Source organism: Uranotaenia lowii, chromosome 2 (assembly GCF_029784155.1).
Source record: "Uranotaenia lowii strain MFRU-FL chromosome 2, ASM2978415v1, whole genome shotgun sequence".
Taxonomy (NCBI): domain Eukaryota; kingdom Metazoa; phylum Arthropoda; class Insecta; order Diptera; family Culicidae; genus Uranotaenia; species Uranotaenia lowii.
Window position 1 is genome coordinate 313,239,208 of NC_073692.1, and position 72,089 is coordinate 313,311,296.

At 36.8% G+C, this 72,089-nt stretch overlaps 3 protein-coding genes across 3 annotated transcripts; all 3 read right to left on the minus strand.

Moving 5' to 3' along the window:
* Window positions 1–38,511: 38,511 nt before the first annotated feature.
* LOC129742882 (uncharacterized protein K02A2.6-like) lies at window positions 38,512–39,573 on the minus strand. Its single transcript, XM_055734827.1, has one exon. The coding sequence runs from the start codon at window positions 39,571–39,573 to the stop codon at window positions 38,512–38,514; it is 1,062 nt and encodes a 353-aa protein (XP_055590802.1).
* An 82-nt stretch (window positions 39,574–39,655) lies between these two features.
* On the minus strand, window positions 39,656–42,253 carry LOC129742883 (uncharacterized protein K02A2.6-like). Its single transcript, XM_055734828.1, has one exon. The coding sequence runs from the start codon at window positions 42,251–42,253 to the stop codon at window positions 39,656–39,658; it is 2,598 nt and encodes an 865-aa protein (XP_055590803.1).
* Window positions 42,254–43,037: 784 nt separating this feature from the next.
* LOC129742884 (uncharacterized) lies at window positions 43,038–48,344 on the minus strand. The gene has a single exon (XM_055734829.1). The coding sequence runs from the start codon at window positions 48,342–48,344 to the stop codon at window positions 43,038–43,040; it is 5,307 nt and encodes a 1,768-aa protein (XP_055590804.1).
* Window positions 48,345–72,089: the final 23,745 nt, after the last annotated feature.

Sequence of the window (72,089 nt, forward strand, 5' to 3'; positions counted from 1 at the left end):
CATGTTTTTAATTGATTTTGAAAATATATTTCACCGATCATTGGACTCTATGTTAGAATCATTAATACTCTATTCTCGCTGTCTTCACTCCAACGCTTGGTCCCAGAGCAAACGTTGAATTATCTGAAAAATATGGTTGGAGACCTTTTTTTTATATTGTAATCGTGAATATTTATATTCATGTTCTTAATTGATTTTAAAAATATATTTCACCGATCATTGGACTCTATGTTAGAATCAATGATACTCTATTCTCGCTGTCTTCACTCCAACGTTTGGTCCCAGAGCAAACGTTGAATTATCTGAACCATATGGTTGGAGACCTTTTTTTATATTGTAATCCTGAATTTTATATTCATGTTCTTAATTGATTTTGAAAATATATTTTAACGATCATTGGACTCTATGTTTGAATCATTGATACTCTATTCTCGCTGTCTTCACTCCAACGTTTGGTCCCAGAGCAAACGTTGAATTATCTAAAACACATGGTTGGAGACCTTTTTTTAATATTGTAATCGTGAATTTTATATTCATGTTCTTAATTGATTTTGAAAATATATTTCACCGATCATTGGACTCTATGTTAGAATCATTAATACACTATTCTCGCTGTCTTCACTCCAACGTTTGGTCCCAGAGCAAACGTTGAATTATCTGAAACATATGGTTGGAGACCTTTTTTGCCTTTCTTTCAGAAAGGTATAGTTATCGGTCGATTTTGGAGATCATTAATTATGGGTCTTAGATATACTTTTATAGGTACCTATCGAATCAGCTCGTCGAGTTCAGACGATGTCTGTGTATTTGTGTGTATTGGTGTGATTTTTTGTAAACTTTTTTGCACGTTTTTGCGAAACTGGGCAGTACAATAAAAATGATTTTTAGCTTAAAAAATTTGATTTTTTTTCTTCTTCGTCCTATAAAAGAAAGAAAAAAAAACAAAATAGTTTGAAAAATAAATTTTCATAGTAATTATCATCAAATCATCACTCCAAAAAACGTGTCAATTTGGCTTGCTAGCCACAACCAGCAATCACTAAAATCAAGATTATCGTGTCTATGACGTCAAATTATACGTGACGTCATAGATACGCGCATGCTATCTAAAAATATGGATCTGTCGATGTGTGGAAGGGAGAACAGACAGGCTTCACTCCCACTCAGGTTAGATGTCATCGTGACAGAAACCATGTGGGAAGAAGACGAAAGTTCAAATTTTCCCGGCCAATAGTTGCAATTTTTTTATTTTCATGGTTCAGTTTGAAACCGAATCATTTCAAAAATATTCGGAACCGAAGCTCCGAATTATAAACATGAAAATGTTTTTCACCAAGGGGTACGACCCCGAAATCAATGAAGTCGTTGATGAGTACGTCATGCCCACACTGCATGGTACGAAAGTGATTGTTACTTCGAGATTCGCCCAACATTATATTCAGGTTGCTCTGTGAAGGACAAAACGACGAAGGGGCGCGTGTGGGAGAACGAAGCACACCATATCAATTTCTTCACACGCTCATTTTCATTTACCATTTTATATGGTTGCTTAATTAATAATTCAATATTGTTGCTTTTGAATGAATTTTTGGCAAAACTGAAATCATGATGGTAGTTCTCATGTAAAAATTATAAAATGGTTAAAAAAGTTGACATTGAGATATATTTTTTCATTCGTTGCTATTTTCGTTCTCAGTTTAGAAAATAAAATGATATGACAAATTTTATGAAATTGACAATACTGACAAAAATTACACAAATGACAAAAACGACAAAATTGATAAAATTGATGAAAAAGACAAAAATCACAACAACGACAATATTGGCAAAAATGACTTAATCGACAAAATTGGCCCCATTGAACAAACTGAAAAACATGAGAAAACTGATAAAAACTGACAAAAATGACAAAATTTACAAAATGTCAAACTAGCAAAATGAATAGATTGACACAAATGACAACATTTACTAAATTGATCAAATTAACGAAATGCAACAAAGTTATAAAATTAACAAAATTGACCAAAAAGACGAAATTTTTAAAATTGAAAAAATTCAAAAGTTAAACAAAAATGTCATAATTGGCATTTGAAATCAATTTTATGAGTTTTATCAGTTTTATCAAATCTGTCAATTTTGCCAATTTTGATACTAATGTCTATTTGTTTGATTTTATCATTTATGATATTTTTTGTCTATTATGTAAATTTTTTGATTTTTTACTTTTGCAATATCGTAAATTTGGTCAATTTTGTAATTTTTGACAATTTTGTAATTTTTGCCAAGTTTTGTTATGTTTGTTATCTGTTATTGTTAATGTGTTTTTATCAGATTTATGTTTTTATCATTGATGTAATTTTTTTTTAAATTTTGACAATCACGCAATTTTGTCATTTCGGTCAATCGTGTCAATTTGGGCAATTCAGACAATTTTGTCAGTTGTGTAATTTGTGTCAATTCTGTCATTTTTGTGATTTACGTCATTTCTTAGCCTTTGATCTGTTGGTAATTTTTACCGTATTAATCATTTCTGTCAAATCATTTTTGTCATTTTATCAACTCGGTATCGAATTTTGAATTTTGCAAATGTACCAACATTACTGTTTCCATCATAAATATGATTATGTTTTTTTTTAATTCTCGGAAACTTTATATCCTCCAGATAACTTTGTATAATCAAAATGTGAATTTCCGAACGAAATTTTTAAGCCAGCTGATAACTCCATTTGTTTATATTTGGCGCATTCGCCCATTTCAAAATAAATTACCAATTTTTGTTTTGGTTACCACAGCCATTGGGCGATGGAATCGAAAAGTTATTCTTTCTCTCCTTAAGAAAAACCCGTATCTGTCAAAAGTTGGGTGAAATTTTAGCTGCATCCCGCTTGCACTAATGCAAAACCATCACCCAAATTCGGCAGCGCTTCCATCGCCCATTGCACTGCATAGGATCTTCGACACGAACGAAAACTCAAGCATGATAAGGTGTGTAGAGGGGAAGAGAAAAGGAAAGAAAAAACCAGCCCGTAAGCTCAAAGCTCAAGAAGAACGAGCAGCATTTGTTTGGTTCGTTTAAATTTGTTTCCACGAACGAGATTCGTGCTCAGCCAAAAGCTTCCTGAGTCCGAACGGCTTGGGAGAAGATGAGATGGTGTGCATCATCTGCGACGCCGCGACGCTATGTCGTTTGCCCTTTCTCAGATCATTCTGTGCATAAGAATATAGCGTTGATAGCGGATAAGACTTACAATCGCTATCGTAGTATACGATATTAGAGGCTAGTAGCCAAGACAGACCCGTTTATGTCAACTTTTCATTTGGTCTTTCGAAAGGGAACTAAAATTCCCATTTAATGATCCTTATGATTGATTCAGCGGTGCCAACCATGATGATCAATAATGAAATCTTTTACCCAAAATTTTTGATTCGGTTCGGCCAAAAGCTGAGCTGGAACATGAAGCTTATCATGCAATTTAATGTCACGCATCGTGAAGCGGGTCATTAGGCGTGGGCTTGCTGAACAGAATGAAGCTTGCTCTTAACTCTTTAACAAATTTCCATAAGAATGACAGCTAATCGGAGTGAAATTGATGTGAAGGCTACTGCTTTCTCTGTTTAACACATGAGAAATCGTATACCGGGATTGTAAGCGCCCATCGCCCATAGACTTCACCACTTTCTGGAAAATGAGATGAAATTCTGGCGCTGTGAATACGATATACACTGCTTGAATGAGCACGCAAATGGTTTGAGTGAAATCGATCAGGATCGAAATTTTTTGCACAAGCAACCCTCTGTGGCATGGTGTACGGTGCTGCTTGTGCAAAACTCAGGCCATGCACTCAGTTCCAGCCGGGGTGGAGAGCAGTGATGTCAACCTTCCAGATTTTGTCTGAATCTTCCAGATTTTTGGACTTTTGCCAGACATTTTTTCAGGTTTCCAGACTTTTGACATTTCTTCCAGACAATTCCAGACTTCTGGATTTGGACATAAATTGTTCTAAGAAACTCTGAAAATTTAATTTGGTCATGGTGTAATATGACAGGTAATGCTCAATATCGCTGAAAAATAACATAAACGATAAAATTGATAATATTGACAACAATAACAAAATTTACAGAATTGATGAAACCGACAAAACTTATAAAATGATTTTTTTGATAATGTTCAAGCATGACCCAAGCATGACTCTCTCAATTGCAAAATGTTCAATTTTCTAAGTTTAGAAAATTAAATGATATTTTTGTAAAAATTGACAATTTCCAAAAAAATGATAAAAAAGACAAAAATGACTTAATATATGGATTGACAAAATGATAACATTACAAAATTGACAAAACTGAATAGATAAAAACAATATTATTCATACAATTGTAGAAATTATCAAAATAAGCAAAATTGACTGGATTAAAAACAGTGAAAAATATAAAAATTAAACAAATTAACGAAACTGACCCAATTTACAAAAATGCCATAACAGGCCATAATTAGAAAAATGGCAAAATTGGTAAAATTGTCAAAAATTACAATTGATGATATTCTTAAAAATAACAAACTTGATAAATTTGACTAAAAATGACAAACCTGACAAATTTTACAAATATGGCAAAAATTGAAAAAAAAATCACCAAAATTGACCAAAGTTTACAATTACGACAATAATGACAAAATTGTCCATGAGAAATTGTACGGTTATTATATGATATTCGACTCAAGATCTACAGTTTTGTTAAGCATTCTCTTTCACACTTGAATCGAAATTTATCGTAAATTTCAAAAACTGAATATTAACGAAACAGATTGTCTGAAAAAAAAAAACCATTAACATTGATTGCCTTTGGCAAATATTGATGATTTGCCAAAAACCAGAGCATTTGGGCATCATCATTAATCAAAACATTAACACTTTTGATAAGGGCGAATTCAACGATATTAGTCTCAAAAAACTTAATTTTCATTGTACCCTTTTCAAAAATCTTTCGTTGGCATAGTTATACTTGTACACTCAGCCGAGAAAGCAACGTTAAATTTACCTGGATTTTCCCGTAGCCACTAATTACGGGAATTTTTGCTTGATTTACGTAACGAACCTAGGAGCTAAAAAAAAATCACTTGATTCTTACGTGAAATTCACATGGTTGAGTGCTGTCGAAACAAAGATACATTCGATTTACGTGGAAATCAAGCGGTCTGCAAATCGAATCTGATGGATTCTATGTGATGTTCACATAACTCTGAATGGCTAATTCACGTAAAATCTATGTGAAGGAACACAGTTCTCAATATGGCGTGGATTTAAGTATTATCAGCTGACAAATAGAATCTTTTTTGGTGATCTACCAGCTGTTTTGTTTCGTAAGTAGTAAATATGTTTTTGTTGGAATGTTATTTATATCTTTTAACATTTCAACAGGATGTGGAATTTGAGCTGTTGGTCGATCATACTGACTGAGCATGTACAGATGAGACGGGACAATTAACCTCAAAAACTCTCGGTACAAAAATCGGGCAGCCGGTCAACGAACACGGTCGTTTTTGAGGTTAATTGACCCAAAACTGAAAAGTGTTGGTGAAACAACCTGCATAATATCATGAACACTACCAGCGGCAAATAGGGCTGGCTATATACATGACAGCAATGTCAAAAATGTTAAAAAAATATCAGAATAACAAATGACGAAAGTGACAATAATGATAAACATGATGAAACTAGCAAAACTCATAAAAATGACAAAATCCGTTAAATTTTCTTAATTTGACAAAACTGAACGAAATCGCAAGAATGAAAAAATGAAAATATTTGACAAAAATAACAGAACTTACTAAACTGACCAAATTTTCAATAGATAATGACAAATTGATAAATTTGACAAAAATGATAAATTTGAGTAATTATACATACCTGTTAAATTTGAATAAATTAATAAACATGACCAAATTTGTAATATTACAAAATTAATAACACTAAATTCTAAATTTGAAAAAAAAATTTCTTAATTTACAATATTAAATGACAAAATTAACAAATATTACATAAATTGGCAATATTGATAAATCTGACAAATTGGATAACAATAAAAAATATGACAAAAATTATACAAACTCTCAAAGAATGATAACTGCCACAATTTACCAACTTGACAATATGCTTCTACTGAAAAAACTGACACAAAAATGACTAAAAGGTATATCATGATTGAGAGTATATGAGAAGCACATATGATTCCACTCAACTATTTTTCCATATCCCCGTTTCCTGCACTTCAGAGGTTTCTCAGAAATAAACGATGAACACATGGCTGGCCATCTTTTTTTTTAAATGTATTCTTTAATATTATTTCCGGTTTATTTTAGGATTTTTTTTGTGTCAACCAAAAACAAAAAATCGTTTTTATCGATTGTAACAAAAAATCGTGTAATTTTTCAAAAATTCTTTTTATCCCCTATAGTTTATTCCGTTTGATAGCTTCATTTAACGAAAATCATTAACAAAAGTGATTTTTGTAAACATTCTACCGTTATGGATTAAAACACGCAAAACAAATATGTTTTGAATCTGAAAGAAAGGCTCAAATCCACTGTTAAGTGTATTAAATCGGGTTTTTAATTTTGAAAATACAAATATACTAGAAAGAGTAGCAGGCTATAATGCTAGAATAACTGCTGAGACTTTTTACATTAAAATTAAAGGTGATGATAATGTAGTAAATAGACAGAGGGACTCGTGTAACTTTAAAACAGCTTACGACCCTGTAATCTCAAAATTGAAACAGACACTGACAAACAAATGTAAACGCAACACAAAACAAACTGACCGAAAACAAATAAGAATAGACGGAGGCCAGTAAATTGTAAGATTTTTAAAATTTTTAGTTAAGTTAAAATTTATCGTTTAAAATATATTTTTAGTGTCCACTGAAGAAGAGCGAATGCCATAGTAGCTCGAAACGTATGGACAACTGGTAAAAAAGGTTTTAAATTTTTTTTATTATTTTTCCAAAATTTCATATTTGGAGCATAACTCAAAAACGGTTCTACTGAGATTTTTTTGAATTTCATTTTCGGATTCAGCGCCCGATTTTACATTAAAAATGACCTTCAGTTTACTAAGTTCAAAAATTCTGTAAACTAGTGTAATCGAAGTGGCATATTATTCTAGGAAAATAACTTGAATTACCGTCAACTGGGGCAACATGCAACAATTTTCAACTTCAATGGCTTCTAAAATCTTAATGCTTACAGATTATCATACCTCTTGTACATCAAAAGTTTTAAGGTTGAGGGGACACCAAACTGACGTAGCCAGAAAAATTATTGCTTTTACCATTTTCTTCTAAATTTACAAAAACATGCGATTTTCACCCTACTAAGAAAAAGGGGTAAGTTGCAACAAACTTTGTAATTAATGAAAAATCGAATGAAAAGGTTTAAAAATTTATAGTTTTTGATACATTTGTGATACCATAACGCATAATGCACCATTTGCAGTATTGTTTGGTGTTGTTTAAATTAAATTTTCCATTTTTTTCTGTCAAAATTTTTTTAAAGAAAAAAGTGTTATTCTGCTGCATACATTTAGGGGTAAAAAAATCTACAAAATATTCTTTTAGCTTAAATCATGAAAATAATTCTTAGGATGGATGAAATTTTAATGTTAACAAACTCATAATGCAAAACAATCACATCCTAGCATATGGAAACGCGATTTATGAGATTTAGTTCTGATTTGCGTTTACATTAGCTACATTTATGTTCGTTAGACCGGTGCAAGCTTTGTATGGAAGTTTCAAATTCTTAAATTATTACACCTCCCATAACTTTTTTTGCTGCCAGAAATAGCTATACAAATGGTGGAAGCCGCAATGAGTTTAAATTTTGTATTAAAAATTTGTATGGGAAAACAAAATTTTTCAATTAAAAAACCGCCAGAGATGTACTAAAAGTTCCTCAAATTATAACTTTGAGTGAAAAATATTTCTTGATTCTTGCAGTAAAATTCATGTGAACAAAGCACAAACCTTACTTATACCCCAGAACAGATATTCGATGTTTAACAAAAGTTTTGTTGACAATTTTTTTTTTTAATTTTAGCGTTTTTGACTGCTTATTTCAAAGCTATGTAACCGTAGTATAAGTATAAAAAAATATCCATTAACTGCTTTACATTGCCACGGAATTTATACATTCATAAAACCTTTGCAAAAAAATCCATGAAAATAATAAAAGCTCTATCTGATGATTTAATGTGCAAAACTTTCTTCTTCCATAATAATTTTCATACAAAATTTAAACGCGTTGCGCTTATTCAGAAATCAACCTAATCATCTCAAATTGTTCACTGATGCTTGGTAACCCAAAAGGCACAAAAAAAAACATATGAGAGCATAAAAATCATTTTTTCAGTGGTCTAATGTTCATTCATTGTCCGACATGCGACTTTTTTACAAGTTAAATCAGAGATTCAAACATTTTTAAGAGGCAGCTCATTCGTTGTCGAAAAAAGGACCAACAAATTTCGAAAACCTTTCATAGCCGTCTAATTGCTATTCCTCATAAGTTGAAAAATATTATATAGGGGAAATTTTAAGTGCTGATTTTTCAATATCTGATTTTGGCGTCCAGATTTCAAAACATTTGTCAGGATTTGTCTATTATCTCTAGTGTTCCTAATAAAGCGTATGAAAATTTTAAAAGTGGTCAGTTTTTGGGAAAAAATCGATCTTTGATAACCGATAATTTAATAACCTTGAAAACTAAAAGCTGATTTTGAATCAATTTATTATCCTCCATTCAAACAAGGATTCAGATCATGTTTAGATATCCTTTGTTTCAGAGATACAACGCTTAAAAAAATTCTATAGTTTTTAGAATTTCCAAATGATGAGTTTACAGTTAAAAACGAAAAAAAATCATTGAGTAATCGATATGAAAGATTTTAAATTATTCAACTACTTTGTTCAGGACTGCGAAATGATTTGACTTCCATTTTTTAAATTAAAAGATTTAATTTAGTTGAAACTCTTTTTAAAATTACGTCAAAATTTCCATATTTTTTTTTCACAATTAGAAAAATTCTGAAAAATTCTCAAAGAAAGTTTTTTTTATTCTCAGAAGTCAAAATTTATCGCAGCCTCTTCTTTTCTTTCAAAATATAGACAGTTGGTAACCTTAAATCAATTTTGACCAATTTTCAAAAATATCTCCAAACCAAGAGCAGATAGAAAAAAAAGTAAATGATTTTTTTAACTTATTTAGTTCGATTAAATTGCATTGCATTTACTCTTAGTTTAGTGTCCGCTGAGGTGGAGTAGCTCGAAACGTATGGACTCTGTTTACTTTTGATGAAATTCATCTTCATATTTCATGTATTGAGCTCCTGCTATCGATTAATGCAAATCAGGTTGACCAAAAAACCGAAAATGGCGTTTAAAAAACTGTTCAAAAATCCTAGAGATAGAGAGAAATAGTTTCTGAATGATTTCAAAAAGGTAGTTGATGACTTCGTTTTATACAGTATTTGAATCAAATCCAAGTTTCATTCAGTCAAGAGATTCTACAAACCTTCTATGCGAAAATCATTTTTTATTTTCATGTAATAAAGTAACATTTTTTTCATTTTTTTTTTCATTTCATGTTTTTTTATTCATTCTCGACACGTGTAAATTGATCTTAATTGTATTTAATTAACCATGAAAATATCTATTCGAATAATTTTAAAATTTCCTGCGTTTTCTTTTGAAATATCCAGCTTTATTTTTTATGAAAAGATTTACCACCGTAATTTATGTTCGTCACTTAATTTATCGGCCTTATCGGTGAAAAATGGTGTCCTTTTTAATAAGGACATCTAAAGATTATGACATTTTATGAACGGATAGAAAGTTAGAAGAAATTAAAGATGGTGAAAATGAGCGGGTAAAAGTTAATTAGAAGCATCAAACCTTCATTTCATGATTTTAATTTTTCCTTAAAAATCATTTTAAATAGTTGAAAATGATCTGTACATTTAGAAAAAAATGGGTTTTCACTTTATCCATACATTAATTGTTGCAAATTTGTAACTTTATGAAACGAAGGATTGAAGACAATTCTTAAAACTTTTTTTCTCTTATAAAAGCATATTTAGTTTGAAAAAGTTGCTTCAACAGAATTTTTCAAACCGGCTAAGCTAAACAGAAATCAATAAGTTTGACCCGCGTATGTCGCTTTAGGCTTGATGAGTTTTTTTAAATCAACTAAAAGGATTATACATATAAAAACAAACATTTCAAAAACCGTCTTGAAAATTTTTTGAAAAAGAACAGTACAAGCACCTTATGAAAACTATTCGAAGAATTTTTTTTATTAACTAAGAAATTCTATCACAATGTTTTGAAAGCCAATTTTAAATTGTCATGGATTATTTTCTCAGTTATATTATCGCAAAACTTCAATAATTCCGGATTAAGATATATGTTGAAATGTTCATTATCAATCTGACAAATAAGAAAATTCGATTGAGATTTCCACTTCCAGCGGATAAATAGAACTGTACAGCATCCAATCCTTTTTCTGATGGATGACAAGGTCAATTTCATCCGTTGTTGTTCCTGGTAGATGCAAATTACTTATTTTATCTTTTGTCACCGAGATACATCTGATTGTTAACATTTCGGTTGACTACTGCATAATTTTCTTTTATATAGGGGAGAATGAGGATACTTGATCTCTGGAAATACTTGATTTTTTAGGTATAGCTCATAATTGGAAAGTTTAACAAAGATAAAATGTTGTAGAAAATTGTGCCAAATGATGCAAAAAAACTATGCCATAAGCTCCGAAAATTTTACAAAATAACCCCTTGAGTTATTGCACTTTGTTTGGAAAATTTCATTGAATGTCACTTGAAGTTCTCTGTTCATCCATTTAAAATGTTTCTCACATGAAGAAAATGTTACAAAAACGTTTATTTGAATGTGTCAATCGTTAAAGTTTAATATGAACTTTATTACGCCATATTTTCGGACCAACGGTAAACTCTCAAATATTGTCCAGAAAATTTTTTCTGAAATGTTCACTGTGGGTTCAATTGATCCCTTGAGTTCAAAAAGGTATATTTTTCTTCTGACTAGATTGTGTTAATTTCTAAGTAAGGAATTACTAATTTTTGTAAAAAAAAAAACTAATATTTTTCTATAATAGCTTCGTAAAAAGGACTCAACAGATTGAGATTTCCTAAAAATTAGAATATAGCGCCTTTGAATATGTAATGACTATAGGGTGGAAGATACAATTTTAGAATGCTCTTTTTCTGGCACTTATAAATTGTGAAATGAGAATCTATATGGATAAAAACAGTCGGTGGACCTTCGATTTTTTTTAATATTTCTCAAGGGTTAGGGTCCCCTGAATAAAATATCAAGTCCGCTTTAACTTGAAAAAAATATCACTAATTTGAAAAGGCATTTATAAATGGATTTGTGTTTGTATTCCGGTTTTTCTTGAGATTTTCAAATGTTTTATGTTTTCCAATATAAACATGTTCTATAGCTTGCACCAAGTGCCAAATAAAAAGAAATCAGATAAACACTTATAAAACACCTTTTAAAAATTATTAAACCTATTCTTTTTTTGTGTGCAGCTCGAGATGTCAGTGCAGTTGCAGGTATTTCTTTCTTCATTCTTTCAGGAATTGATGACCCACTTTGGTGTCCTCAGACGAAAGTTTCATCATAAATTGGGCTATCCAATGCACAGTAGACTGAGTCAAAATTTTGGAAAAAAAGAAAAAAAAGTTACAATTACAATAAAATCTAATTAAAAATACTGAAATTGTAAAAATCTTAAAAATACTCGTGTTTTTAAGTCGTAAAAATGAACCAAATTTTTAGTTTTGGGGAAAATCTAAGGCCCCCTACGTAAACTTTCAGATAACAATAAAAATTCTCTTATATGAAATTCATCATCAGAAATTTTTATTGAAACGATTACAATTCTTTCCAAAAAATGCTGTTTTTGCGGAAAGGTAAAAAAAATATGCAAGAATGATGCAGCAAATTTCAGTCCTCCTGCCTTGGGTGGGTTACAATAAATAAACTTTTGCTGGTCAGTACTGGTTTTTGAACAACTTCAAAAATTTATCTTATTTATAGTATATGTTATATAATATAGTATATGTTGGCAAATCTGTTGTCTCCTGAGCCGATCTCCGCGAGTTCGAGCCCAAGAGCAAACATCGAACACAGTTGTACCGGATAAGTTTTTCAATAGCGATCCACCAACTGCACCGTTGATAAAGTCGCGAATGCCATAAAGATGGTAAAACGACTATAATCGAAACAAAAAAAATCTTATTTATAAATGATCATTGTAAAGTGTATAAGAACATTTGCAAATCGTGTTGTGCAACTATTTTTACCCTCAACATTAATTTTGAAATCAAAATTCAAATATTGAATTTATTGATTAAATTCGGATCTTAAAATTGTCAAAAACTAATAAGTTTGAAGTAACTTGTATATGCAAATAGAATTTTAACTGACTACACCTCTCTAAATACACTAAAACAAGATTATGGTTTTCCTCTACTTCAAACCCTTCCATCCTCTAGCCGTTCTCAGGAGCAGGAGATGATGCCTCCACATCATGATGATGGAGGCTGCCTGCGTGTGATTGTGTTCTGCTGACAAAATGGGGAGTATGTTTAAATTGGTCCTTTCATGTAAAACAAATCGAGCTCTCGTTCGGTCGGCCGCTCGGAATGGCCGCTTCATTCATCCGGAGTGGGTTTCCGTTTCCATTGGTCCATCACTCTGGCTGCTGGTCGGATCGGAACTAAGTGGGGCAGCTTTTTCAAATGGATTTCTTCCACCACCCATTCGAGTGAGTTCTGTTGAGTTGAGCTGAGTTGTGGGTAAAGTCTGGGGGGAATTGGCTCTTTTGTTCGGCTCTCATGACATCGATTATGATTGATGGAAAGCTGCTGCCGTTGGACTTTCGGGATCCGTAAGCAGCAAGTATAGTGTCCTGTGCGGGCTTGTTCTGTCATGCCAGATAGTTGTGGGTTGAGAAATAGTTGAATGGAGCTCAGCCTGTAGGTAGTTCAACGGCACAACACTCCATTTGAGCTGTAAAGTGTTGAAGGGCACTGTTTTGATGAAAGTGGTTTTGCAGATATTGTTTGTGGCTTCGGGCAAGCTCGAAGGGAGTCAAATATGCCGTAGGTATTCTCTACTCACGAAAGGAAATAGGAATTAGTACTTTGAAAGGACGATAAGTGGTTGAATGACATTTTCAATTTAATGTTCTTTTACGCCTTCGTGTACTTCAGGGTAAAACTTTGTTCACAGATTTCTATTGTTATCAGCTGATTCGAATTGAGATACCGTATGTACGAAACGGATTTTTAAGACAAAATTTTTAATTTTATTTTCATTTTCTTGTTCTTTTTTCCAGGTCAAATAAAATTTCGTAATTAAAATTAAATAAGGATATGTCAGAACGGCGGAATAAAATACGAGAGGAGTAGAAGATCGTTTCAAGATTCCCAAACCTGAGATCTTCAAACCCTGCCGCCGGCCGTGGCCTAGAGGATAGCGTTCCAGTCTTCTAAGCCAGAGTCCATGAGATCGAATCCCGATCACGGCACACATAGTACTCTTTCTATGGACTGGTGGTTTTAGCATTTGTAAGATGCTAGCCATAATATCCTTGAAAGATGTACACCTTAGAGTTAAGTAAATTAGATCTCTTCAAAGAAACATGAAGTTTCACTGAGATCCTATATGTGTGTGTTCGTTTAAAAAAAAAAAAAAAAAAAAAAAAAAAAAAAAAAAAAAAAAAAAAAAAAAAAAAAAAAAAGATATTTTTTTCGTATACAGGATGTTAAATAAGTTCATATCCAAATTTAACCTATTATAATAACTAATGAACTGGTCAGAATTTAAAATTTTTCATTCGAATCGAAAGGCAATTTAGAAGTGATGATAATTTGATCATTTCAAAATTACCTTTAAACGGGGTAACATTGATCACCGGGGTAATTTTGACCAACAATAAATTTTTCCACATTATCATCATTCTTTTTAACGAATAGTCACCGTTGATTTTTATTGTATGAAAGTTTAATGGCATTGCGGTGAACTTTTTACTACGAAAATTCTTGATAGAAGAATTAAAGATTGAAATTCAATGACGGATAGACAAAGCAGATGCTTAATAGAAGAAAATTGAAAGATGTTGAAAATGAGCCAAGAGCATATTTTATGGAAAGCTTCAAAGGTGCGTTCTAGACCCTTTGTCCCGCATAAATTGAATGGCTGGGAAAAGTAATAGCGAGAGGCGCAATTACGCTCACAACATCTTTCAATTTTCTTCTATTAAGCATCTGCTTTGTCTATCCGTCATTGAATTTCAATCTTTAATTCTTCTATCAAGAATTTTCGTAGTAAAAAGTTCACCGCAATGCCAGTAAACTTTCATACACATTATCATCAATAACTCAATCTATAGTTTGAATTTTTGAAAACTATTTTCTACGTTTGAAAAGCCTATAAATTGAGTATCAAATAGGCAAAATTTGGTTTGTATTTGAAGTTTTTTTTGTGTTAGTAAAATGTGAATTCAAAATCTTAAAAAAATCAATTTTTTACAAGGCTCGCTAACAAACAGCTCTCCTGATGATACAAAAAGCATTTAGAAGCAAACAGGTTGTTGAATGTGGAATAACAACTCTTTTTCTTCGTGTATGTACAGTTGTAGTACTATTTTTAGAGTAATTTAATGATAAATTTTTTATTGGAAAAATGGATAGAAACCCTATAAAATCGTTAATTTTGAAGAAAAAATGAAAATGGAAATAGTGGGGGGTTCTAGGAGAATGTGTGAAGGTAAAATTTTATTTTTATTTTGAAGCTCAGACTATTTAGGAATTGTTTTAATTTTTGCCCCTAAATGTATGCAACATCATAATTCTTTTTCCGATTATTAATGTTTTTAAACGAATGCGTTAAAAAGCAAGAGAAAAATGATACACTAGCATTTGTAGACATTATGAAGGTGTTTTGCATCCTTTGTCATCAAGAAAATTCGATAAAACCGTCAAAATAGAGACTGTTCAATGTTTCCCCAAAACATCAAATTCTGAACAGAGACGAAATCGATTTTTAAATCAAATTTAAAGTAGTCTGATAAATTTCTGCAACCATGTTTTACGTTCATAGGAATCCAGTACTGGTTTTAAAAATATGAAACATGCCCAATTCCCTTAACAGAAAAAAATAATTGAGAAACATTGAAAAAAGTGATCAATTGTAATAAACTTCAGACATTTCTGAGGTCCATCGTTAACGGAATGTTCCTTGATTATGGACGTTTTGTCACATATACGAATGATAACGATTTTATAGATTTTTTGTAATTTTAATGAATTCAAGAAAGTCAGGCTTTTACAACTGAGAACTTTTCATTTTAAGGCAAAATGTCCGAAATTTTGAGAATGATATGAACGATGAAATGGACGCTAAATATATGCAAAAGAACCTAAAAGCTTTAAGAATAGCCAATGTCAACTTAAAATAAAATAACACAACCACATATACGTACAAATTGCATAATGTCTGGCAGGCCCGTGCAAAGGATCCGTCCATGGGGGATTTTCGAAATTCAAATTTAGTTAAAAATTGTATTAGTTCCAAAAATACACAATAAATAAAAGAAAATGGATATCTAACATATTTTTTTTACTCATCATTATCACACAAACTTATAGAATAATAAATTTTACTGATAATATAAATCAAAACTTTCAACACAAATCACAATTATAGTTTCAAATCAATGATATTTTTAATATGTCGTTGATAAATTTGCTTCAATATTATTTTCAAGCAGTCTAGTTTAAAAATTTGAAGTAAAATAGCCATAAACACAGATTTCTTAAATAATTGAATTCGAGAATTAATGTCAGATCAGGTAAAAAATAAACTATGAATAATTGTTAGGAAAATGGAAACACTTGTTATTTATTATTCCTCTTAATTACCGTTTCTTTTCCTCGTTTTCGATTGAAGGGTTGATTGTAGATATTTGCTGAGTTGTTTGGTTTTTAAAAAATATTTAACTCGATTTTAATAATGAATTTTATAAAAGGAAAAAGAAATAGGTTTATGTTTAGAACACCTAAAATTTTGAATTGAAAAACACAGACAAACTTATCAAAAATATGTCTAAAAATTGAAATAGTTCGAATTTAAAATTCGGTAAATTTATTTATTAATTGGAAAATAAAACTGTACAAAAAAATTCGGCAAATTAATTAGGAAATTAAAACAAAATATGAAAATTAAAAGCATATTTTTTAACCATTTAAGGAGGATTGTTTTTTCAATAATCACTACTTACCATTATAAAAAACTTGTTTATAGAATTCAATTGATAACTCAAGAGAAAGCGTTTTGGTGCTTATGTTTTGATGATTGGTTTGGTAGATTTTGCGTCCTTAACTCGAATCTTCTGTTGAATTTGGACTATCATATTTAATTTTGGTGATATGAAATTTTAAAATGTATCGGTTTTAAACGAAATCATTCATTGGTAACTATAAAATCTGCATTTAAAAAAAAATTTGATCGTGATTTTGTTTAATCAACTTCATTCAATTAAGGCTTAATATTTTGATGATGATAATGCATGATCTAAAAAATTTAAATTCATCAGTTTTTCGTACATAAGGTACATAGCATTTTTGACATAACTGCAGAAAGTTAAAATAAAATTTGATTTCATTTTGCAAAACTGTTGAAATCTGTTAGATATATGCTTTAAAAGTATATTAAATTCAATTTGATTAAAAACCTTTATAAGATTTCGATAAATGAGGAGTAGTTAACAGATAAAAAACTTCTAAAATATTTTTCACAGAGCTCAAAATTAATTGAAGTCTTGAGAAAAGCTGATAATTGATTTTAAACATTATGTTATGTTTTTGTTTGAAAGTTTTGTCAAGAATTGTTGTGCTTTCTTATGAAATGATCTTATTTTCAAAAGTTATAAGCTTAGCTTAGCTTGATTGACTACTCACATCCACCTTTAATCATTGAATCCGAAAGCCTCATCATTAGATTTGAAAAGATTTTTTAATCCTGGTTCTGTACATATTGCTGACTTTTTAAATTAAATGTATTTTACGAATATATCTTGATTAATATTATTTTTACTTATGCATTCCGAACACCATGATCGCAGGCGTGGCTCAGTAGAAATGATTCCACATCGCCAATGGTTGCTACTCCGTGATTGACCGAGGCTATCAGTTTTGTACAAAGGTCAAAAGAATGGCACTTGGGATAAGTAGTTCATTCTCATTGTACAAAACTGATGCTCTCTCTTTGATCATCAATAACAGCGCCGGCTACGTCCTAGTAGTCAATAGATAGTTGGGAAAAATTTAGAAAGGGATGAAAGATATAACATTGCGCTTTAGGACTGAGGTCACCTCCGCATCCTAGCAAATATTTCTTCTGAGATGGGGTGAAAGGATATGAGCAGGAGACACTTTTGACTAGTGTAAAGATCTAAATGAACTGTAATTTTTATCCTAAACTTATATTGGTTTCTGAAGGAATGTTAAATATTTATAATTCAAATGTATTGTGTTTCATGTTGTTTTCAACAAATATGCCCAAAAAAATTTGCTGAACATCTTCTTTCCCTGCTTGAAACTCCTTAGGGGAGAATAAGGATACTTGACCCCTGGGGATACTCGATTCCTTAGCAATATCTCCAAACTGGAATGTTGTACAAAGATCAAATGTTCTAGAAAAATGTGCCAAATGGAACAAAACTGAAATGGTTGAAGCTCAAAAAAATTTAAAAAATAAGTTTTTTGGTTATTGAACTTTGTTTAAAAATTTTCACAAAATGTGACTTGAAGATCTTTTTTCATCATTTTAAAATGTTCCTAACATATTTCCATGTTTATTACAAAAATATTTATTCCAATACACCAATCTTTCGAGTGTAAAATGAACTTCAAAATACGATGTTTTCAAAGCGATGGAAAACTCCCAACTTTTTTCAGAAAAAGTTATCTAGAATGTTGATTTTGGGTACAATTGATCCCTAACATATGGGTACAAATGATCCCGGTATATTCTTCTTCTCAATGGATCGTGGTCATTGCTGATTACGAGATTACTAATATTTATACAATAACTAATATTCATCAATTTATTATCCGAATAAATTGGCTAAAATAATTATTTTCTCTTGTTTATAAAAAAAATGCATCCGTAAGTATGCAATGTCATAAGGGTTGAGAATAAGCTATAAAATTTTTTTTCTGACAATTATAGATTGTGAAATGAGAAGAAACATGACCAAAATAGTCAATTAACATTCTATCTTGGGGTTTTGTTTGATTTTTTCCATGGATTAGAGCTTCCTGAATAAAGGATCAAGTCTCCCTTAACTTCAAAAATATCGCAATTTTTTTACTCCCAGGAAAATGCTTCTAGTTCATCTACGGGTTCAAGTATCGTTCTAATTTTAGGAGCATAGAAACTTGAAGTTACACGCTGTCAGAAAATGTAAAAGAGTGCGAGTTGCTAAATTTTTCCAAAAAGATATGGTGAAAAAAAGAAAAGGGGATCAAGTATCCCCACTCTCCCCTATTTGTTAACATTATTCAACCAATGGATCTTATTATCAAAAGTTATTTCAATAACAAAACTTGTTAGAAAAAATGCATCTTTTGATTCAGTGCACTCAAATCAGTTATAATTAAGCTAAAAATTCATTGCACCTTAAAAATGTAAACTTTTTGGCCTTGAGTAATTTATCAAAACCTTTTTATATGTGATGCTGAGCATTAAGAAGAACTAGGGAAAAAATATTTCAGACTGAAATTGATTTCTTGAATAAAATTTAATATCAGCATATCATTTGTAATGACATTAACGATTTTTTTTTTAAATCAAAACTTTTAAGTAATATAGAATATATTACTAAAAGTATATTATTAAAGAAGATATTAGATTTTGGATTTGTTTTGCTAATTCTGTGGACCACCATGAGAGGTGAACGCCTGTTAAATGGTATCCAACTTGTCGATGTATAAAATCAGTATTCGATGAATTAGTTTTGATTGAAAACGGTTCGTTTCAAACTCTGTTCTTGTTTATTTAAACTTCTTAATAATCCAAATTAGGATTCATCAGCTCATAAATGCGCTCTCGAGCTTTCAAATCTGAGGCACCGAGGGCAATACGATCTCGGATTTGATTAACTTTTTCCTCAGAACCAAACCCGCAGCTTTCAGCCAACAATTTGACATCTAAAATAAAATCCTCGACCATCTCGTCCTTGCCTTGCGTTCTTCCGTAAAATTTCTCCTTTCGTTTCTTTTTTCCATCAGTTTTGTCGTAACGGGTTTTCAATCGATTAATTACATCAATATATTGTAGCGAGTTTAAATCGACTCCAGGAAAAAGTTTTTTTATTTCGCTAAATACTGATGCGCCTCCCACCGTGATAAAAAGTGATTTTCGACTGGATGTTATAATTGAACACATATTCCAGGCGTTCCGCATAATCAGCAAAAGATGTACCTAGTACATATGGTTCTAAAGATCCAATGAAAGTATTCATTGCTTCTTAACTTTTGCTGTCGAAAAAAAAATCCTCAGAGAAAACTCAATCAACAAATCCAAACTGTTTATGTCGCGCGACACTATTGAACAGATTGGTCAGTTTTTTTTGATGCACTGTTGAACGCCACAAAATATCGATTTACTGCAAACAATCTTAAATGTTGCAAAGAATGGATGAACTAAATAATAAACGAAGGTCACTCACCTCTCTTATTGCGCTCACGAGAAATTTCTCGCTTTACAGCTTGACCAAAATTACCGCCGAAAAATGCAATGGTGGCGAAGGAACGCTTTCAATCCCAAGATGTCCTATATGATCAAATAAAACGCGGTTTTGAACAAAATCCGGTTCCACAGCACAGTCTTCCTTCTCAATACTTCCAATCATTATTTAAGCACAAGTTATTTGTTGAATATCTGGCTATACTGTTCTTTGTTCCAACACTAGACAATCAGAAACCCACAATAATGATTTACGGCTCTATACTTAAATCCACACAATCCGCATTCAAGCTTTGTGTTACACTCACTGTTTAATAAAATATGAGGTGTGTACAGGCTCCTTTTCCGTAGCCGGATATTTCTTCGTAAGTTCCACTTTGATTAAAACACCAATCTTATTCGCTTGACTGTCTGATCCGAACTGATCATCTCCTATATTTCTAATCATCTTCTCCTTGTTGCTATTTATCTGTTCGTGTACCGTAGGGTATCGATTACTGACACGACAATACGGTCAAAATTTGGTCAAGGGAAAACGCGTGTAAATCGGTGAAATCGTTTATTTGAAAAAAATCAAATTAACTTTCTTTTTCAAGTTTAGTTAGTATAAAATTCAGGAAAAATATTAAGTTAGGCTTTCGCTTTTCCAAATCCGAACTGCCGAGCCTTACGCTTAACCCCTGCCATCAAATTTTGTACAGCCACCTTGCCAACCTTCTTCGCCGCAGAAAGCCAGTTTGCCTTGAACTGCTGCTCGTCCTTAGCAGTTTTTTTTTTGGTCTTCTTTAGGTTCCGCTTGACAATAGCCCATTATTTCTCAATTGTGCGGAGCTCTGGCGCGTTGGGAGGGTTCTTGTCCTTGGGAACCACCTGCACGTTGTTGGTGGCATACCAGTCCATGGCCTTTTCACCATAATGGCAAGATGCCAAATCCGGCCAAAACAGTACGGAACAACCGTGTTTCTTCAGGAAAGGCAGCAGTCGTTTATTCAAACACTCTTTCACGTAAATTTCTTGGTTGACAGTTCCGGAAGCTATGAAAATGCTGCTTTTCAAGCCACAGGTACAGAAGGCTTGCCAAACCAGATATTTCTTCGCGAACTTTGACAGTTTCATGTGCTCGAAAATATCTGCTACCTTTCCCCTTCCTTTTGCCGTATAAAACTCCTGTCCCGGAAGCTGTTGGTTTCGTCGTCTATTACCACGCAGTCAGCATCGTCGTGTACAGCCTCCGGGATCGCGCTTTGGCCGTCGTATTTTCTTTATCATCGCGATTTGGTGTCACTGCCCTCTTGTAAGTCGATAGTCCGGCTCGTTTTTTGGCTCGATGCACGGTTGTAGACGATACACCCAGCTTATTTGCGGCATCTCGGGGGAAAGGTTAGGGTTTCGCTTGAAACTACCGGCAACTCTCTTTGCCGTCTCAGCGGCTTCCGGTTTTCGATTTCCCCCCGATCCAGACTTCCTGGCTGTCGACAAACGTTCCCCAAACACTTTAATTACATTTGTAACGGTTGATTTTGCAACTTTTAGCGATCGGCTTTGCGTGCGAGTAGCTCAGATTTTCGCGATGTACGAGCAAAATTTTAGTACGCTACTCTTTTTCCTTGAACGGCATTTTGACAACTGAATAGTGAATTCCAAAATCAAAATAGGAGCAACATTCTACACACACACACACACCTTCAAAATGAGGGGTGTTCAGGTTTTTAAATGCAAAATTGAAAGAAATACGTCAAGTTGATATTGACCAAATTTTGACCGTATCACCCTTTATTTCGATCAGCCCCATTATCGAAGCCAGTGATTTCATTGTACCTATAGACGTGTATCACTCTCCTTAGAAATTTGAAATTTTCTTCCCGACTCCTATCACTTTTGTTGAAGATTTCGATGTATCAGCCCGTGATTTAAATCGGGCGGATTTTGATACTATGAACCGTGTTCTATCTGAAGCCGACTGGTTTGAAGTCCAAAGTTGTACCAACGTTGATGTGGCTGTTTCTATATTTAAAGCAATCCTGGATGACGCTTTTGATAAATCCGTACCCTTGGTGCGGCCTCCTCTTCGATCACCTTGGACTTATGCTCACTTGAAACGGTTGACACAGACACGATCGAAATTGCTACGGAAGTTTAGTCACTCTAGGTGCCCATTCGTGAAAATCAAATTGAACGCGGCTACTAAATGTTACCGGATATACAATCGACTTTGCTATCGTCGTTATGTGCATCGTACTCAGAGTGAACTTCGCCGCAATCCAAAAAAGTTTTTGGAAATTTGTGAACTCCAAACGGAAAGAATCTGGGCTTCCAGCTGTACTCCAATTAAATGATCGTATTGCCATGTCAACTGACGAAAAATGCGACCATTTTGCGACGCACTTCGCCAGTGTTTTCTCAGTCAAATCGCCAACCGTTGGTCAAATGAACGCCGCAGTAACACGATTAGGTACCCATCGATGTGCTGGATCTGGATGTTTTCGCTGTAAGCAAGGAAATGGTGTTAGAGGCAATAATTAATCTGAAAAACTCCACGACAGCCGGACAGGATGGCATACCGGCGTGCGTACTGAAAAAGTGTTGCTCTTTACTGGTGAAACCTCTGACAAGCATTTTTACTCAGTCTCTAGAACAACAAAAATTTCCTACCATCTGGAAAAAATCGTTAATGAGCCCAGTGTACAAAAAAGGTGACAAAAAAGATGTTCTTAACTATCGTGGTGTCACATCGCTGGCTGCCTGCTCGAAAGTATTTGAGAGGATTGTCAACGATGTCATGTTTTAGGCTTGCCGTAACTGGATCTCTGAGAACCAGCATGGATTTTTTCCTAAACGCTCTGTAACTTCAAACCTGATGGTTTTTACATCTTTTTGCATATCAAACATGGATGCCGGCAAACAAATCGACGCAATATATACCGACATTTCCGCGGCCTTTGATTCTGTAAACCACGATATTCTTCTGAAAAAATTGCATCGATTGGGATTTTCCGAACGGTTGTGTGCGTGGATCAGAAGCTACCTACAAGATCGTCGATTGGCTGTGAAAATTGGTTCAGCTGTATCCTCTGACTTCATTCCAAAGTCTGGGGAACCCCAAGGCAGCAATTTCGGTCCTTTGTTGTTTACGCTGTTTTGTAATTATATCAACTTGTTGCTCATTGGATGTGGAGTTCTCCTGTACGCGGACGACTTAAAAATATTTTTAGTCATAAACAGTAAAGCTGACTGTTATGAATTACAACGCTTCTCGGACACAGTTAGAAACTGGTGCGCCAATAATTTACTAGTTTTGAGCGTTACGAAGTGCTGTATTATCGTTTGGGCGTAGGAAAAATCCATTCATTCATTATTACGATATTCTGGGCGAGCAGTTGCAACATGGTGAGGAGATAAAGGATCTTGGCGTTTTGTTGGACAGTCAAATGACTTTTAAGCAGCATTACTCTGTGGTTCTCGAGAAGGCTAACCGAATGCTTGGATTTATTATACATTTGGGTAAAGAATTCACTGATCCACTCTGCTTGCGAGCTCTGTATTGTTGCCTTGTGCGATCAACATTTTAATCTGCGGAACTAGTATGGTGGCCTTTTGAAGCTGCATGGACAGCGCGTTTTGAAACAATTCAACGTCGGTTCGTTCGTTACGCTCTTCGTGAGCTACCTTGGGAGAATCCTTTAAACCTACCGCCATACGCTCATCGTTGTGCTCTGCTTGGACTTCTATTACAGTGTCTATATGTTTGTAAACATCATAAAGAAAGATATATGTTTGCTGTGAAAATAATACAACAAAAATTACGGTATAACACAGTTCCCACTGTAATTTTATTAATGGTGACCCGGAACACAAACAACACCCAGTCATGTAATGACCCCAAACCTGTTAACTGTCATGAAACGAGCCTAGTCCTAACTTCCGTTTAATAGAAGTCATGATTGTTAGATGAAACCCCGAAAGTGCATGGACAAGTTACTGCTCTGATGAAACTTCGGAAGTGCAGAAGCAAATTACTGAGTGATAAGCCAAGAGTTTAAACTGAGGCCAGGTAAAGAGAGTTTACCATGAAACAGGGCAGAACACTTTCAAGGCCTATTATACTTCAGCTCTAAGCAAAAGGAAAGGGAGTAGCACAACGCCCAGGCCATTCATCGTTTAAAAAGCCTGAAGGTGATGAAGAATAGCCAATCGTCACTGTTCACACCCAATTATAAAAATACATGATTATAGATAGCTGGAACAAACAACCCAAACACTGGAAGGCGACCGTGACACCATTCTGTCAGCCGTGTCACCAAAGTTGCCGTATATGGTAAATTAAGTGGTGTTCATCCCATTTTACTCGTGCTCAAGTACTTCTCATTCCTTTACCGACAGCCAAGCCAAATCGGGACATTTCCTAGAACAAGGAACACATCACTATTGTCACCGGCTCAAATAGGTCTGAAAACAGGTAAAACCACATACAAAATAGCATTGGATTGATATTCAATTCGTTAACGTATCTCCAGAAACCGAAGACAGGCAAGCCTAAAGACTAGCCATCGTTGTGATCCAAGGGTAGATTAAGAGAAAGAAGGACTCTCCTTGAGGTTAGTTATTCACCTCACAATTTTGATTTGCACCCTAGTTAAAGTCCTACCAATCTTTCAGGGCCCTTTTTATTTGATGCACTCAAGTCTGGTGGATCCAACGCAGTGCTGCATTACACACTCATTTGGCGGAACACATCAAATTTGTAAAATTGACCCATTATCACGAACCGCCATCATCTGTCAAAAAACGGGTCATTTCGTCGGGTCAATATTACACATGTTTTTAAAAAAGCTCGATTACGCTCCAAAAGGTGTAGTTTTAGATCTTGTCAAAATTTCGGCGGTCATCCAAGGAGCCAAACGCAGTAGGTGCGAAAAAAGACAACAGATTGCAGTTAAGTGTTTCAATTTTATTAAAATTCATAATATTTATAACATGACTTGATTTTTTTCTAGTGAAAAATTCATGAATTGACGTATGACGTGAATTGTCGTAAGACAGGTACGAAAATGAATATGCGACTTCGAATTTCGAAGGTTTTTTGTTGGAAAGCTGCGGACACGGATCGAGAAGGAAAAGGATGATCGATGCAGCACCAACTGCTGCCACCTTCCACTGATAAAGGTAAATTTTAATGAATACATCATGAAATAGTCCAACAAAAGTCAAGGAGACAAATTAATATTTTCAAATTTAATATTTCCCGAAAAAATCCATCGACACTAATTGATATAAATTTCTTCCAGATAACAACATCCTGTTGATTGTGCCGTTAACCTTCCGCTGCATGTAGGAAAAAGTGATAACAGAGTGCATTTAAAGTGTTTTAATATTCAAAATTCGTTCAAATATATTTATGAATTGATAAATTTGACTTGCTTTCATTTTTGTTTTCCTTGCATGCAACATTCCATATCATACCACTTACTGCTCACATCTCTAAAGAGCGCCGCTTCTGAAATAATGTGTAATTTTGACCCGATGCCAAAGAAAAGCCTATGTACACCATAAAAGGTACAAGGGCTTTACATCAAAAAGGAGTTAACCCAGTCTTATCCGATAACGCATCAAAACTACACTATAAGGGGTCGCGCCAGATGAGTGTGTAGTGACGTCATTCAGCGTTTACCGGCGTGTGAACTCGGTCAAAACAGCTGTACCGAACTGAGTACCTCTCGAAGGCAACATAGTGTGCGTGATCTCTCCCGTCTGAACAGTCCGTACAAATAGTTCGTCGTTGCAGAGAAAGTTTCCCGGTCGTAAATGTGCATGTAGAGCGACTCGGAGTGATGCTCAAATCTGAGGTGGTGACCTGAATGTGCGATTGCGTTTGGTCGTTCCGTGCAAAGCTTGTGTGGGATAAAGGTGTTACGGGCCACAGCCATGCTTAATTCTGAAAGAATCTGCATGACAAGCGTGTGCGTTGGAACAAGTCGGTCACGAGAAGATTGAGCTGCTCTGTTGTCAGTGTAAGATAATACCTCGGTGAGCTGGCATTGCACCACACCACTGCGTAGTGAGCTGGATGCACCCGATTGCAGCGGGTTTGTTTACATTCGGATAGTGCGAAATACGGTGTTGAGAAATTAGGGTGGCTTAGCCAATTAAATTTGTGAATGGAGTACTTGTGGAAAACTCAATGAATGCGGTGCATGGGAATGTGCCGTGCATGCGTGCAGTACAAAGGGCCCCGTGATCACGACGGATGTACATTGGGGTGTCCCAAAATTGCATAACTTCTGGGAATCTGGGGGCTCAGCCTCCAAATGGTAAATTAGGATGTGCAAAATAATCTTTTGTATGGGGCCGACTAAAAAAAATCATGTTTAGAGGTTCCGCAAGCGCGATCTTTGAAAAAAGTCCACTTTCAAAAGATTTGATTTTAAATAAATTCTGGGTCCATAAATTTTCATAAAATTTATATACTTTATATTTTTTAAATTTTGTTTGAGTTTCGTTTAACACACAATGAGTACATTATACGCATTGCGTTTTACAGGGCAATTTGCCACAAAAATACAATCTTTGAACAGCCATAACTTTTTTGTTTTAAGTCCAATCGAGTTGCAGTCTTCAGGTGAAATGTTAGTCTTAATTCAAATTTTAATAAAATCAACATAACTAAGCAATCGATTGTTAAAGAAAAAAATGTATGATGAAAAACCAGTTTTTTATGCTTCTTTAGAACACTATGTCTCAGAATCCCTTTCACACTTGAGATTCAGTGTAACTCCTTCCTGTTGTCCGATTCCGCTCAAATTTGATATATGGCCTTCTGATGACCCCCTTAAACCATCGAAGTCTTTTTTTGCAAGTATTTTGATTTAAAAGTAGGTATTGATTATGAAAAATTTGATAAATTGAATAAAAAATATCCTAAATTGTGATTTTTGTTAAGGGTTAAACCATGAATAGCTCTGCACACAATGATACAAACAACATATTTTGTTCAGCAAAGTTTAAGTGCACATAAATCCGCATCTTTTGATGGCATTGAAATCAAAAATATTTCACGTTTGGTACACATTTTGCTCAGTTGAATCCAAAATTTTTGGACCAAAAAATTTTTTTTTCTTGGAAATAGCCTGCTTGTTTTACATTTTGATACAAATTTGGTTCATTTACCATTTTTTACGTGTAGTATTAAACTCAAAAAAAATTTAAAAAATATAAAATAATTAAATTTTATGAAAATTTATGGACCCAGAATTTATTTAAAATCAAATCTTTTGAAAGTGGACTTTTTTTCAAAGATCGCGCTTGCGGAACCTCTAAACATGATTTTTTTTTAGTCAGCTCCATACAAAAGTTTGTTCTGCATATCCTAATCTACCATTTGGAGGGTGAGCCCCCAGATTCCCAGAAGTTATGCAATTTGGGACACCCTAATGTACATGTTCCTGTTTCTTAGCAAGTAAGCAAAAAACCAATTGTAATAAGTAGAACATAGGCAAAATGGTATCTCTCTCAATGTAGTTGATTATTTTCGCATGAAATTGAATTGTTTGAATTATTTAGTCACGGGTGAAGCTTGTCACTTAGAAAGCGAAGAATCGCATCATTGTCACTCTCTCGCATATCAGCGTTAAATAAACAATTGATTACTGAGCTAGTAACACTTCATACGCTGTCGGATCGTCGTTCTATCGGTCAATCGCTGTTAGTGGAAAAGATTCTTCGGAACGAAACTGACTGCTCCTAGCTACTATCTCGCTGAAATATTTATGCTCCAGAAAGAACCCTACGTAATAGAAACTTGCTCTCCCTGGAACCTAGAAGCACGCGATATGGCAGTAACGACCCTCACCGTTCCGCAAAAATATGCTTTCTACGTTATTATGCTGTCTTCGACTTCAATGTTTCCACTTCAACTTTCAAACGCCGTATTGAAAATGACTTAAGTGACCGACAAAGAAGTTAGGAAAAGTATCATGTAGTGTACAAATAATATTAACTAGATCATTAAGACACCTAAATATGTCAGATGGTTTTATATCAAATGAACAAATAAACAAATAAAAAATAAAGGGGAACTCTTAAAACTTCTTGTTGGTCCTCCCGAACTTAAGTTAGCTTGTAAAGCGAACTTTCAGAACACTCATCTTATTGGACCTCCGAACCAACGAATATTCATAAGGAAAACTTCAAAAAAATTCATGTTGGTCCCCCCGATCCAACGAAAATTTTTAGAGTCAACCTTCAGAGCACTCTTCTTGTTGGTCCTCCCGATCCAACGAGTTTTCATAAGTTGAACCTTCAAAATACTTTATGTTGGTCCTCCCGATCCAACAAAAAATCATGAGGTGAATCTTCAGAACACTTTTCTTGTTGGTCCTTCCGATCCAACGACCATTCGTAAAGTGAACCTTCAGAACACACTTCATGTTGGTCTTCCCGATTCAATGAAAATTTTTGGAGAGAACCTTCAAAGCACTCTTCATGTTGTACCTCCCAATTCAACAAAAAATTGTAAAGTGAACATTAAGAACATTCTACTTAATGGACCATTATCTCGATCCAACGAATATTCATAAAAGGAACTTTAAAAAACTCCGTTTTGATCTTCCCGATCCAACGAAAATTTGTAGAGGGAACCTTCAGAGCACTCTTCATGTTGGTCCTCTCAATTCAACAAAAGTTTATAAAGTGAACGTTCAGAACATTTTTCTTGTTGGTCCTCTTGATCCACCGAATGTTCACAAGGGGAACTTCAAAAAACTCTTTTTTGGTCCTCCCAATCCAACGAAAATTTGTAAAGTGAACCTCCAGAGCACTCTTCTTGTTGGTTCTCCCAATCCAAAGAAAGTATATAAAGTGAACCTTCGGAACATTCGTCTTGTTGGTCCTCCCGATCCAACGAGTTTTCATAATTTGAAAATCTCGATCCAACGAAAATGCGTTAAGTAAACCTTCAGAACACTCTTCATGTTATTCTTTCCGATCCAACGAAAATAAGTAGAGTCAACCTTCAGAGCAATCTACATGTTGGTCCTCCCAATCCAACAAAAGTTTGTAAAGTGAACCTTCAGAACATTCTTCTTATTGGTTCTCCTGATCCAACGAATATTCATAAAGAAAACTTCAAAAAACTTCTTGTTGGTCCTCCCGATCAACGAAAATTCGTAAAGCGAGCCTTCAGAACATTCTTCATGTTGGTCTTCCCGATCCAACGAAAATTTTTAGAGTGAACCTTCAGAGCACTCTGCATGTTGGTCCTCCCAATCCAACGAAAGTTTGTAAAGTGAACCTTCAGAACATTCTTCTTGTTGGTCCTCTCGACCCAACGAATTTACATTAGTTGAACCTTCTAAATAATTTATGTTGATCCTCCCGATCTAACGAACAATCATGAAGTGAACCTCCAGAACACTCTTCTTGTTAGTCCTCCCGATCCAACAAATATTCATTATGTGAACCTTCAGAATACTCTTCTTATTGGTCCTCCCAATCCAACGAAAATTCGTAGAGTAAACGTTCAGAACATTCTTCATTATTTCCTCCCAATCCTACGTAAGTTTATAAAGAGAACCTTCAGAACACTTTTCTTGTTGGTCCTCCTGATCCAACGAAAAATCATGAGGTGAACCTTCAGAACATTCTTGATGTTGGTCTTCTAGATGCATCGATAATTCAGTACACTCTTCACGATGGTCTTCCCGATCAATCAAGAATTTATAAAGTGATTTTTAAGAATACTCTCCATGTTGGTTCTCCTGAGACAATGAAATTTGTAAAGTGAGGAGAATCTTTTTATTGGTCCTCTCGATCCAACGAATGTATACATATAATGTCAATCTTCAGAACACTCTTCTTGTTGGTTCTCCTGATACAATGAATATTTGTAGAGTGAACGTTCAAACATTCCTCACGTTGGTCCTCCCGATCTAAAGAATATTCATAAAGTGAACTCCAATAGCAATCAAACTTCATTCGGAACTCGCATCGAGACTGAAAACTGAAACCTTTTGATGGAAAATATAAAACATATGTACATTCGAGCCTAAAATCTCAGACTCTAACCAGAAATTAAAGGGTAAGTTCATGGAAGGTACGAATATTACTTTGAAGAAAAATGTTTAGCTTACAGAGTTATTAAGTTATTTCCATTTCCACTCTCCATCACGGCTCTCAGGGCGTGACAGCAAAATTCGCTTCAATTTTGTCATAAAAGACTGTTCGAGATGTGAAAAAAATACAGGTCTTGGGCCTTCCAAAAAGTATAAAAAGACGTTATGCTTTCAAGTGATAAAACGAAGTGCCTTCATGTAGTATTCAAAATTTAAACATTTAGCCCCCCTTGGTGACTATCCCAAAACATTTTCCGAAATCAGTTGAACCGAATTTACAGTTCCAGCTGCATGTGCCAATCACTGTGTGCCATTACATATAGTAACACAACAGATGTGTCACTACAAATCAGACCGATCATTCGAAGCATTCATTCCAACCCATTCACCAATCGATTGACATTGATGCACCCGCACGAGACGAGACGATGCATGTTCAAATGCAAACTACATATGAGAAAAGCAGAGAAGGGAGGGCGAAAAAAGGCTTCAACCTGCTGCAATCAACAACAACACACACACACACATTCACGCAACCGGTGTGTCCCTGATTGGAATATGTACAAGTGATTCGACAGCCAATTTCAAGTTGTAGTTCATCTGTTGAACTTCTCCGGATTATTGCGGGGGCGTGAGGAGCAATTGAGCTGATCTGAGAAGGAAAAGGGGATGAAGTCAATTTTATGTTCGTGTTTTTACAATCACTTTCACACCGAGCAGAGCTCACCACATCCACGTGCCAGGGTACACGTGCTGGATAGGATTGGCTTGGCTTGTTTGAATGCAGCACAACATCGAAAGAAGGAAGGTGTGGGTGGATGTCGATCGGTTGGTGCAAATATATGTACTACAACCAATCACGAATCGGGCGTGATTTCCGGTTCCGTTTTTCCCAGGAAATACAGAACAGCTTCAGCAGCAAAATACTGTTGATTTTTGCTTGATTTTGATTGAAAGGGAGAATAATTGGCAATTGTGTATTGAACTTCATTAGGACAGTCGTTTTTTTTATTACTTAGTAAAATGCGTTTTTCAATTTTAGAGTTTTTTTCCAACCACTCAACTTTTTCAATTGAGTCTAGATATTTACATATTTGACTCCGTAAATTTAAAGACGGATAAACATTCACATAAAACTGATGTCCAAACCAATTTTAAAATTAATCAGATCTAGTTTAGAAAATATCATCTTTATTTTTTGTCGTCATCAATTTCTATTAGCAGCATCATCTCCTCAGATGACTAGTGCAAATTAATTCCCTTCCAGTATAATCTGGATCTGGCTGAAATCCACCCGGATCGATAGGATAGATAGTCAACAACATCGTTAAGAGTGGAAAATATAAATGAAAAACAATCCGAAAACCCACAAAGATTGCAAGTCCGAGAAAGGATGCTGCTGACGTTCTGCAACGGAACGAAAGCTGTTCTGCTGCAGGAAAATAATAGAATTCTGGCCAACAGAAAGCGATAATAGTTGAAAAATAATTGCTTTTCCATTCGATTCGATCGTTTCGGTTCGAAGTTGGAAAAGTGTCCTAAGGAATGAAAATTTTACTAAAACATTTTTTTCTTTAATAATTTATTGAATAATTTTTTTAAAATTTCAACGAAATTTTCAAAGCAAACATGAAACAAGATTTTTTTTACGATTTTTAACTTTTTACTTTGCTTTATTATTAAAGCTCTTTATTGAGATTCACTTTCAGAAGATTTTTGTGAACTGTACTGCGGTCGAGGAATCGGAGTAGAAAGTATCTTCAGTTGAAATATGGAATTTTCCGACTTCCTTTTTTGCTCCTGATGATGATTTCGTTTACTATCATGCATCGAGAAAAAAAAACAGTGTAAAAAGCGAATTTTGAGAGGTGCAATAAATTCTTCCCATGCTGAGTAAAAAGTAAATCGAATTCGGACTCGATTCGAAAATGGGGTCTATTTACAGACATAGATTCTCCTACATGCATATGGTATAGCCAACTGGTACCGATTGTGTCAGTTCATTGGTTTCCGATTTCTGTGATCTATTTCGATTATGCTTCTTAGCTGTTGTTCAATTTGTTTTTGGTGTGTTGCAATCGATTTTTCTTTGAAAGATATTTCTGATTGTTCGTTTATTTTTTCGTGAGAGTCTTTGTATGAAAAATTGAAAAAAATTGTTTTGTACTTACGCCAAAATTTCATATTTTACGCCAAATTTGGTATTTGTCCATAGTTCTTAAATTGGCTTCGAACTTAGTCTGCTATGAATGCAATGAACAGCGTAGAGGCAATTAAAAACTGGTATTTCAACTAGTAAAAGGATAATAATAATAATAAAAAAAACAATTCACTTCTTTCTATATGATTGTCGTGATTATACGATTCTTGCGAATCTTAATCCAGAAATTCACTGAGGAACGTTTCTTTCATTCATGAATAGATCAACGACTGACTTTATTTTGTTTTTTTTGTCTAGTGTTGCCATAATAACAAGCATTACCGCAAGAATTCATTTTATTTTATTTATCTTTAGTGTTTTAGTGTTAACATCTGGGCGGCTCTAAGGCGACGAGGGGTTCCAGAGAAACTAGTCCATCTCATCGAAGCACAGTACGAGGCATTTTCGTGCAAGGTCTTGCACGACGGTGTCTTGTCCGAACCAATCCCGGTAACTGCTGGAGTGAGACAAGGATGTATTCTATCACCGCTACTTTTTCTAATCGTAATGGATGAGATTCTGATTGGATCGATTGACTGTGCACCGAACCGAGGATTGCCGTGGAATCCTTCAACAATGGAGCAACTGAACGACCTTGACCTGGCTGACGATATTGTTTTGCTCGCCCGAACACAACCAGATATGCAGAGCAAACTCGACGACCTCACCGAAAGTTCCAAGGCAGCAGGTCTCAAAGTCAATGTCGGAAAGACCAAGTCGATGGAAATCAACACAGGAAATCCCTCCAGTTTCATGGTAGCTGGGCAACAAGTTGAGAAAGTGGAGTGCTTCCAGTATCTTGGTAGCCAGATTACGCCTGATGGTGGTACCAGAAAAGACATCGAAACACGGATCAGAAAGGCCCGATTTGCGTTTGCGAGTCTCCGAAACATCTGGCGGTCACGCCAGATCTCTCTACGAACAAAAATCCGAATCTACAACTCAAACGTCAAATCCGTATTGCTGTACGGGTGCGAAACTTGGTGCACATATGCGGTAACGACGCGAAAACTGCAAGTATTTGTAAACCGCTGCCTGCGGAACATCATCCGCGCTTGGTGGCCTGGCAACTGGATCTCGAATGAGGAACTACATCGCCGGTGTCATCAAAAGGCGCTAGAAATCGAGATTCGGGAACGTAAGTGGAGATGGATTGGGCACACGCTGCGAAGAGATGAAAACGAGATTTGCAGAGAGGCGCTAGATTGGAATCCAGAAGGTCATCGAAGAAGAGGCAGACCCAGAAATTCGTGGCGGCGAAGCCTAGCCGCTGAAATCCGAACTGTCGACGAGAATCTTGACTGGGACCAGGTGAAGACGCTGGCTCCGGATCGTCAACAGTGGAGGTCTTTTACCACGGCCCTATGCACCGGAGGATCGGCGCGGGATCATTAAGTAAGTAAGTAAGTGTTTCCGAAATCAACTATGTTTTATTTAATTTCATTTTAAATAAATTATTTTTATTTTCTGCCCACCCTTTATCGCATTTCAACAATCCTTCTTAACTTTATTCTCGAAATGAACCTTTACTTTTCAGTACTTTATTTTTTCAAATATCCTTTATCTTAATTCTTCATTCCATTCTTAGAACCGGCTTTTCAAATCAATAAAATATTATTTTCTGCATATAGATACTTCATCCCATTTAAAGCCGAACCGGTTTTCCACCGGAAGGCTAAATCAAAACAAAAATCAGCAGACGCTCTCTTTGAAATCTGCGCTAGCTAAGCCAACTCCGTCTTTATCCACTGGAAGGCCAAATCAAAACAAAAAATCAGCAGCAACAGTCTGAAAATGCTGCGTCTCTTAAACCAATCCGTCTTTTCCACCGGAAGGCCAAATCAAAACATACAATCAGCAGCATCAGTCTTAAAAACCTGCGCTTCTTAAGCCAAATTCATCTTTATCCACCGGAAGACCAAGTTAAAATATTCAACAGCAGCAGCTTTAAAAATTTGCGCTTCCTATGCCAGTCCGTCTTCATCAATCGGAAGGTCGAATAAAAACAAACAATCAGCAGCAACAGTCTTAAAAATCTGTGCTTCTTAAGCAAATTCCGTTTTTATCAACCAGAAGACCAAATTAAAAAAAATCAGCAAAAGCTGCCTTAACAGTCTGCGCTCCCAAAGCAGTTTCCGTCTATTTTCACCGAAAAACCAAATCAAACAATCAATCAGTAGAAACTGCCTTAAAAATCTGCACTTCCTAGGCCGATCCGTATCTATCCACTGAAAGGCCAAATCTAAACAAACAATCAACAGAAGCTGGCTTAAAATCTGCACTTTCTAATACCGTCTTTTTCCACCGGAAGGCAAAACATAAATCAGCGGCAGCTGCCTTAAAATCTACGCTTTCTAAGCCAATACCTTCTTTATCCACCGAAGGAAGAAGTCAAAACAAACAATCAGCAGCAACAGTCTTGAAATTCTGCGCTTTCAGAGCCTATCCGTCGTTTTTCGCAGGGAGTCCAAATCAAAATCAACAATCAATAGCAGCAGCCTCAAATATTTGCGTTACCAAAGCCAATCCGTCTTTTTCTGGGGCCGAATCAGAAACAATAATTTAAAAAACAGCTTTGACAACCTGCGCTTCTTGTGCCAATTCGTCTTTCTGCAAGAGGCCAAATCGGAAATATTTTTTCGCAACCGAAGCCTTGACAACCTACGCCTCCCTAAGCCAACTCCGTCGTTTTCCACCGGAATGCAAAATCAATAAAAACAATCAGCATAAGTTGACTAAAAATCTACGCAAATAAAAACAAACAATCAGCAGCAGCAGCTTTTAAAATCCGCGCTTCCTAAGCAAATTCTGTGTTCAAATCAAAACCTCCAATCAGCAGCAAAAGCCTTAGAAATCAGCGCTCCCTAAGCCAAATCCATCTTTTTCCACCGAAGACCAAGTGTGAACAACAATAAACAGAAACCGGCTCGAAAAAAACTGCGCATCCCAAGCATATTCCTTTTTTCTGCGCTTCCTTAAATATCCCGTCTTTTTCCGCAAGAAGGCAAAATAAAAACAAACAATCAACAGCAGGTACAGTCGTACAAATCTGCGCTTGCTAAGCCATTTCCGTCTTTTCCACCGCATGGCCAAATCAAAACAAACAACCAGCAGCAACAGTTTTAATAATCTGCGTTTCCTAAGCTAATTCCGTCTTTTTCCACCGAAAAGCCTATTTGAACAAACAATCTGCAGCAGCTTTAAAAAAATCTGCGCTTCCTAAGCCAGTCCTCCATTTTCACAAAAAAAAAGTCAAATCAAAACAAAAATCTACATAAGCTGTCTTGAAAATCTGCGCTTGATGAGCCAATTCCGTCTGTTTCCACCGCAAGGCCAAATCAGAACAAACAATCAGCAGCAACATTCTTAAAAATCAGCGCTTTCCAAGACTATTCTGTTATTTCTCACCGGAAGGCCAAATCGAAACAAACAATCAGCAGAAGCTGGCTTAAAATCTGTGCTTCCTTGGCCAATCCGTCTTTTTCACCGGAAGGCCAAATCAAAACGAACAATCAGCAGAAACTGCCAAGTCGACTACCAAACAGGTCAAATTAAAAAAACAATCAGCATAAGCTGACTCAAAATCTACGCTTCCTAAGACAATTCCGTCTTTTTCCACCGGGAGCCAAATCAAATCAAACAATCAGAGCAAAAGCCTGAAAAATATATTCTTGTTAAGCCAATTCCGTTTTTTACACCGGTAGGTCAAATCAAAACAAACAAACAGCAGTAAAAGCCTGAAAATCTACGCTTTTTAAGCAAATCTGGATATTTAATAAAAAATTTGGGAAAAGTCCGGTCCGGCCCGGTTGTCCGGATTCTATAAGAAAAGTCCGGATTGTGCAATTTTTTTTTCTAATTCTCATTCACAAATCAAATTTATAAAAAAAAATGTTGTAATTTTTTTTTTATTTGTGCGTCTTAAACGATTTTTTTGGGCAAGATTCATAAAAATAATTATGAAAGGTGTTTTGAAAGCCTTATTAAAATTTTCTGATAAATTAAGATGAAAGTTATTTTTCTTGGATTTTAATGATTAACTATAAAGTTTTGACCAAGTTTGCCCGGATATTGCCATAATTGTCATTCTAACTCCAATTGGTTTGTTAGAGAAGATTTGAACCAACCTGATCATTCTTCCTTTTAATTTTGAAATAAAATGATCTAATTTTACCAGGTTTTTAGTTAAAATAGCCCCTATTTGTCCGGTCCGTATTCGTGCTGAAAAAATTCTGTCAATATGAAAATAAACCTTCAAACATTTTATTCGTAAAATTTGATGAAGCGCCTATTTAAATATATCTTTCACCTTTTCTCTTGAACTATTCTCTGGATATTGCCCAGATTTGACAGGATATTGCCCGGTTTATTTAATACAACGTTGGATTTCTCCGGCATTTGTATGATTAGAAATTATATGAATTATAATACAGTAATGTTTTTTAACGCTTCAATACGTTCTCAAGTCTCATGTCTCAGATCTCAGGTATCAGGTTTTAGGTCTCAGGTCTCATGTCTCAAGTATCAAACTCAAGTTCGAGTTTCAGGTCTTAGTTCTCAGGTATCAGCTCTCAGGTCTAAAGTCACAGGTTTGCAGTTTCAAGTCTCAGGTCTCAGGTCTAACGTCTGAAGTCTCAGGTCTAACGTCTGAAGTCTCAGGTTGCAAGTCTCAGGCCTCGGGTCTCAGGTCTCGGGTCTCAGGTCTCGGGTCTCTGGTCTCAGGTCTCGAATATTAGGTTTCAGGTATCAGGTCTCAGGTATCAGGTATCAGGTATCAGGTATCAGGTCTCAGGTCTCAGTTCTCAAGTCTCAGGTTGCAAGTCTCAGGTCTCAAATCTCGAGTATTAGGTTTAAGGTCTTAGATATCAGGTATCAGGTCTCAGGTCTCAGGTCTCAAGTCTCAGGTCTCAAGCTTGCGGTCTCCGGTTTCAGGTTTCAGGCTTAGGTCTCCCGTTTCAAGTCAGATTTCAGGTCTCAGGACTCAGGTCTCGGGCTTCAAGTCTCAGATCTCCGGTCTAAGGTCCCAGGTCTCAAGTCTCAGGTCTCTGGTCTCAGGCCTCAGGTTTCAGGACTCAGGTCTCAGATGTCAGGTCCCAGGGCTCAGGTCTCAGGTCTCAAGTTTCAGGTCTCAGATCTCGGGTTTTAGGTCTCAGGTCTAAGGTTTCAGGTTTCAGGACTGAGGTCTCAAGTCTCAGGTCCATTATCGTAGGCAGGCCCGTGCGAAGGACCCGTCCATGAGGGAAGATTTCGAATTTCAAATTTTGCTAAAAATAATAGCAATTCCAAAAATAAACAATAAAAAAATGAAAGAAATTTCTAACACCATGTTTCACTCATGATTACCACACAAACTAAAAATAAATTTGACTGATAAAAAAAAACAAATTATCAAATCATACCAGAATGAAAGTTTCAAATTTTCGGTAAGTCATTGAAAATTTTTTTTTTTAAATTATGCTCTTTATTCTGAACTATAAATTTTTTTCAAAAGATTTCTAAGCTAATTTAAAATAAACGTTTCCAAAACACAGAGCTTAATAGAAAACTGGTTTCTAAAATAAATATCCAATCAGGTAAAAATCTAACCATGATTAGTTTTTAGGAAAATGATAATAATTGTAAATTTTTATTCATCTTAATTAAAATTCTGTTCTTTATTTTTACCTGAAAGGTAATTGAAAAATTCCACTGTAGTGTTTTGAATTTTTACAAAATAATACAATTATACTTACAAGGAAATGTATTGATAAAAATTGAAAGATAAGGAGTTCCAAGTTACAACACATATTGTAAGAACAAAGCAAATACAAAGTTAGTTAACATTTTGCATTAAAATTAAGTTTAAAGTTGCTACCTACTTCAAATCGTGTTTCAAACTTTTTAAGGTTAATTCAAAAATCATGATTGATTCATAAAAGACGATTTTATCTAAAAAATATGTTGAAAAGTTTTTAAATTTTCAATCGCAAGTTTTTAAGTTTAAAATTACAAACTTTGAGAGTTTTATCACTTTCGATTGAAATATTGGGTCCTGGAAAGAACAGAAGCTTGAAACTTTGGTTTTTCTTTTTGAGAATTATGTAAGACTTAAGAGCTTATGTGTCAAGTACACAAAAATTCAGAATTAAAAAAAACAAATTTGTTCAAATTATTTCTTAAATTTTAAAGTATTTCTTTATATAGAAACAATACTTGGATTTTTAGACTAATTACTATTTTATTACTTTTAAAGAGAACAATTGAGTAACGTGTTGATAGCACGTGGGTCTGACGAAGAATGAATAATTTTCACTTGTTGATTTGGTATCCACGGTAGCATAAGTCGATGCCTACTGTGGTAACATATCTCCCTCCTTATTTCCAGGACACCAGGTAAGAATTTAATCTCTCAGGCAGTCTGATGTTCCTTCGGGGACGTCTAGGTGTTGGTTCATCTTCGAGGGAAACAAAAGAATCGTTTTGGTCTTCCATGCTAACATCGACATCGACCAAAGTTGATTCTCCGGCTGGTGGTTGTGGATCATCTTCTTCAGGTTCTGGAACATTTGATGTTGGAGATGGTTGGCTTGACCGGGCTTGAAGTCCAAACATATCGACCAATATGTTCAATGGTGTAGGCTGCCTCTCCGAAGTACTTGCATCACCCGGATACCGAAGCTTGACCTGGTCGACGTGTGAACGTATCAGCTTCCGCCTGCCATGATGCTCTTCCAATAGGATGTTGAAGTTAACTTTGCCAATCACTTCAAGAATCTTTCCAGGAACCCACTTCCAAGACGAATTGTTGCGGTATAGTTTGGCATACACCGCAGCACCAGTTGTTAGTTTGTGTGGTCGTGGTTCCTGATCTGCTTTCGGATGTCTCGATTGGTCATGATCCAGAAGATTCAGAATAGTTTTGATTTTTCTGCCAATCATGAGCTCAGCTGGAGTGGAACCATTCAGGACTCGGCTTGGAGTTGATCGGTAAACTTGCAGGAACGTTTGAAGTGATTCATGGATGTTTTGCCAGTCGTTGATTTTCAGCAAAGACCTCTTGAGGGAATCCACGAACCTTTCAGCCTGACCGTTTGATTGTGGATGATAAGGCGAAATCCGCAGATGTTGAATACCGTTCCTCCCGCAGAAATTTTCGAATTGTTTCAAAATGAATTGGCTGCCATTGTCGGAAACAATTGTTGATGGAATCCCAAAACGAGCGAACAATTCATCCAGGAACTCGATGACTGCCGATGATGTTGCTGATTTGATTGTGCAGATCTCGGGCCATCTTGAATGGGCATCCACCACAACCAGGAAGTTGAGACCTTTGAATGGACCGGCAAAGTCGATGTGGATGCGTTCCCAAGGAGAATGTGTTGCTGGCCACGGTTGAGGAGAAGTCTTCGGTGAGGATTTGGCATGAACAGCACACATTTCACATTTCCTCACAAACGTTGAGATGTCGTCGTCGATTTTCGGCCAGTAAACGTGACTTCGGGCTAGGGCTTTCATCCGTTCAATTCCCGGATGACCTCGATGAAGTTGTTTCAGAATCCGTTGATGGTAGAATTCTGGGATGACTAACCGATTCGACATCATGATGCAGTTCTTGATGATTGAGAGCATCACGATGGGGGAAAAATGGCTTCACTGCTGGGTTAACAATTTCGGAGATATTTGATGGCCAACCGTTTTCGATGAATTGACTGACTTGCTGAAGAACGGAGCACTTGAGTGTTGCGTTGGTTACCATTTTGAATGTGATGGGAACCGAACTGATGGCTTCTTGAAGCGGGATCTCCACATCTTCTTCCAGCTGGACCGATGCAATGACAAACTCTTCGTCTGGTTTTGAGTGTTTGTCGATTAGGCGAGAAAGGACATCTGCGTAGCCAAACTGAGATGTGGACACGTACTGGATCTCGAAGTCGTAGCATAGCAGTGCTAGAGCCCACCGCTGCAGTCTGTTCGCCGTGTGAACTGGAATGCCCTTCTTGGAACCAAATATTCGGAGAAGGGGTTGGTGATCCGTTTGCAACAGGAACCTGCGACCAAGAAGCATTCGATGAAATTTGGTCACAGCGAATACCAGAGCGAGTCCTTCTTTTTCGATTTGCCCATACTGTCTCTCGGCTTGAGTGAGGGATCGAGACGCATGAGCAACAGCTTTGAATGCACCGTTTGGGAATTTGTGAAGGATACAAGCTCCGATTCCAGTTTGAGATGCGTCTGCTGCTACGATGATTTCAAGGTTAGGATCGTAGTGAGTGAGCATCAAGTCGGACTGTAGAACTTCTTTGAACCGTCGGAAAAACCTCTGGCAATCTTGATTCCACTCGAACTTGACATCTTGTTTCAGCAGAGCATCAAGCGGTCGGCGCAGCGTGTGCATTTCGCGCACAAACTTCGCATAAAAATTCACTGCACCAAGAAAAGAACGAAGGGTACTCACATCGGTTGGTGCTGGCATCTTGACAATAGCTTCGACTTTGGCTGGATCGGGACGTAGACCTGAGGCGTTGACAATGTGCCCAAGGTATCGAATTTGCCGCTGCATGAGATTGCATTTTTCCTCCCTCAGGTGGAAACCGTAGTCCTGCAATCGCGTAAACAATCCATCCAGAATGCTCCGATGTTCCTCTTCGGTTCGGCTGTAGAGCAGAATATCGTCCAGGAAAGAATCGACACTTTTCAGGCCGGCTATCATGGTGTTCATCAGCTGCTGAAAGGCTCCCGGAGCTGACTTGACCCCAGGTGCGAGCCGGTTGAAACGGAACAATCCACGATGCGTGTTGATGGTCAAAAGTTGCTTCGAATCGTCGTCAATCTTAACTTGCAAATATGCGTCGCTGAGATCGATGATACTGAAGAATCTGCATCCGTTGAGCTTGCTGAAGATATCATCGGGAACCGGAAGTGGATAGTTGTTCGGTTCCAATGCAGCGTTTAAACCGGTTGAGTAGTCGGCACAAATTCGGATTCGTCCTCCTGGTTTCTTGACAGCCACAATTGGAGCCGCCCACTGGGAAAATTCCACAGGCGTGATGATGTTGAGTTTTTGCAAGCGTTCCAGTTCCAAATCGATTTTCTCAACGGAGGTGAATGGCACTGGACGTTTCGGCTTGAAAACAGGTTGAGCATTGGGCTTGAGGTACAATCGAACCTTCGTCTTCGTACAGTGACCCAGGGTGGATTTGAAAACCTCAGGAAACTTAGCTTTGTATCGCTGGATGTTGTTTGAAGATTCGAGTTGGACTTGATTGCATATCGCTGATAATGGTTTGTCCCAAAGCTCAAATAGGTCAATCCATTCCAGACCGAAAAGGTCCAGACGATTGTCGGTGACGTAATAGACCGCTGTTTTCTGGATGTCTCCTAGTGTCACTTCAGCTTTGGCCTCACCCAAAAGATGAAGGGGCTTACCTGAAGCTGTCGTGGCGGTGCGTGTTGTTGCTGAAAGTGCTGGTGATCCGAGTTTCTTGCTCCATTGATGTTTCGAAATGATGGTGATGTCTGCTGCTGTGTCGAACTGAAGCGTGGCTGCAGAACCATCGATGAGAACGGTAAGAAACTTCCGGCTTGACACGCAGTTGATGTTGTTTTCAGCAAAAACACCTTTCACTGATCGCTTCTTGAAAACCTTGGCTTTTGATTGCGGCTTCGGTTTGTAGCAATCACAATAACCTTCCTTGTGTCCGGTTTGCTTGCAATCCCTGCAGACGTGGCTTGAGTAGCTGCAGTCGCGGACAAAATGCATTCCGCCGCTCTGCCAGCATGGAGTCTTTGGGTTGGTTGACGTCTTGATGGGCTTTGAATGTGAACCGGATGGTTTGACTGGAAACTTCTTCTGCTTGACTGTGCAGACAGAAGTCACCTGTTGATGTTGTTCAACCATCGCCGTGTCGAGCTTCAAATTTTGCAGTCGTTGAGCATCCTTGACCAGAATTTCGAGACTGCATTCTTCTTCCGGACCAGTTGCTTCCAATTTGGACAGTAGCTTCGTTCGTATGTCTGCATCTTTCGTTGATTGCAGACCGCAGATGAAAATGAGGCTTTTAAATTGGTCCGCCGTTAAGTTGGCCAATTCGAAATCCTCACAGACCTTGTTCACCATCCCAGCGTAGCTCACCAAATCGTCAGCATCGTTTTTCCGCAGTTGAAAGCACTTGTAGCGTTTGCTAAAGTGCGAAATCCGAGTACTGAAGAGTTCCGTGAGTTTGGTGACTGTTGGGTACCTGAATCCTTGGGATGGTTCTTCGATAGCTCAGGTTCGGGGCAGGCACCAACATCGACCGAGTGGGGATTTTGAGCAGTGGTTTTTCGTGCACTGTACAGCACTTAGCAGCAGCCAGCCACAGAATGTTCGGATTGGTTTCACAAATTAACAAACAACTCCGATTTAGAAACACAATACACGATTTAATACAGTAAAGAATTTAATAACCACAATTTACATTCCAAATACAACTATTTAATTTCGGTTTAGACTTATAATTTATTACATCTAGCTACTACTTAAACATTTAACACAGATCCTAACTACTACGTCCTAAATTGGAGATGGCCCAATCGCAACTAGTTGATCATCTCCTCTGTTGACTACCAGCATCCCGATGGCCTGGCTGTTGATCGACGTAGATGACGTCATAGGTCGTCGGGTCCAGTTGAGATGATCGCTATTATTCCGCTCTCTTATCAGATCTGTTATCGGTCTTCGCTTTATCAGTCATCGCGGTGGCTATCGGTTGATATCTCACGGGTGTGAGATGTGATATGGGAACCTCGGGGTGATATGTCCACTTCGCTCTCCAACATCCTCACCCACCCAGAAATGCAGTTTCTGAAAATAGAAAAAAGAGAACCTCTTCGGGCGGGATGGGGATGGATTCCGGGATGGACTATGGTTGAATCTGCTCTGGCTCCTCCGATGGTATTTGCTGACCCTTTTCCTCGAATTTCGGTAATATGCAGACTCTCTCGATCGGCCGTGTTAATAATCCATTCGCAGTCCTGATGGTCACGACTCGTATTACACCGTCTTCACCTGGGTGTACCTTAACGATTCGTCCCATCTTCCAGTGAATTGGTTGTTTGTTGTCATCGCAAATGATGACAAGCTCATCAACAGCTATCGGTGTGGATGGTCGCCAACGTTTCACTCGGGCCTGAAGCTGGCACAAGTACTCGCGTTTCCATCGGATCCAGAATTGTTTTCGTTGCTGTTGGATTTGCTGCCAAAAGTTGAGCCGATTTATTGGAATTTCATCGTGATCTGGTTCGGGTGGTGCTCTCAAGGAAGACCCGACCAAGAAGTGTCCCGGAGTGAGAGCTTCCAGATCGTTCGGGTCGTCAGAAAGTGGTGTGATGGGTCTCGAGTTCAGACATGCTTCAATCTGAACGAGAAGTGTTTGCATGTCCTCGATCGACTTTGGTGTGTCTCCGATGACCTGCAGCATATGGTGTTTGGCCGATCTAACCGCGGCCTCCCAAAGACCGCCAAAATGTGGACCACCAGGTGGGTTAAAGTGCCAATTGATTCCTTCCGAATCACAAAACTTGGTTATGCGATCCCGATGTTGTTGTGATTTCAGCTGCTGTAGAAATTCCCGCATTTTGTTTCGTGCCCCAACGAAATTGGTTCCGTTATCGGAATACAGATCGGAGCACAACGAACGTCGCCCGATGAATCTCCTCAGTGCCTGCAAAAAACGATCGGTGGACAAATCCGACACCAACTCCATATGGACCGCCTTAGTGCAGAGGCAAATAAAAATAGCTACATACGCCTTAGTAGCTGTTCTCCGAGGACCTGGTCGAATGTAAATAGGGCCAAAATAGTCGACCCCAGTTTTGGAAAATGGACGAGAGATGGTAACCCTAGATGCCGGAAGATCGCCCATGAATTGCTGAACCGGCTTCGGTTTGGCTCGGAAGCATTTGTGGCATTGGTGTACTATCTGCTTGACGACGTTTCTCCCTCCCAAAGGCCAGAACCGAAGGCGAATGTTGCTGAGCATGAGCTGAGGACCCGCATGAAGCAGCCGAAGATGATATTGCTCGAGGATCATTCTGGTGAGCCGATGTCGCGCTGGTAGCACGATGGGGTGCTTGGATTCTTCTGCTTCTTCCGATTTGCTGAGTCGTCCACCAATCCGAATAAGGCCACTCTTGGAAACGAACGGATGAAACCAACGCAGCTTGGAGTTCCTAAGAACCGTTCCATCCTTGGTGAGTGTTTTGAGCTCTTCAGCAAATGTTTCTTGCTGAACACTTCGAATAATTCGGATTTCTGCTTCTTTCAGCTCCATCAAAGTGAGTGGTCCGCACACCGTCTGCTGAGGAGATTTTCTAAGAATATTCATTAGACGAAGCCACACTGCAGTGCTTCGGATGAGTTCGTAATATGAAGAGAATTTAGCAATAAAGAACTCGTTAAATTCCCCCTTCTGGGCGCATGTAGCTGCATGGGCAGTTCGGCGCCTTTCCTCATCTCCTTCCTCGCCCCTCACATCCATTGATTTTGGCCAATTTTCAGCTTCCTTTTCCAACCATGGTGGACCATTCCACCATAAACGATTATGCATGAGCTCATCCGGTGTGATTCCTCGCGAGATGAGGTCCGCTGGGTTGTCCGATCCTGGAACGTGACGCCATTCACATCCCTCCGTTAAATTTTGAATTTTGGCCACCCTGTTGGCCACGTAGGTTGACCATGTGCTTGGTGTCGCTTGAAGGCAGCGCCAAACGCATGTCGAGTCGGTCCAGAAGTAAGTCGATGCGTTTAAATTGAGAGCATGTTTCACCTTGTCGTACAGTTCAGCAGCATGGAGAGCGCCAGCCAATTCCAGCCGAGGAATTGATTGACACCGCAAAGGGGAGACTCTAGATTTGGAGGTGAGTATTCTGGTGAGAGTCTGTCCTTCATCGTTCGTACTCCGGAGGTACAAGCAGGTTCCGTAAGCCTTTTGAGAAGCGTCGGAGAAGCAGTGAATTTCCACATTCACCGCGTTGGGAATTATGATGCATCGATTGATCCGCAGTTGATTGAGGAGAGGAAGTTGTGAATGGAAACCTTTCCATTCCTCACCCACCATTGATGGTAGGGGCTCGTCCCAGCCCAAGCATTCGTCTTGATTGTTTTTTAGAGTCCATAATAGCTGCATAAAGATTTTAGCCTTGACGATTGTTGCTCCTATCAGACCAAGAGGGTCGAAGAGGGTAGCGATAATTGATAACACGTGCCGTTTGGTAAGTATGTCGATCGATTCAATAGCAGGAATTTCGAAGCGGAAGCGGAGCTCATCCGTAATGGGCAACCAAGTTAGTCCCAATGTGTTGACCGATGGATCCGGATCTAGAATAATGCCCTTTTCAATTCGAATTGCCAAATCATCATCTGAAAGTCCAACCAGCGCTTCTAAGCAGTTCGAGGCGTGCTTGCGTAACCGAAATCCTCCACAGGCTGTGAGATCCACCAGTTGCTTCCTGAGTATCGTTGCCTCCTCCACCGTGTCCGCCCCGCTGATTACGTCGTCCATATATGTGTCCTCTCTGAGAGCCCTTGCTGCTAATGGGTAAGTATGCTGCTCATCTTTCGCTAGCTGCTGAAGGGTACGCGTGGCCAGAAATGGTGCTGGTTTCGTGCCATATGTTACGGTGTTTAGCTCGTAGGTAGAAACTTCTTCTAGTGGCGATTCTCTCCAAAGAATTGACTGAAGAGGTTTGTCCTCCGAGAGTATATTTATCTGACGGAACATTTTCTCAATGTCCGAAACCAACATGAATTGTCTGGTACGCGAACGTAGAATGATGGAGCGTAAATCTTGCTGTACGACCGGCCCAACAAGAAGGGTGTCGTTTAGAGAGATACCGGAAGCCGTCTTACAGGAAGCGTCGAACACTACTCTCAGTTTGGTCGTGGTGCTCGATGATTTGATCACCGGATGGTGAGGTAGATAACATCTCTTGATTGCAGCGTGAGGTTCAACCTTCTTCATGTGGCCCATTTCTTCGTACTCGCGCATGAACGTGGCGTACTGCTTGCGTAGTTCCCCGTCGCGTGCCAATCGACGTTCGGTTGCGTAGAGGCGCCTCAGAGCGATTTTTTTTGATTCGCCTAGGTTTTTCAGTTTTGATTCATCCTTGGGTAAGCCGACACAGTAGCGACCGCCTGGTTCTCGTACGATGGTTTTGCAGAACATTTCCTCGCAACGTGATTCTTCAGGTGAGTAGTTGTTGGTAAATTCAATTTCTTCGCTGGACCAAAAGCGAGAAATCAAAGCGTCTAAGTCCTCAGTAGTCGACACGTTGCAGTTGATGCGTAGAGGTTGACTTGGATTTGAATTACCACCGCTGATTACCCATCCGAAGACCGACTCGTTTAGTGATGGTAAGTTGTCGCCTAATGAAAATTTTCGACCCGTTGAGAAGAAATCGAAAAATGCCTCTATTCCAAGGACCACATCGACGCTAGACGAGAAACAAAATGTAGGGTCTGCCAGCTGTATGCCTTCTGGGAAATTCCATCCTTGTGTGTTGACGTTAGCCGTGGGAAGATTGACGGTAACCTTAGGTAGAACTAGGAAGCTCATGGTGCGTTTGAAATCGGTTGTTCGGGATCGAACGATAGCGTTAACCTTCTGCCTTACTCTCGTGCCTGTTTGCCCTATTCCCAGAATAGAGATCTCCACCTTTTGTCGCGGAACCTGAAGCAGTTGATTCATTCGTTCGGAGAGGAAGTTGCTCTCAGAACCCGAGTCTAAGAGTGTGCGTGCCGGAAATTGATTGCCCTCGTCGTCTTGGAGTAGGATTACTGCCGTAGCCAATAGAACCTGTGATGAAAACCGTTGTGATGCAGTGTTAGCCGTAGAACCAGAAGCCGCCAAGTTGGCTGTCTGATTTTGGATAACGTGTAATCCTTCTGCTTCCTCTCGCCTCCTTGGCTGTTCCCTTGACGCCTGCCTTGCCTCCCCGTCGGATTTAAAACAGACCATCGAATGATGCCGAGCCTTGCAGTAACGACACGAGAATTTGGATTGACAATCCTTCGCCTGATGACCTGACCGGAAACAGTTCCTGCATAGCGCGTGTGAGCGAATCAAAGCTTCCCTATCTGCTACCTTAAGCCTTTGGAAAGTCGAGCATGTGTAAAGTGGATGATGTGCGTTACATGCAACACATTGCTTCCCCGAGAATTGGACGGCGTTGTGACTAATTCTCGGCAGCAATCTTGGTCGCGATGGATTGTTGACCAGCTGAGGTCCCCTTGGTTCAGCTTGTTTGGTGGGTAGTGCTTCCAGCACCCGGATGCGACGCTGAAGGAATTCCAATAATTCCTTAATAGTATCTTGTTCGTTTGATGACGATTGTTCCTCCCAGCCACGCCTCGTGGTTGGGTCAAGTCGAGAAGTTAGTAAATTAACCAAAAGGAGATCTTTATATTCGGTTGGCTGAACGATTTGGTCTAAAGTTTGGACGATGCGTTCAAAGGATTCAAATAATGAATGCAATTCCGAAGCGTTTTCCTTATTGAGGGTAGGCAGATTGAAAAGCGATAAAACCTGGCGTTTCTTCAGATGTTTGTTGTTGTTGTATCTGCGCAAAAGTGTATCCCAAGCAATTTGATAATTGGCTCTGGTGATTTGAAGAGAGTCAATTAAATTTTTGGGTTCCCCTTGGAGGCAGCCTTTGAGGTAGTGGAACTTTTCCACTTCGGGAAGGTCCGTTTTCCAATGGATGAGTGACATGAAAAGGTCTCGAAAGCTGAGCCACTCATCGATATCCCCGTTAAAGGTTTGGAGTTTGATTTGCGGTAGGCGCACATGGTCTAGCGAATGATGAGCAACCGTTTCGTTCGCACGAGCAGATTGGTCATGACCCGATAGTTCCTGCTTCATCTTCATCTTCTCCATAAGAAAAGATTTGGCATGGTAGAATTTATCGCTGAATTCGAGCCGTTCGTTTTCGTACGCATCGGCTTGCGCGCAGTACTCCTCGTGAGAAATTATAGAAATTATAGTCTCATTAAAACTCTCCCACAGACCATCAAGTTTTTCGAGCCGAACTTCGATTGAGCTGGCCGAAGAATCCTCGTTAAACTTCTCCACAAATCTCCAAATATCGTTGAAATTGCATCGAATGACATTATATTTAGTAGTGAGTACCTCGAGAGGCACTGGGGCAACCTTCTTCGATGCTGCAGGCATTGTAGTTCGCTGTGTCGACGATTTTTACTCGCTGATTAATTGGCACGACGTTCGGTTCCGCTCGTAGATATTTCGGGAAATGGTGAAAGGAATGATGTAGTCTCCAGAATATTCAACTTCGGCTGACATATACTGTGCAGCTTACCTACGAAACTATTAACGGCGCAAAACAACGTACTGTCTCAAAAAATCAGCGTGGAACGTCCTTAGCAATCGTCGGTTCAAACTCAGGCAAAATGTGTGGCGAGGGTTGTAGGAAGGGGGGATGACCATGTAGTACCAAACTAATAAAGCTTCGACTAGGCATATACTGCAAAGCTTACCTAGAAGACTATTTATTGCGACCAACTTCCAGAAAGCAATGAAGACTTCAGCCAGAAAGAGTTGCCTCAGCAGGCAACACAGGGATGCGGTGTGTATTGAGTTGAAGAGGATTTATTTTCAATTTAATTTTGTGCGTATATTCTGTGAGCTTCGGCGACATATACTAATGTGTAGTGATTAATTTATCACTCACCTGAGAAACCTTTAATGGCGCCTCCTCTTCGTCTCAGCACACCAGCGGATTTCCTCAAAAATTGTGCACCCTAGTGCAGCCAGTCTTCGAAGAACAGTGGTGGGCACCGTCACTCGTTTTTCGGATAGTTGATCGTTGATGATAATTGTGCTCCAGTAGCACGAAAGGCAGGATGAGATGTCGAAATAGGGAGTTAGAATCGTTCTTGTTGGCTTCGACTGGACATATACTGAACTTTGTAATAATTTAATTACCTTACAAAACAGGTGAATCCGCAGGTTCAGTATCCAGATCGAAAATCCAAAACCAGATTCCAACCGACCGATGAAGAATTGTTCCAATTCTTGATGATGATGAAGCACCCAATCAGCAGTGTGATGGCTTCACAATAGCACCTTCAGTTGCGATGGCGCCAAGGCGTGGATGATGCGACGCCAACTCAGAGTTGCTATGGCGACGAAAGTTGTGTACAATAGCGCCGCTCAAGTAGAATGGCGCCCAGACGGAGATGATGCGACGCCAACTTGGCAGTGCGATGGCGTCGAGAGTGATGAACAATACCGCCGTGCAGCAGGTGCAATGGCGATAGGGTATTGTAACCGTTGATGAAAAGCGCCCTGTGCGCTTTTGAATTTACCGGGACGTAGGATGGATCTGGTGGCGATTCCGGATGTTCCTGAGCCGTGTCAGGTCCTCATCCGGTTCGAAGGACCAAAATGTTGGGTACCTGAATCCTTGGGATGGTTCTTCGATAGCTCAGGTTCGGGGCAGGCACCAACATCGACCGAGTGGGGATTTTGAGCAGTGGTTTTTCGTGCACTGTACAGCACTTAGCAGCAGCCAGCCACAGAATGTTCGGATTGGTTTCACAAATTAACAAACAACTCCGATTTAGAAACACAATACACGATTTAATACAGTAAAGAATTTAATAACCACAATTTACATTCCAAATACAACTATTTAATTTCGGTTTAGACTTATAATTTATTACATCTAGCTACTACTTAAACATTTAACACAGATCCTAACTACTACGTCCTAAATTGGAGATGGCCCAATCGCAACTAGTTGATCATCTCCTCTGTTGACTACCAGCATCCCGATGGCCTGGCTGTTGATCGACGTAGATGACGTCATAGGTCGTCGGGTCCAGTTGAGATGATCGCTATTATTCCGCTCTCTTATCAGATCTGTTATCGGTCTTCGCTTTATCAGTCATCGCGGTGGCTATCGGTTGATATCTCACGGGTGTGAGATGTGATATGGGAACCTCGGGGTGATATGTCCACTTCGCTCTCCAACAGTGACCGTTTCTTCGAAGGAAAACTCACGGGGGTGCTTGGGAAGGACGAAATTGACGTACTTCTCATGGACGTTTACGCTGAGGCTTCGAAGAAGAAGGCGAACTTTTGCTGGATCGTCCAATTTAGCGCCGTCTCGTAGGAAAAGATCTTCATACTTCCGGTACCAACGGTCGAAGACAAGACCGTTTTCCGGATCGTAGATAAATTCCCGGATGTTGGAGGCCAGGGATTCAATTATGAATTCCGGGCTGCTGGACTTGGGAGAACTGGAATCTTCTTGAATGCCGATTCGCTCCAGTATCTGCATGAGCCTAGCGTTCTGCTCCGCCATCTGCTGATTCTGCCGCATGATAGTCTGGAAAACTTCTTGAGTTGTTGCCATCTTGAATGCGTGGGTGATTTACTCGTCGCCAATAAAGTATTTCTTTATATAGAAACAATACTTGGATTTTTAGACTAATTACTATTTTATTACTTTTAAAGAGAACAATTGAGTAACGTGTTGATAGCACGTGGGTCTGACGAAGAATGAATAATTTTCACTTGTTGATTTGGTATCCACGGTAGCATAAGTCGATGCCTACTGTGGTAACAAATTTAAATATTTCGACTAAAAAATTCGACAAGTTATTAAAAGAATTGAGAAAAAAACTACACTTTTAAATTTCGTTAATTTATTTGAAAATTTAAACAAAATATGAAAATGAAAAAAACAAGTTTTTTTGAAACATTTCAGGAAGTTTTTTTTTCAATAAACACGTTTCACCATAAGAATTTACATAATTTAATTGATGACTCAAGGCAACAGCATTTTAGTGTTTTTTTTTAATGATTGATTTGGTAGATTTTAGCGTTATGAACTCGAATTTTTTATCAAATTTGGTCGAACACTTGAAGTTTTGGTGTTAAGGAGTTTTAAAATGTATCAATTTCATGTAAAATCAAACATAGAAAACTGATTAACTAACAAACCTACATCCAATAAAGGGATATTATTATGATGAAAATGGTGCATGATCTAAAAAAATTTAAAATTCAACATTTTAAAAAAGAGGAAAGATATCATTACAAGTACTTTTGACATAACTGTAGAAAGTGTAAAAAAAACTTTATTTCATTTAACACAATTGTTGAAACTTGCAAAAAGATTACATGTTTTCTGAAAAATATCTAAAATTCAGTTAAGTTTAATTCTTAAAAATTGATAAATGAAAAAAGTAAAAAAATATAACTTCTAAAACATTTTTGCAGCACTCAAAAATACTTGAATTCTTGAGGAAAGTTGATGATTCATTAAAAACTTTTATTTTTAATTGATAGGTTTTTGATATGAGTTTTTGTATAAACAATGCCGAAATTTCTCAACTACTTTTTACTTATTTAAAAGTCATTTTAATAACAAGCTGATAGAAATATTGCATTTTTAGATTCAAGGTACCCAAATTAGTCGAAATGGCCTTTTTAATTTATTGCACCTCCGAAAAATGTAAAATGTAAAATGTAATTTTGTGGCCTTGTGTAAATTATGTGTTGTGTTGAGCATTTAGAAAACCAAAAAAAAACCAGATAAAATTTAGACGAAATTGGTTTCTTGAAGAATTTTTCATATCAGCATTACATTTGTAATTAAAATAACGATTAAAAAAATGGATCGTTTCAAACTCTGTTCTTATTCAGTTACACTTCTTAATAAAAACCAATTCTGAAGACGAGGTAGGGTTTTTGTATGTCAAGTTTTGAGTTCCTATATAAAAGATTAATTGAATTGCAATTTAGAACCAAAGTTAGCTTCAATTCGCAAACGTCGAATAGTATCGTAGATCGAAATGTCTCAAGCCAGGGGTAGTTGAAGACTAAATGCCGTCGGAGGCGAGAAAAAATCCTGACTTGCTTGTTACTGCTCATATTCAAATACATGTTAACATCAAGTAATTTTCCGTCACTTCGGTGAAAATTTAACTTGGAAAAAATCTTCATGGGGGGGGGGGGGGGGTTAAACCCCTAAGATCCCCCCGTTCGCACGGCTTTGATCGTAGGTTTCACCTTCCAAGCCTCAGAGCTAAGATTTTTCCAACTTTAAAAAAAAATCTAAGTGTTGGCATTTAAGATGAGAATGCTTTGAGAAGAGAGAATATTTTCGCTCAGATACACTCTACGAAAAAAACCTGAAAAAATGTAAATATAAAAAAGCATCATAAATGAAGGAATTTTCAGTGCCAGTTGGAAATTACAAGCCATTAAAATTTTGCAACTTGAAAATAGAAAAGATGTAAAATTTTTCAACGTGTAAAATAAAAATTATGTAAATTATAAAATCACTAAATATTGGAAGAAAAACTTTCCAATTGGAATTTGTTTTGTTTTATTTATTGATAACATGATTCAATACTGGAATTTTTTCATCTCAGAAATAAAATGCTTCTAAAATTAATATTATTCATTTTGTTAGGCGGCAAAATTTTTTAATAACTTTTATTTTCTTCCGCGAAGTACAGGATCCAAAATTAAGTAACGGGAAGCCGCCTCAAGAAACGCATACCTGCTTCTAGGAGATCTCCGGACACCATCAAATCCAATAAATAAACCCGCGCGCGGGGAAAGCTCTCATTCAAAATACTTTGGTGCACGAATTGACATAACAGTTTGTTTACATTTGTCTGGTTCTGTTCTTGGCTGTTTCTAATTTTTCATGGCATTATCACGTTCAGAGTATTGTAATATTAATTAAATCAAAATTCAATGCCCTTATAACATTCCATGTCGTGAACATTTTAAGAAATTTATGATTCAGTGTTGTTAAGAATTTTGAGTGACAAAAAAATTTGTAAAATTACATCACATTTTTGAGTGAATTTATGAATAAAAAAAAACAATTCCCAAATTTCCAAATGAACCCTTCAGATCTGCAATACGATGTTAGATGAGAAAGATATTAATGAGACAAATTTTCATGTTTTTAAAAGAATGATCCCAAACTTTTGGCCGAAACACCATGCTAAGGAGTGATCCCAAACTTTTGGACGATAACTTAAGTGTTTATTTTATTAATTATAAATACAGGTCGGACTCGATTATCCGGAGTATCGATTTTTTTTTCACTCCGGATAATCGAATCTTCCGGATAATCGAATCATAAAAATATGTTTTTTTTTTCAGTCTGAGGACGTTAAATTGTAATTTTTTGTGCATTATTTTTGTAAAATGCAGTGGCATATACCCAGAAATCGTTTTTATAGGAAAAAGGGGTAAAGTCGTGAAAAAAAAAAACAAATATGTAATATTAAACAATTACTGGTTTCACTTTACCTTGACCTGACACATCTCGGAAGTGATTTTGGTGCTCATGCTTCGTTACTCAATGAATGAATTTGTTTTTAAGCTTAAATAAACGAGAAGCTTCCTGACAAGAAATATGAATTTTATTTAACCAAAATAAGAATGTAACAAAAAAGAATATCAAAAGGGGAACATACTGAAATGACACCCTAGCTTAAGTCCCTCTTTTTCTTACTACTTTCACGTTTGTACATTTGATCATTTTTTGTAAATAAACTAAAAAACATTTCAAAATCCACTCATTTTCAACCGAAGACAATCGATAATTAATTAAACTAGATAATAAATAATTAACCCGTTACTTCCCACGATTTTTTTTTTAAATATTTGAACATCAAAAAAGCTTTTGTAAGGAAAAAGCTTGAACAAAAGTTGTTCCCCATGGCCTCAAAAGTTGTAATTCGTTGAACAAAGTTTTTGATTGTTTCAATAGTTGCTAGATTGTTTTTCAATAGTTACTATATCTAAATTTCAAGAAGGCTTATAGACAAGCACAATGAGTACACAAGGAAGTTTATACAATTATTGACTGCATCAAAGTAGATTTACAAACTTGATAAAGACGCAAATGTTGTGGATCACTTGTGCTACCATGGGATGTAGAGGGTTAAACACATTGACAACTCTTATTGTTACTCCTCCTGTTCCTAGCTACGTTCTGGCTTGACCACATATTTATATTATGTATTATAGAGTTAATGAGTTTGATCTTGAACAATACACTGTTGATAACCGAGTTTTAATATAAAGTACAACTACTATACTAGCCCCTGACCCCCCTAACTCCGTCCAAAGCTGATAAAAATATTATTTTGTGAATTATAGTACTAAATTATTTAAAAAATCAAAATAAAAATTTAAATTTTTTTTTTAAACTCCGGATAATCGAATCCAAAATTCCGGATAATCGAATCCCGGATAATCGAGTCTCCGGATAATCGAGTCCGACCTGTATATTCCTAAATTTTTGCACATAATTTTTAATTGTGTTTTAAGAAGTATAGAATATGGATTCTAATGCAACTCAAATTTTGGAAATTGGTCCACACTATCCCGAGATGGTCGGCTTTGAATATTGAGTGCGATTTTTTTTTGAAAATGTTCTAACTTTAGATTTAGTTTGCAAACTAAAACATTATTTCTGGCAAAATACCTGTGAAAAAGCTATTGCTCATTATCTTTCAGATGAGATCGGAAGATTTGCAATATGTCCTAAGACGGCTGAGATATGAACGATCAAAATTTGCAAGTTTTTTAGCGGGTGATCCCAAACTTTTGGCCGGCAGTGTATGATGTAACGAAAAAGAAGCATCACATATGATGGAATTTTCAGAGCGAGTTCAATATTACACGTTTGTAAACTTCAACTGACGTGTAAAATATGAAAGACATGTAAAATATTTTACACGTGTAATATCTAATTTGCACTGACAATTCCGTCATATGTGATTCTTCTTTCGATTTACATCATATGTGATGGAAATTTACATCTAATAATCGTGTTCCGTGTCAAGTAATATTTGTGTCATTAGAATTCCGTGGATTCAACTTTTTATTTTGTAAATTAACATTAATAAATCGCGTTCCACATCATGTAATTATAACGGTTTTCAATTTCAGTGTTGTTAAGGATTCATTTTTTTTTTTTGCTGTGTACCGTATTAATTTCGAAAACTGCTTATAAAACTGTGCTTATTCCCGAAAACCGTGTAAAAAAGCCGGTAATAAAGAAACTTTTTTTGTATTTACCAACAATAGTTCCCCTGGAATATAGGTATTAAATTTTACCTCTTACAAATGCTTCAAAATGAGCTTTAGAATGACTTAAAACAATAAAACTTTTTCTCAGTTCATTCAAGCTGATTGTTTTGGCAAAAGCTTATTTGAAAAAAAACTAGTTTTCTCGTAAAAATTTCCAGACCAAATCAATACTCGTTGCTCTAATTCAGTAATCAACAAATGATTTAATTTTTTACACTGATATTTGTTGACCCAAAAGGCACAAGTAAAATGTATGGATTCCATATGTCCAAATTCGTTATAGACGAATATTCCTTCCGAAAAAGGTCATTTGGTCAAAATGCCAAATTCTATTAAATCCAAAAATTTATTCATTTGTTTTTCGATAAAACGACATCCATGATTTGTTTCATATTGGCTGATTCATATTTGATGTTTCCGATTTTTGACTAACATTTTTAAATGCCTTTATTGATGTTGCTAACTTTAAAGATTTATGCTTTAAATTTGGAAAGCCTAGGGTTTTTCTTCCAAAATTAACAAAAATGAAATTTAAAAAATTAATGAAATTAAAAAATTTGCAAGAGATTAAAAATGCCAAGTATTTGAAGAAATTAGCTGAAAACTCAAAGGTTGTTATAGATATGTGTTGACAGATTCGAATCTACTCCACAACTTGATTTAAACGTCAAAAGCTTCCAGTTTATATCCACACTATATTCTAACCAGAAACCACTTATCCAAAAGCACTTCCATCCCGAGGAGGCCATAACTTATGTAGGCTTTCCACTTGTAAGGCAATCAAGTGGTTATCTTGGTCTCGAGATCGATCGGGGGCCATCTTGTTAACTTTGAGGTCCAGCCCAAAATGGCCCCCATTAATTAAGCAGCCGAACGAACGACCACAAGGACATTGGATTTTAGAAGCTTCAACGCCTCCAACTTTGTTCCGGGGAAGGACAAAGATGTGACGCAGTTGATAACATCAAGCATATGGGCGGTTCGATAGTGTTTGGTATTATAATAATAATAACGTCTTGTGGCCTCAGTATAATCAGCATAAATTTCGATGACCTGCCTTGTGGGCGAACGAAGTCCATGCGAGCCTCTGGGAAAACACTTGAGGCAGTTTGGAGGACAGTGGCGTTGCTTTGTCTCAGTTAAGTTCCAAATTATCATTAAAATATTGAGATATGAAATATATCAACTCAAAGGCAACCATCAATCATTAAAAAGACTCAAATTAAAAGAAGGAAAAATTGGTCGAGTGGAAAAAAAAATCACGCTCCATTTCCCCAGCACAACGAACTTTCTGGAGCCACTGCCATTTTGCTTCGTCTTGTCGTATCTTAGCGGTTCCATTCAGTCAGTCAAAGAGCCAGCCGGCCAAGTCTGCCAGAAATCACTTATTGCAGAAGAAGAGCCTCTTATGGTCGATGTGGGTGCGCAATGATGGCTGGCTTTCAAGTGCAGACTTGTGGATACAAACGGACTATTGCTTGGCTGGCGATTCTGCAAAGGAATATGAATGGAATGGCCTTTCAGGGTCAGTGGATTTATGAAGGAGTGCTGCTGCCCCAGGAGGTTGTCCCTTCCTCCAAACTTCTCCAACTTCCCAAGTCAATTTTCTCTCAATTAAGGGGAGGGCCTCGAATGATGGACGTTCTTTTTGAACGAGTGTCGATCCATGTTGTATTTGAGTGCGTTTTGTGTCCCTGTTATGTTATGGGTAGGTGTGTCCTGGGGGATAATTTTCTCGCTTTTTCAGAACTTATCGAGTGGAAATCGATACACGTTGAACCTAACAAAACCGAAGAGATGTCGTCTTGTTTGAGTTAATTCAATCAAATCCTGATGCCCCCACGAAAGAAAAAAAAGCGTCGGTCGTTTGATTGATCTGGATTTGATGAAATAAGAAAATTGATGATGGGCACTTCTTTTGATGTAAGACGCGTTGTGTTTGTGGGGATTTTTCTAGCTTTAATTGAATCAAAGTCGGGTCTTAGACTTGGTAGATTGGATTTTACGAGAATGATTGCTCCCTTTTCAAAATTAAGGATAACAGTATAAAGCTGACGATAAGTTAGAATCGTTTCATTTTATTCTACCAAATATTACTTGATTGTTAAGATCGTAGCTTCTGAATTCATAATCCAAAATTTATATCGTTCAATTGGATTTGAATTTAGATGGGATTTAAACCCTCCCTATGAGGTTCCAAAAAAAAAACAAGTGAGAACTCTACTCTACACTAAAAATTTTTAATTCGTTAGTAAATTTTCATAATGGAGTAAGGTTGTTCAAGAGAAGCAATCTAGACTCATCACTAATGCTAAAACCTCTAGAACCCATCCCAAGTTCAGAATTCTACTGCATTTTTTTTCAAAAATTTCAAACTTGTTTATAGAAATTCAGTTCTATATATGAATTTTTATATTAAATTTAACTCATTTGATAGGTTCTGATTCCAAATTCCCATGACCAAAATTGTGTTTCTATTTTAGTATTCCGGATTCTGTATTCAGTTAAGGATTTTGATTTATAGTTCGAATAATCATGAGAAATATGAATCGAAATGCTGCTTTTAAATGCTGGTTCCTATAAGGTACATGCATTTAATAAAAAAATGATTCATTTCTCTCGAAAGTCATATTAATTTCCAATATTTCGATATGAATCTTTCGAATATGAAAACAGAGAATATTCGTTTCATATTCAAATTCGAAGTTCTTAAACTTGATTCTTTTGAAAGGTTCAAATATAACAAAGCTACAAAATGACAACCCAAAATTGATAGCCCAGAATCAGATTCAAAATTCATATATTAATTTATTTATATAATGAAGTCAGATTGAAACCCAGAACTACAGAATTTAAACTATAAATTCATGTGAAGCTCTGAAACTTGACTCAAAAATTTCTGACCTGGAGTTAAGATCCAAAAATCTTATTTTTTTGTACATTTCAGAAATTTCAAAAAAAAACAATTTTTTCGTTCATAATCGGAGTTGCAATTCAGAACGTAGATTCAAACTTCAGAATAATATTGAGCCCGTATTTCACAATCATGATAAAAATATCAAATTGACCATTTCGTTGAGGAACTCAAGAGATCACAAACTTATAAAGTTGCATTGCGGCTCCTAAAAACATAACTCAAATGTTAGAAATTTGACAAAAAAACTATATTTTACTGAATTGAACACACCACTTCTAGTAATTCAAATGTATTAAACTTGGAGAATTTGATCCAGTGGTTTCTGAGATATAGCATGCCGAATTTAATGATAAATATTTGTTGATAAGAAATTTTTACCTGATTTTCATCTAAAAATTCAAACACAAAATTCTGTATTTTCTCGGTGTATTATTTAAAATTATTGATATTGCAGTGTATTCAATAGCAACATTTCAAACTAAAATCATAAATTTGAATAAAATTTGCTACAACCAGATTTTAATCGAAACATTTTAATATCCTATTTTTGTTTATGAAAATTTCATTCATTTTCATCGCCGGTTAAAATCTTTGAATATGTTTAAACTTATTTAATTGGAACATAAAATTAGTTTATTTTTTTGAAATTGAAGGCTTTCCTAAATAAAACTCATTTCATGCTCAAATCAAATAAGCTTGATCTACCAGATTCTAAAAAAAATTATCGATCAAAGCGAATTACCGTCAAACGGGGCATCATGCAACAGCGGTGTTCGATGCAACATTTATATAACACTACATTGAATCAATTTTTAATTTAATGTATTGTAATAAAGTTATCTTTTAATGATAACAAAATGATGATGACATAATTTCTCGCATCTAAAGCTAGTTGTCTTAAGTTTTTCATTTTTATGTAAAATTTGAAAAATCGAGCAATAAATGTACAAATTTTAACATTGTTTGATGCCGAAAAAAACTTTACCTAGTATGACGGATCGGCTTGATAAAATTACCTACAAACTTTTTACAGGTTTCCTCATGTTATACCAACATTGTTGGTGTAAAAATATTTTTCGAACAATCACCCAATTTTTTTAAATGAATATTTTTAAAATTCAGTTAGGTGTCTGGGGTTAAATGCAACAAAATGCAAATCAAAGAAATACCTTGTAAATCTCGTTTCCATGTGCTGGAAAGTGAATGATTTGCATCACGCGTTTGTAAACATTTAAATTTCATTCATCCAAACATTTATATTCATGATTTCAGCTTGTAGAATTTTTCGCAGTATTATTTAACCCCTAAATGTATGCAGCATCTTTATTTTCAGAAAAAATGTGAAAATTTGTTTTTACAGACCCAAAAACTACTGCAATTGGTGTTGTCATGCGTAATGGTCTTTAAGGCATCGCAAATATATTAAAAACTATGAATTTTCGTACGTGTTCATAAGATTTTTCATTAAAAACAAAGTTTGTTGCAAGTTACCCCATTTTCTAAGGAGTGTGAAAATCGCATGTTTTTAGAAAATTAAAAATAACTGAGGAAACCAATAATTTTTTTAACTACGCCAATTTGATGCCCCAGCATCCTTAAAACTTTTGATGCATAAAGGATACGATAAACTGTGAACATAAGTTTTTTAGAAGCTATTGAAGTTGAAAATTGTTGCATGTTGCCCCAGTTGACGGTACATATTTTGCTACTTGACGTTTCTTAATAAAAATTGAGCTAACCATTTTAATGATTTTAGAACCAAATTTTTAAATTGCAATTCAATATAAAAATCTAATAATGTAAACGTACCTAGAAATCTTAAGTAATTTTGTAACAAATTAATTGTAAAGTTTTTTTTTATTTCATGCATTGTTTGGTCATGAAAAATCATGACCATGATCTTTTTTACTTGGCCTCGTACAAAATTTCGTTCTCCACAACCTTCGTATAATAGGTTGAGCGCCCAGATTCCCAGACATCAAGGCCGTGCGAAATGGGGAGGGGGTTATTGGTTTAACCCTCTCCCCCATGAAGAATACTATCGGAAGTACCGGGAAATTACTTGATCTTAATGCATAAAAGTTAATGTTAACAAGCAAGTCAGGAATTGTGCTCACCTCCGGAATTGAGTTTTAAATCACATTAGACTTAAGACATTTAACTCTATGATACTATATGACTTTTAAGAATTAAAATCTAATTTCGATTTGAAATTCAATAATCCTTTGTATTAAAAACTCTTACCTAAACATACAAAAATCCTACCTCGTTTTTTATTAAGAACAAGGATCCGAAACTCGTTCGTTTCCACTCATCGTTCAGTGAGAGATTTCTCCGGCGAAACAAAAGTTTCATTGCTCTTGCCTGCAACATTTCCATGTGACTGTTTTCAGGCTAGATGGAATGCCTATGGCGAATCCACAGCTTCTTGTATCATTCATGCAGAAGCATGCAACAAATATCCACCGACAAGCGATACATTCACTGGCGAACTGCGACATTCAAAAAACAACTTGTTGCAGTTCGCTGCTGAGCGAATCGGTCGAGAACATGTGCACTTAAGTGCTTCGCGAACCAACAATCTAAATTATGTTTCGTCTTGATGGTCCAACGAATTGCGGTAGTGTTCAGCTGGGGAAGTATAAAATTGTTTTGTTATAAATGAGAAACATTAAAAGTAATTTATCATTGCTTACATTTTTTTCAAATCGGCTTTTTACAAAAATACAAGTTCTGCAGAAGTTCGAGAAAAAATCAATTAAACATGAACGTAAGTGTTGCCATTGATAAATGAGAACCGGATTGGATTTTAAAATGCAATCTGAGACATCGATCATATTTAATTGGTGCTTAAATGAGTTAATTATAAAAATAAAAAAAGGTCGAGATCTTATGTTATTTCTAAAAGCAATGTTTGAGTAAAGATCGAATTTCTGGGAATATTTTTCGGATATCTGATTTATTTTTATATTGATATGGAGTATTTAAGAGTTATGGATGATAAAGTAAATCAAAACTGATTTCAGTTCACATGGTGCCTGGCTGTTGAACCCAAAAAAGGTATTTTTTATTCTTAAATTCTAGTTAGTGTAGGAAAGTTGCGACAAACTTTTCAGATTTTTTTACCTTTTTAGTATTAAACATGGTGTTGCTTTAACTATAAATACATGTGTACTGTGATGCACTGGAAAAACATTAAAATACTATAGATTTTTAATAAATTTATTTTTTGAGGCCTTGAAGATGGTCCTAAATAATCTTAAAAGACTACTATATATAGTATACAATCCCTTATCAAAATTTGCAAAAATTGAAGACTCAGCTTTAAAACAAAAATAAATTTTACAAATGTTTACTCAATATAAAAACTAAGAATTTGAAATCAAAATAATGACCAAGACAATTGACCAATGTTTTTTTATCAAAGTTTTCAAATAAAAGTTTTTGACAATAACAAATCACTATCATTATCTAGAAACAGCAGCTCATATTAGGCTTCAGAATTAAAAATAGAATTAAAATTTCCAAATTAAAATACTTTCAAACACACAATTTAAAATCTGAAAATTTGATAAAAATTTTCAAATAAACTTCAGTGCCTTTCAATCGATTAATAAATAATTAAATTCAACATAAAATAAAATAATAATCAACTCAATTCTGAACTGGTATAATCGTAATCAGATGATACCAAATGTTTAGGTTCTAACATTTGAATTGGCTGTAGAATTTGAGTCTGAAGTTTTTCGTGACATTTTGCCTAACTCTGATCGGTTACACCCACTTTTTTTGTTTAGAAATCATTCTGTACACTATATTACTTCAACAACTTAAAAAAAAAGAAAATTAAATAAAATCTTTACTTTCAATTTTCAAATGTTCTATTTCTATCCCCTTGTGAATAGAGACAATTTTTAATCTGGATAAATGATTAATGATCAATGGTTAATGATGAAACTCAAAAAATCTGCTTATCAAAATGTGAAAAAAGCATTTTCAAAATATTGACTGTATAAAACGTTAAACAGTGCATAAGACTACATTTTATTACGTTATTCCTCGAGCATTTTTTTTTATTTTTACAATCCTCAATTAACACATTTTCCATTACCCACGCTTCAATTTTACATGAAATTTTTCGCTGCGTATTGCCGGTGTAATAGTTACATTATTATCTTGAAGCTTCAAGCAACGCCAGACAAAAGTTGTTGAAAAAACACGCGTTCCCGCGAAAACATGACATTCCCGCAAGACTCGACATTTGTGATCTGCATATGAGCGAGTTAAAGAGAGCGTTCGCTCTCGAATGCTTCACTTTCAAATTTGACTTGAAGATATTCGCAAGCGAACGCAACAAGCCAACAATTTCCTCCTTTCAGTTCTTTTAGCAACTGATACACCAAACGGAGATTTGGCCTGTGGGCAAAGAATCAATTCGTGTGGATGGGATAGGATTTGTTTCGACTGTGAAACACGCAACGCAACGATTCCCTCTGATGATGCTAACATTAAATGTCGCGCAACATCCTCTCTTTTCACACAGCAAAGGAAGAGAATTGTAATACAATTTGAGGGGGCTTTGGAAGTATCGCCTATATTGGATCAATCATGAACGAGTTTCGGAACCTTGCTCGAGTGCTGCGTTGGCTGCTACCACTGGATGCCTCACAATTGCAACCTGTGTTCCGGATTTGGGAGGACCCTGTCTCAATCGGATCGAGATCTGACCTTCACCGATCTTACATTGATCGACTAGCGCTGTCCTGACATCATCTTTTGTCGTAATTTCGTCGAGGTTTTTGATACGGATGGTAACTTCGTGACATAGCGCACGCATCTCCGCCTCCGCCTCCGCCTGTGTGTGTGTGTGTGTGTGTGTGTGTGTGTGTGTGTGTGTGTGTGTGTGTGTGTGTGTGTGTGTGTGTGTGGGTGTGTGTGTGTGTGTGTGTGTGTGTGTGTGTGTGTGTGTGTGTGTGTGTGTGTGTGTGTGTGTGTGTGTGTGTGTGTGTGTGTGTGTGTGTGTGTGTGTGTGTGTGTGTGTGTATGTGTGTGTGTGAGTGTGTGTGTGTGTGTGTGTGTGTGTGTGTGTGTGTGTGTGTGTGTGTGTGTGTGTGTGTGTGTGTGTGTGTGTGTGTGTGTGTGTGTGTGTTTGTGTGTGTGTGTGTGTGTGTGTGTGTGTGTGTGTGTGTGTGTGTGTGTGTGTGTGTGTGTGTGTGTGTGTGTGTGTGTGTGTGTGTGTGTGTGTGTGTGTGTGTGTGTGTGTGTGTGTGTGTGTGTGTGTGTGTGTGTGTGTGTGTGTGTGTGTGTCTGTGTATAGAATGTTGCTCCTATTTTGCTTTCGGAATTCACTCTTCAATTGTCAAAATGCCGTCCAAGGAAGAAGAGCAGCGTATCAATATTTTGCTCACGCATCGCGAAAATCCGATCCACTCGCACGCAAAGCTGGGAAAATCGCGAATGGTTGCCAAATCAACCGTTACAAATGTAATTAAAGTGTTAGGGGGACGTTTGTCGACAGCCAGGAAGTCTGGATCGGGGGGAAATCGAAAACCGGAAGCCGCTGAGACCACAAAAAGAGTTGCAGGTTGTTTCAAGCGAAACCCTAACCTCTCTCTTCGAGATGCCACAAATAAGCTGGGTGTATCGTCTACAACCGTGCATCGAGCCAAAAAACGAGCCGGACTATCGACTTACAAGAAGGTATTGACTCTAAATCGCGATGATAAACAAAATACGACGCCAAAAGCGCGATCCCGGAGGCTGTACACGACGATGCTGAAGAAGTTTGACTGCGTGATAACGGACGACGAAACCTACGTCAAAGCCGACTACAAGCAGCTCCCGGGACAGAAGATTATACGGCAAAAGGAAAGGGAAAGGTAGCAGATATTTTCAAGCACATGAAACTGACAAAGTTTGCGAAGAAATATCTGGTTTGGCAAGCTATCTGTACCTGTGGCTTGAAAAGCAGCATTTTCATAGCTTCCGGGACTGTCAACCAAGAAATTTACGTGAAAGAGTGTTTGAATAAACGTCTGCTGCCTTTCCTGAAGAAACACGGTTGTTCTGTACTGTTTTGGCCGGATTTGACATCTTGCCATTACGGTAAAAAGGCCATGGAGTGGTACGCCGCCAACAACGCGCAGGTGGATCCCAAGGACAAGAACCCTCCCTAAAGAAGACCAAAAAACTGCTAAGGACGAGCAGCAGTTTAAAGCAAACTGGCTTTCTGCGGCGTAGAAGGTGGACAAGGTGGCTGTACAAAATCTGATGGCAGGGGTTAAGCGTAAGGCCCGGCAATTCGGATTTGGAAAAGCGGAAGACTAACTGAATATTTTTCCTGAATTTTATACTTATTAAACTTGAAAAAGAAATTTAATTTGATTTTTTTTAAATAAACGATTTCACCGATTAACACGCGTTTTCCCTTGACCAAATTTTGACCGTATCACCCTTTATAACCCCAGTGATAAAGTGTTTGGTGACGGAGCTGTTGATAGCGACGCTACGTCTGAGAGATCGTCACAACAGCTGTCTTTCGACAAGCTGTTCATCTATACGGTCCTCATTTAGCTGTCCTCAAAACTCGTCATTTTTCCCATCAACTTTCTTCTAAACTTGCCTTTCTTCAATGCGGTCTTTTGAACAAGCAATTGTTTAGGTGTTCTCACAACGTCACAACGTCTTTGTACGTCTCGGTAGTCGAGTGGTTAGCGTGATAAAACGGTAATCGCTGGCCCACTGATGGCATGGGTTCGATTCCCATCTCGGTACTGGGTGTTAAATGTTAATCTTAAATTGTCCACGTCATTTATTCAATCTGTAAAGCCTAAATCGGCTTAGACGGTGTACACGCAGTTATTTGGCTGTCCTGGAAATTTGCCAGATCTTTCTTTCTCAATTACTGTTATCTTAACTCACTATTTTTCATTGTAAAAATTGCCATAATTTCTCTTGCGCTGCTTCAGATTACCTGTTGTTTTTTTGCGGTTCTCTCAACTTGCTATTATTAAGACGATAAAATACTCACCTTTATCCAACGGCCGTCCTCTGAACTTGATGTTTTTCTTACTTAGTGGTTCTCCTGATTTGCAAAGGTAAGGCTTTTTTCACAACTCGCCATTTTCCACACAGCTGTCGTCTCAACTCCCTGTTCTTCCTTCTGTTCTTCTGGATAGCAAAGGTAGGGCGGTCCTCCCAATTCGCCTTTTTCCAACAGCCAAAATTTTTCACTTTGATAATACACAATATATTTTTCCCACTTTGATGCGCGCTACCAAACACAAAAGGTGCATGTTGTCGTCCTGTCACGGTCGCCAAATGTGCAACTTAGATTATCATTGGAGATCTCCCACCGCCTCCCACCATACTCTATGGGCGAACCGGCCGTGGGAAAAACCTTTGAAAACCACCTAGAAGCTAGTTGAGAGCGCAGTATGTTGATCAAGTGGGTTGAGAGGACATCTTGAAATAAACGTATAAGAAAACACCTATAAGCGAATTGAGAGGACAGCTTAAAATAAATGTAAGAAAAAACAACTATAAGCGAGTTAAGCAAACCGCTTGGTGATCAAGCGGGTTGAGAGGACAGCTTCGAACGAATGAGTAATCATAAGAATAGCGAGTTGAGAGGACAACTTTGCGATCAATTGTCCAGTTTTTTTTATAGCTATGAAGCAAGTTGAGAAAGTAGAATGCGTCCAATATTTTAAAAAACGAACACATACATATAGCATCTCAGTGAAACTTCATGTTTCTTTGAAGAGATCTAAGTTCTATTTAAGATTAAAGCATACATCTATCAAGGGTTTAATGGCTAGCATCGTATTGATGCTAACACCACTAGCCCACAGAAAGAATACTATGTGAGCTATGACCGAGACTCGATCTCATGACCTCTAGCTTAGAAGACTTGAACGCTATCCTCAAGGCCACGGTCGGCGGCCGGCGGTCTTGGTAGCCAGATAACGTCAGATGGGGGCATCCAAATCCAGATCTGAAAGGCTCCATTTGCGTTTGCTAGTCTCTGTAACATCTGGCGGTCATGCCAGTTTTTTTTTTTCGAACCAAAAATCAAATCCTCAACTCAAACGTCAAATTGTGTTGTTGTATGGGTCTGAAACATGATGCACATATACGGTAACAACACGCCACATGTAAACTGTCTAGAGTTACTTTAAGAAAAAAATTTAAGAGTAACTACCAAATATCTTCAACCAAATTTCTTTTACAAATAATATTGACTGCACATCATGACAAGCTTGCTAGAAGCTTAAGTAGCCCTCTCAAGAATTTTGAGGTAACCGGAGGTCGGTTCTTGCCTGTCCGCAATACCGTGTATAATTTAAAAAAAAAAGGCTTGTGAGTAAAAACTGTAAAACATTGAAACTCCCTAACTACTCGTCCATAGCTTAACTAAATCAATTCCACTCGGATCCACTTTGTCTCTCTAGGCACTTTTTGTTGTTGGCTGTTAGCTGATGAGCCTCTCTCGTCCGTCCTGGCTGGAATGAGAAGATTCATTTTCCAACCTCAGCCGAAACAACACAATGTCAATATAATGTCTATCCATCTGCCGCCGTCCTTCCGGGAGTGTTGACCGGTTTCAATGTCCAAGTTGGGTTTTTTTTTGTTTCAGTTTCATTCATTCATTTCGGATGTGTCAGGTTTCAGATATTGTTGTGAATATGCGTGGCTGTGGTTGTGAAAGCTGACGTTATTGAAAAAAAAGTGGTTATACAGGATGCAAATAATATTCAATTTTAAGCAAACTCATGTCCCGAACGACCGACAGACTCCCGTCACAAAAACTGACAACTGGCAGCAAAAGCAGCAGAGTGAATGCTGTTGACTGGTCCATACAGTCTCAGGCAATGAACCTGGCACCGGATACACTGCTAAATGAAAACAAGTTTGTTATGATGCACTCGGCTGCTGTTTTTGTTAATACTTCCGATGTTCCCTAAAGTGTATCTACATCTACAACTACAACCCAGTACTGTTTTCATTACGCTTCATAGCAGCTGGAGGTGGTCAAGCGAATAGTTTAATGTTGTTTTGTTACAACACGTTTAAGTTTTTGTTTTCATGAAATGAACGGGAAGCTTTAATCGAAAAATGATTTAAATCCCAACTGAATCTAAAATCTGAAAACTGAATCCGAAATCTGAATCTGAAATCTGAATCTGAAATCTGAGTCTGAAATCTGAATCTGAAATCTGAATCTGAAATCTGAAATCTGAAATCTGAAATCTGAAATCTGAAATCTGAAATCTGAAATCTGAAATCTGAAATCTGAATCTGAAATCTGAATCTGAAATCTGAATCTGAATCTGAAATCTGAATCTGAAATCTGAATCTGAAATCTGAATCTGAAATCTGAATCTGAAATCTGAATCTGAAATCTGAATCTGAAATCTGAATCTGAAATCTGAATCTGAAATCTGAATCTGAAATCTGAATCTGAAATCTGAATCTGAAATCTGAATCTGAAATCTGAACCTGAAATCTGAATCTGAAATCTGAATTTGAAATCTGAATCTGAAATCTGAAATCTGAATCTGAAATCTGAATCTGAAATCTGAATCTGAAATCTGAATCTGAAATCTGAATCTGAAATCTGAATCTGAAATCTGAATCTGAAATCTGAATCTGAAATCTGAATCTGAAATCTGAATCTGAAATCTGAATCTGAAATCTGAATCTGAAATCTGAGTCTGAAATCTAAATCTGAAATCTGAATCTGAATTCTGAATCTGAATTCTGAATCTGAATTCTGAATCTGAATTCTGAATCTGAATTCTGAATCTGAAATCTGAATCTGAAATCTGAATCTGAAATCTGAATCTGAAATCTGAATCTGAAATCTGAATCTGAAATCTGAATCTGAAATCTGAATCTGAAATCTGAATCTGAAATCTGAATCTGAAATCTGAATCTGAAATCTGAATCTGAAATCTGAATCTGAAATCTGAATCTGAAATCTGAATCTGAAATCTGAATCTGAAATCTGAATCTGAAATCTGAATCTGAAATCTGAACCTGAAATCTGAATCTGAAATCTGAATCTGAAATCTGAATCTGAAATCTGAAATCTGAAATCTGAATCTGAAATCTGAATCTGAAATCTAAATCTGAAATCTAAATCTGAAATCTGAATCTGAAATCTGAACCTGAAATCTGAATCTGAAATCTGAATCTGAAATCTGAATCTGAAATCTGAAATCTGAAATCTGAAATCTGAATCTGAAATCTGAATCTGAAATTTGAATCTGACATCTGAATCTGAAATCAGAATCTGAAATCTGATTTTGAAAGAATTTGGAATTTGAGTATAAAACCTCAGATAGAAATTATGCAGTAAAATTTGTCTCACCAACAAGCTTTTAAAACCAATTAAATTCACAGTACACCAAAGTGCATCATAATATCGTTAGACTTATTGTTTGCAACCCAATAGAAAATTTCTACACAATTCCAGAGATTACATTTTCGCACCCAATAATCCTCTCATATCGATGTCCAGAAAAAACGACATTGCATCAATGAGGAATACGTCCCATGAGAAAATGCATCTGCCATCAAATGGAGCTGTTTCCATTTCAAGAGAGAAAAGGAAAAAAAAAATATTACCGATCCATGCAACTACATATAGCCTCCGGGTCCCAAAATGGGTCGTTTGATGAAGGGCAATTCGCAAAAAGTTCGCGTTTAAAAGCCCTTTGTTCGACTCTTGATGTCCGGTTCCGTTTTTTCTCCAGGTTTTGATTCCATCTGGCAAGCAGACAGCACAAAACCCAGAAAAAAAACTTTGACCATGCCAAATGATAAAAACACTTCATCCCGAAGCCATTGATGAACGGAAAACGTTGATGTTTGGATCCAGATCCACACACATTCAATGATGCTCTAGGGGAAGAGAATTGTAACGTTCCAAAAATACCATGGCCTCTGACCTAGTAAATGCAGTAAGTTGAAGTGTGTGAAGTAATTTGTTTAATTTTGATTTCTTTTTGTCGAATATCATTGGATTAAAAACACTTAAAATTTCAAAATTGCATACGTATAATGTAAGGTTGCCAGATTGCCCGGTTTTATCCGGGTTTGCTCGGATATTTAATACTTAATTTAAGAACAGTCCGGCCCGGCCCTGTCGCCCGGATTTCATTAAAAAAAATCCCGAACTTTGACCGGATTTATTCTCTTTTTTTGACAAATAAAATAAAAAAATAACAACAAACACCTCCAAAACGAATTTTTTTTGAGCAAGTTTTATAAAAATAACCATGAAAGGTTTTTTGGAAGCCTTAGATAAAGTTCAAAATCTATCGATGAGTTTAAATGAAAAAAGATTTTTTTTAATTTTTTTTCTTCATTTTTGTTGAGCAATTTCCGAGTTTAAAGTATGTATGTATATTGCCTCCACTGTGGTAGGTAAGTGCGGTTTTTCGAGTTTCATAAGATCGTCATAAGACAAGTCATGTTTCTTCCAAAATCAAAATAGAAGTAACATTTTACACACACATCTTCAAAATGATGAGTGTTCAGGTTTTTTAAATGCAAAATTGAAAGAAATATGTCAAGTTGATATTCAACAAATTTAAAAAGTTATTAGGTCGAATAATTGGCTTACAACAGACAGCCGTTTCTCAATCAACCATAAAGTCAACAATGGAATTTTTTTCTGTAGAAAACAAGATAATCTGTAATTTCATACCCTCTGGGAGCAAGAAAGGACGAAATTAATCCCTCCAATCACCAGGAACGGCATACAACATAATTTGTTAACTGATGAAGTGATGAGTTGTTGCCGTATTTAGATAAGCCCGATGCAAAAGATTTTTACCAATGTTCGAAAAATGAAAAAAAAAAGCTCAAGGCAAGATTGTGGTTGACTCTTGAATGCATAACAAACATAATAGAAATGAGAAAAGATGTGTAAATAGAATGAAAGAAACAGTACGATCCTTTAGACGGAACAATATATTTATTTTCCATAAACTATTTCAGAACTATATAAATATGATATGATTAAGGTGGATTAGTAGGATAAAAATGCAATTAGATTTAAAGAAAAAAAACTTGTTTTAATTTGATTCGTAAATGTAAAAGAAAGGTTGATAAAAAATCACAATTTACATTATTAAAGTAAAAGAGGCTCCAGAGAGTGGGCAGTTTGTTGCGGCTTTAATTTGGTACCTATTCAAAGTCGGCAACAAATCCTACGGATGACTCCAATTTTGTTGTTCTTTTGTTCGCGTTAATTTCTCTTTTTTGTTGTTATTTTGACTCGATCCGTCAATTAAAAAAGTAAATTTAAAAATTAAAATTTTTGTTGTGCAGTACTTGTTTATCGTTGTCCAATTTTGGGTCTATCGTCAACTGACAGTTGACCTAATGCCTGTCCTGTATTAACCGGATATCTAGATTCTAGGCAAATAGGAACCAGAAGAAAAAGGAAGAGCCGAAATGTCGCGGAGAAGAAACGGGTCTGAGGACTGCTGAAGGTTGAGCTTCGTCAACTTTATTCAAGGCTTGGAAAGCGAACAGCTAAAAAACTCTGACTTTTTATACCTTTGGGTCAGAGCGCGTGTGTGGCAATACAGCTAGTTTTGAATGGAAGTATTCGGTGGTGAAGTCTGAACCCGACAGCTACACTATTGATGGTCATCCCGTTCGTCCGACCCCCAAACACTGGCACCAAACGACAAGTTAGAATTAACTGTATAATCATCGATCATTTTGATAAATTTTATAATTTTTCGAGCCATAGGTTATATTTGTTTTGTTTGCCAGAGATTTGTCCACTTTGATCATTCGATTGGTTGTTCCCATTCTTCCTAGGACGGCGTAGTGACCCTGAGTGTGTAGTGACCGTAAGTATCGACCCGACCGAGCTTCGAGTATTGGTCAATGCCATTCATTTCAAATTTTGTATTAAAATTTGATGCCATTTTATTGAACTATTAGATTTAGAATGTTATTACTCTACTTGAACCTGTATCAAATTGCCATTCTTGTGAATCTAAATTAATTGATTTTTTTTTCGTGATTATACTCGAAATCCAGTGTATAGCTGAATGAAGGTTTTAGAAAATCTGGAAAATTGCACATTGACAAAAAGTTCATATACCAGCTACGTTGAAAATTCGTCGAAAATTCTGTGTTTCGTATTTTGAGAATAAAAAAATATTAAAACGTGTCAAATTACGTCAACTTTTCAAACCACATTTCAAATTTTTTTCTACTGTGACTGAATCAGTTTTGACGGTTCATTGGTTGTGTTAAAATGAATAATTCTACGCAGGTTTCGGTGATGGAATAGATTTTATTTAACTCTCTTTGTCATGTCTTTGTCTGAATTGATATTCTCACTTATTAATGTTCTCAATTATGTGTCTGGCAACACTGCTGCGTTACCACGTACTTAACTTGAATAATTTCTTTTAATTGTGTGATGATGGAAATATGTGCTCATAAGCTGTCATCAGTATTCAACAGTTTTATTGTTCGCAATTGCGAATTCTTGTAAGCAACATAAAGTCTGTTTCACATAGAATCTGGTCGCATCTTTTCATTTACTGCAGCGCCCCTAGTTGTCAGTGACAACTTGTCACATCGCAAATCTATTGACAGTGTTTTGATTATTTACTTAGTGGTGAAAATTTCATCAAGATTGAAGCAGTCAGTCAAAATTTATCGACGATGGAACGCGAAAGGCGAGAGAAAATTCTGAACACTCACGTAGAGAAACCGACGTGGTCAGGGGTAAAGATCGCGACATTCCTGAAATATCCAAAATCGACTGTAAATTCGGTGCTGCAACGTTACCGGGAGACCCTTATGGTGGATCAAGCAAAACAAAACAGGCGTTAAAGTGGAACATATGACCGGAAGCTGCGAGCAAA

Excerpts from the sequence above, each read along its gene's own strand:
- LOC129742882 (XM_055734827.1), bottom strand. The coding sequence starts at position 39,573 with ATGTGTGCTGTTCATGCCAAATCCTCACCGAAGACTTCTCCTCAACCG.
- LOC129742883 (XM_055734828.1), bottom strand. The coding sequence starts at position 42,253 with ATGGTGAACAAGGTCTGTGAGGATTTCGAATTGGCCAACTTAACGGCG.
- LOC129742884 (XM_055734829.1), bottom strand. The coding sequence starts at position 48,344 with ATGCCTGCAGCATCGAAGAAGGTTGCCCCAGTGCCTCTCGAGGTACTC.